We start from the raw sequence: 72,089 nt of genomic DNA on the forward strand, positions 1-72,089 counted from the left end.
TAGTAAAGTTATTGAAGGGACTCCAGTAGAAGCAAGCCATCCTGCAGATAAAGAGTTGCAAGGAAACCATGTTGGTTAAGTGAGTATATACTGTGACGTAGATTTAACTACAATACCCTCGACTCGTGAGGTGGATCATGAGAAAGAGTTCATTCTCGGAGCCCAACAATAGTGAATCTTGAGCTTATAAGAAGGCCATTCCGAAAGCAAACGAGCTCGGGGAATAATCGAGATAACTGTTTGAGGAGAGCTTTGTTTGGCCCATTTGTATCCCCTTGCTATGTGGTGCTCGTTCTCTTTCAGAAGAAGAATGATGGGACTATGAGATTGTATATTCAGGGTTAAATCGGCTTACTGTTAAGAATAAGCATCTTACTCCTGGAATGTGCTGTTAGATTGATCGCATAAAGGCCAGATATTTATAAAGATTGACTTAAACTTAGGATGTTATCGTATCATAATATTCCTAAGATAGATTTTAATACATGGTATGCACGTTACGAGTTCACGATAATGCTGTTGGGATTAAATAATTCCCCTTCTAGCTATAATTGTTGAATGCAAAAAGAAAAAGAAAAGAAACCTTCAGGATGATTTTATCTCGATCTTCATTGATGCAATTCTAGTTTGCTCGAAGAATGTAGCTGATCGCATGTGAAGTATGTGTCTCTTCAAAGTCCTCGAAAGCCTCCAGAAGCACAGACTTTTCTCTAAGAAGAGTGCATGTACCTTCTTTACCATCAAATTGAATATCCGGGATCATAATGTCAAGAGATAGTATATTAGCTGATCCCGCCAAGGTGCAAAAGCGGCTATCGATTTGCCAGAACCAAAGACGATAGAGGAAGTCAAATGGTTCTTGGGATTGATAAGATGGTATCCGATGTTCATATGCCAAGATTGTTTCTCCTTTGACGGCGCTTCTCAAGAAGGACATTCCATTCTAATGGTCTGCGCGATGTGCCAAAGTAACTTTGATAAGCTGAGGGGTTGCTTGACTAATCCGCTGGTGCTATAGCTAAGATCTCACGAGAGGAACAGTGATGACGTAGAGTTGCTTGTCTTCTCGGGTTATAGATCATAAAATTTTAAAGCAAATTTTCAACCAGAATGATGTTAACATCACGCAAAGAAGATAAATACAAACACTTCGAGAGTTTGGTTTTAAAATCAAGTATAGGTTAGACAAGGAGAATGCGGTCATAGATATATTAGGCAAGAAGGCCTCCTTACTTGCACGTTGAGATTAAGGAAGAGATTGGATTAGATAAGTTCTTTATCCCTATTATCATATTGCTTACCGCAAAAGTAAAGGCAACCCTAGAAGTAAAGAAAATTCATGGATTCACGTTAGAGGTGGATGCTTGTACTTCAATAATCGGTTGTATATTTTTCAAGATAGAGATCTTAATAAGAGGATTCTAAAGAAAGCTCGTGACACGCCCCAGCTAAGTGAAGACCGTCATGGTGGCTGCTACAAAGAAGCATTTCTTTTAGCCTTGCAAAGGTGAAATGACAAAAACGCCAAGACACGTGCATCCTATTTCACATATACAATTAGAATACATAAGCATGGATTCCATCATTAGATTTTTCTTCAGTCGATGCAGGACATGATTCCATCTTAGCCGTGTGGTAGATCGCTTGACGAAGGTTGCTCATTCGATTCTTTTGAAAAAGACTTATACTGCTCTTGGTGTTTGATAAAAGTCATTCCAAAGGATATATTTAGACTTTACTTTGGAAGGATAGTTAGGGATCGGGGTGCTGAATTCATGTGTCCTGCTCTTGGAATAAATGCTTTGAAGCTGTAGCTCTATAGATTTTGGTACTATCTAGAAATTGATGATTAGGCAGAGAGGGTAATCAAAGACATTCTTCGAGCATTCCATGGAAGGGAACCCAAAAAATGGATGAATTCTCCACATTCGGTATAATTTTATTGCGATGCATCTTATAGTAGATTGTGCAACACCATTGATTTAGTTCAACCCACTGGTCAGAGTGGAAGTCTTGAAGCAAATAGATAAAGTGGATTGTTCAATGCGGACTATAAAAAAGGATATCAAAGCTACTCACGATAGAAAAAAGTAGCGTGTTGATCTCAAGTAGACTACTAGAGAATTTGATGAAGGTGATATGGTCTTCCTTGTTGGTATACGACCCAACCACAAAAAATCCCTCTCCTTGGGGAAAAGTACAAGAAGTTTTTGCCCATATAACATAAACCCTACACAAATATGAGGAAAGTTGGAGATTAAGTTGTAGACTGTGCATGAATACGAGGAAAGTTGGAGATTGAGCTCGTGAACTTTTATTCCCTCCTCCATAATGTATTTTCATGCGAGCTCATTTGAAGAAAGAAGAAGTATGTTCTAGATCCAAGTCATGTATTGGATGATGAGAAGGTAGGCCTAGATATATGAACACTCATAATGCTCGATGCCATCATCCCTGCCCCCTCTCCAGATCATGCCCACATGATCTAGCTCACACACATCGCTATCACATACGTCAGCATCAGTGTCCATATCATCATGTGCAAATATATGTGTATGTATCATCATGTGCACATGTGTGTGTGATACATCAATATCATCGTATGTGTGTGTAATAGATCATCATGCGTATGGGTTTATATAAGATACATCATCATCATCATCATCAGATCCGTGCATCGATGTAGTCTACAGTATTAAGAACGTAATCATGGCGGCTTAAGAGTGTCAGACACTCGTACAAGTCACCAAAAGAAGACTCATCCCATGAATGCGAACAATGCCGAACCTTCTGTGTCGACGCATTCGAGCACAGAGTGGGTCAACAAAGTTGCCGTATGTGGCCCATATATCCTCCTCATCAAAACAACACCTCATATGACTAGGCAACAAACATGCAAGCTCCAACGTCCAACAATGGCATGAGTATGCCATCTCTTCATAGCGTGGAGTCTGTAAATGAGGGTATAGAGGTCCTAAGCCTTGAAGTACTACTAAACGTACGTGTGAAATTGACAAAAGATATGTGAACCATGACACAAAATGGCAACTCATAATATCAATCGTAGAGCGACGATAATAGTGCATGAGCGGCTCTCCCATGATCCGATCGTAAACGGAAAAACAATCAAAACGATGTCGTCTTGCTCGCGCGATGATGATGCAAAGTCGTACCATGGTGCCCAACTGAAGGGTAAAAGTAATAAGAATCATAACCCATGGTCGTGTGTGAACACTACCCAAAGTGCACAAGCGTGTGAAAAAACGCCACAACCAATGCTCAACACAAGCCCCACACGTGACTCATACAGGGTGCAATCACGTGTGAACAAGACCCACAATAGATCCCTGAAAACACGCTCTCCCCTCACCCCCATGTAACATGCCTAACAATCACTAAAAATATGTGTGATCAATCCTCTAGACCTCAAATCCTCTCCAAATGTGCGTATGCAAAATTTGCACGAAAGCAGCCTCTTTCAATACCAGTGTAGCGAAGGTGTGTACATGTGTGCAAGAAAATAGGATAAGGTTAATGGTGAAGATAACGGGCTAGGCAAATGACCATAGAGTGTGGAGTGAAAGAAGGCTTGAGTGCACAAAGCGTGGGAATCAAATCCTTGTCAAGAGCGCGAATGGATCCAAACCCTAGAATAGGTACCTCCTTTATTTTCCTCCCCTTTTTTCTTTTACTCAAAACTTTCTTCTCGTGCCACCAACCTCTAAGAGGCCCTAACGGTGCCTATTCTAGCCTAAAACCAAAACTTACAGTATCTTATCCAGTTTCGCTTTCAGATAAAGCAGCAAATCGGATGGTGAGACCCTATCTATCTGGAGTCCCTGAGCTGTCTCTAGAGGATGACACGATAGCCTTTGCCTTCAAGCACCTTCATTACGCAGATTAAGTCATCTCGGCTCGATAATTGGAGAGCCTCTACTTTCTGAGTACTACTGAATGATGGGCGGAGGTACACGTGTGCTTAGGATAGTCAGTAGATCATGGCACACCACCTATAGTCGGCATGAGCGGTTGGCAGAGAACATTGCCTTTGCCATGATCCTTAGTGAACTGCCTGTTACAAGAGGGATAGTTCTCTATAAGCACCACCTCGACGAGACCTTAGTGTTCATAGATTGATGTGTACGACTCTGGGGCATTATATTCCTTGATACAGGATCTCGATTGCTGGCCGAGCCTACGACGGTCTTTTGTTTTAGAATAATCATGAGGGATGGATGATGTCATATCTAGAATTAAGGCATTGGATAAGGATGTCAAGGAAGCACTTCGTTTATGGGTCACAACCACCATAGCCATTTCGAGGCAAGGGTAAAAACCTTGGAGAGAGGGAGTGTTGAATTGGACAGATTCTATGGACGAGTAGTGTAACATGTGCGGGGTACAGTAAGATGGATCTCGCCAAATTGAAAGTTAATGGTATAGTCTGAGATGGGAGGACATGAAAGCTTACCTCCATCTGTGAGGTCCCTGTTCCCACCGAGCAACGGATTCGGGGTACTAGCAGCGGAAGTAGCACTTCTCGCGCGGGACAGGGGTCCCACACTCGGGGCCTCGCCCACGGATATCCGGACAAGAGACTAATCCGTCGGTTTGTCCAAAACCGAAACCGGAAAAAAACTTCCTTTACCCGGAAAGCACGGGCGATTCCACCAGGATAACTCTTTACTCTAACGTAGTCAAGATCATTACTGATCAAATTGATCTGACTGCACCTTTAACGGTACTTGGTCAAATCAAGAAAGAACTTGCACTTGGATCATTGGGATCAACGCTTTTTTCCCCATCAAGAGGCACAGCCGTTGATTCCTATCCATAGAACAATTTCTATCCGGGATTTACTTCATCTATCGTAATAATAGAAATTAAATCTCGATTTACGGATCCATCAGTCTAGCCTAACCCCATCCGATCCCATGGGTTAGCCAACCGCCCAACCACTGTAGTGATGGGATCCAATTTGGAATTTGGTTAGGTTTTGTCCCGGGTACCAAGGAAAGGAGTTCCAAGGCCCCCTAGCCGGAAGTTCATGCAAACATAAAACTAGTCATACCACTTACACACCCAATATGAAATTGCCTTTTTCTTAGCATCAACTAGCTTTAAAACAATCCTTTAATAAAACCATTATGTCACTGATGACAATCCTCAAAGTCTCTGGTTGAATCCTTATTTCCAGTCATTCTTTCATCGGTATACTTATGGCATCATTGGCAACCAAAACGCTCACCACCTGTTCTCTCAGGGGCCTTTTCCATGGTTCCTAGCTCATAGTAACCGGCAATATATTCATATAATAGAATGGAGTCTCCGTGGAAGATCAGCAAGATCAACCCACAGATCCATATAAAAGAGCCATGGACTCATCTGTTGAGGACCAGCAAGGTCAATTAACCAGATCCATGCCCGGTTTCAGAAAACAACTCTTACTCCTTATTCCAATATCTTCCACGACGCACGTGTGGGTATCTTCGGCGACCCAGAGCCCGAGCACCGTATGGTCAGCACCCTCTAGGATCCTTCGCAGGTGACCTAGCGCTTCACTCATAGGCCGCTTCCTTGGTCCCTCATCCACCGTACCGGAAGCTCACCATTTAAATCGAGCCGAGGCTGGTCAAGACCTCGATCGACCTTGCTACGCGAGACGTCCTCCATTGACTCTCCGTCAGCAGTTGCAACTTTATCAGTTCAGTCTTCATGACCTTAATCCTCAAGACGGTCAAAATGCTTCTCCAGCATTCTTGACATAAAACAGTCATTTACAAACAGTCACAAATACAATTTCTATAACGAACTCTTGTCTTTCCATATTATCCACTCTCGGACCACATTACTTATTCCACATTCCATTCAGTGTGTACTCGTTCTCATCCATTCACTCATATAGACTACATTATCTCACATACATCTTCATATTCATTATTCTACATACATATCCATGTTCGTACGTCCACATCATACATCCAATTTCACATTCATACATACGCATCTACATGCATACATCCACATCTACATTCATACATCCATACCTCCATTTCCACATCCACACATCCACATTCATATTCATACATCCACATCTACATACATACATCCACATCTACATACATACATCCATTTTCACATCCTCATTCATACATACACATCCACATACATACATACACATCCGTATCTACATCCATACATCCACATCCACATCAACATTCACATTCATACATATACATCTACATGTATACATCCACATCACATTCATACAACCATATTACATCCATTCTCGTCCTAACACATCCCATATACATCTTAACACATCCTAACTCATCTTAACACATTCTATCACATCTCATACACATCTTATCACATCTTTTTACATCTCATACACCTCTTATCACATCCTATCACTCTCCATACGCATCTTATCAAATCTTATCACATCTCATACACATCTTATCACATCTTTTTACATCTCATACACCTCTTATCACCTCTTATCACTTTCCATACGCATCTTATCAAATCTTATCACATCTCATACACATCTTATCACATCTTTTTACATCTCATACACCTCTTATCACATCCTATCACTTTCCATACGCATCTTATCAATTCTTATCACATCTCATACACCTCTTATCACCTCTTATCACATTTCATATCTTTTTTTTAAAAAGAGAATTCTTATATTTGATATAAGATTTCTCTACACATTTATTTATACATAAATTCCATTTAAGGAGACTAACACTTTCGAATTTAAAATCAATCTTTTATGCATCTTCTTATGCATAAATTCAATTTGGTAGGAAATTACACTTTTAGAATAAAAGAATTTCTCTTATGCATCTAAGTTAAGCATAAAATCCATTTATGAGGAAAATCACACTTTTAGTATAAAAAGAATATCTTTTATGCATACCTATATGCATGAAATCCAATATGATAAAAGTAACACTCTTACAATAAAATAATCAACTTTTATGCATACCTCTATGCATGAAATTCAATTATGATAAAAGTCACACTTTTATAATAAAATAATCAACTTTTATGCATAGCTCTATGCATGAAATCCAATATGATAAAAGTAACACTTTTGATATAAAAAATTTTCCTTTATGCATACTTCTATGCATGAAAATTAAAAATGATAAAAGTAACACTTTTGATATAAAAATTTTCCTTTATGCATACTTCTATGCATGAAAATTAAAAATGATAAAAGTAACACTTTTGATATAAAAATTTTCCTTTATGCATACTTCTATGCATGAAAATTAAAAATGATAAAAGTAGCACTTTTGATATAAAAAATTTTCCTTTATGCATACTTCTATGCATGAAAATTAAAAATGATAAAAGTAACACTTTTGATATAAAAATTTTCCTTTATGCATACTTCTATGCATGAAAATTAAAAATGATAAAAGTAACACTTTTGATATAAAAATTTTCCTTTATGCATACTTCTATGCATGAAAATAAAAATGATAAAAATAACACTTTTGATATAAAAATTTATCCTTTATGCATACTTCTATGCATGAAAATAAAAATGATAAAAATAACACTTTTGATATAAAAATTTATCCATTATGCATACTTCTATGCATGAAATAAAACTGGTAAAAAAAACACTTTTGATATAAAAATTTATCCATTATGCATACTTCTATGCATGAAATAAAAATGGTAAAAATAACACTTTTGATATAAAAATTTATCCATTATGCATGAAAATAAAAATGGTAAAAATAACACTTTTGATATAAAAATTTATCCATCATGCATACTTCTATGCATGAAATAAAAATGGTAAAAATAACACTTTTGATATAAAAACTTATCCTTTATGCATGATATTAAAATTTAATTTCTCCATGATTGTAATGAAATTCTTTCAATTAATCTAGGATGATAATTCCTAGAATATGGTAGGAAGTCCTCTTTTTACGCTTTGAATGAGATTATTTTATGCATAATTTTTATAAAAATTTTGCCATAGCTTCGCTGCTATGACTGATAAATCTCAATTTTTCTAAGGGATAAAGCTTATCATTAAGGAATAAAAATGATCTCTAATTGGCTCATTAATCCATAATGGATTGAATCATCAATATACATAAACTAAAAGCATAGAAAAAAGCCATTAATTTGGCCTCAAGCATAGCTTAATCTTGGGTTAAGGAAAAGCTTTATGAAAAGCTTGATTTGGATTGAGAATGGGTCATGAGTATGACCATTTCTTGAGTGAGAGAGAGAAATTACATAAAAACTATTAGAATTTAAACATAAATGGAAATTAACTTCAATAGCATTTATTAAATCATGTAACTCTTCACTACTAATCACCAATTAACTTCAATAGCATTTAAAAAACCATACCAATTAAGCTTCTCAAGCTTGAGAGGGGTTGAGAAGAGAGAACCATTGAGAAATTATAGAAAGATCAATATTCACTAATTACCTTACAACTTGCTTGATTCTTTGTTCACGGTAGAGGCCCCCAACCAATCAATTGGTTAAGTATGTTGATGGAGCCACTAATGGGGATTGAAGAAAGAGGGAAGCTCCAAAAACTAGTGAATTATTAAATGAATTCACAGTTCTTGGCTTAGGTGGAGTAGAGTAACGATGCATAAACACTATCTATTTTTCAACAAGGGGGAGGCTTCTATTTATAGGAAAAATTGAGCTCCTAACCAAACAAACTGATTCTAGAATTTTCTAAATCAGTTTGGTCAATATTTGACCATTTTTAGGTCAGTTAAGCTAACTTTTTGGAACTAGACTTGAATGAGGAGAGAGGAGAGATGAAATATCTCAATTTTTATGAGTTTAAAACTCATTCAAGCATGTGAAATATGCACCTCCTTTAAAGAACTCCCCTTCCTTACATATGTGTCATAATGGAATCATTTTAATATTGCTCATAGTTTTTTTTTACTAATAAACCTTGTACATTTTCAACTCTTCATCTTATGTGAAATATGCACCTCCTTTAAAGAATTCCCCTTCCTTACATATGTGTCATAATGGAATCATTTTAATATTGCTCATAGTTTTTTACTAATAAACCTTGTACATTTTCAACTCTTCACCTTACGTGAAATATGCACCTCCTTTAAAGAATTCCCCTTCCTTACATATGTGTCATAATGGAATCATTTTAATATTGCTCATAGTTTTTTACTAATAAACCTTGTACATTTTCAACTCTTCACCTTATGTGAGCATTTACTCATTTTTGGGTATCTTCTTTTTACAAATTTGGATTTATCTCTTCCCTACACATGGATTGATGCTATTGGCCCATAGGAACCTTAATTGGACCATAGTCTAAAGATTTCTGAAAATCTAGACCCTTAGACTAAGGTTCTTTATACCTATTTCCAATTAATTCCAATTGCACATTGGAAATTTTTTTTTTGAATTTCTGTTTCAGGGGAACTCATCTGAATTATAAGAGATATTTTTCTATCCAAAAATATTCAAAATCTGAATATTCTCTCTCTAGAATAATTTTTCTCTCTCTAGGCTAAAATAGTTAGCAACAGGGTCTTTATATTTCTGAAGAGGGTTGATTACAAGGGAAGATACTAGACATCAAAAAGGGGTTGGGGGAGGAATCTTACACCATCAAAGGTTTTGTCCCCATGGAAGAGAAGATAAATGAGTTTATAGAGTTTTCTCAAGCAGGCAAACTTACGGAGGCGTATTATCAATTGATCTTACGTAAGCCTAGTCCGACATGCTCTTCCGATGGAAGACGAGCCCCTTCTCCATGGGTTTGTCAGAAGATTGAATCCTCCCTTGGATAAATTGGTTAAGAATGCGAAACTGTCTTTGTTAGCGGCGGGGAAGCAATTAAGATGGTGGTGGATGAGGATTTTGTGCATGTATTTCTTTCTAAGGAGACCGTGTAGTAAAAGGCCTTTTTGCCCCCTCCCAAAGAGAGCTCCATCTAATTCTAGTATGCCAAATTCAACGAGAAATAGGGGACAAGATTGGAGCCAAGTATGAAAAGCGAGTGGGCACAGTGGACATGATTCTTTCCCTAGAATGCCTTTGGATTTGCAGTTTTAGCTCAGGAAGGAGTATGAAGTGTTTTAGATGCGACGAGCAGCTACTGGGACATTTTATGAATGGTTGTGCCAATGCACCGATTGATGTTACCATTCTAACTCCACCATAGAACTTGCTTGACAAGTCAAAGGAGGCAAGTTCTAGCCCAGTCTCAGCAACTTCTAATGCCATTATAATAGTAGCTAACCCCAGAGAAAGAAGGAAGAGGTAGACTTCGTTCGATAGAGTGGAGCACCAGGATCGAAACCAACGATTCTCACTAAGTTACACCCCATCCGATTTTTGAGGTAAGAATTTTAAGCTTTTTGTTGATTCGAGAAACGCTCATTCATTCATTCATTTCACTTGGATGTTGCATAAATTAGTAATCGACCAGAAGCAAGGCAGACCAATGCGAGTGGAATTGGGTAGTGGAAGTTACTTGCCAAAAGACGGATGTAATTCAGTTTCTCTTGGATGGGAACCTAGCCAAATATTATCACAAAGGCACCATTTCCTTCATGGATCTTCATGTGAACAAGATGAAAGGAACTGGAGTAGTTTGTTGAACTCCCACCCCGCAACCTGTAAAAGTAGTAAAGTTATTGAAGGGACTCCAGCAGAAGCAAGCCATCCTGCAGATAAAGAGTTGCAAGGAAACCATGTTGGTTAAGTGAGTATATACTGTGACGTAGATTTAACTACAATACCCTCGACTCGTGAGGTGGATCATGAGAAAGAGTTCATTCTCGGAGCCCAACAATAGTGAATCTTGAGCTTATAAGAAGGCCATTCCGAAAGCAACCGAGCTCGGGGAATAATCGAGATAACTGTTTGAGGAGAGCTTTGTTTGGCCCATTTGTATCCCCTTGCTATGTGGTGCTCGTTCTCTTTCAGAAGAAGAATGATGGGACTATGAGATTGTATATTCAGGGTTAAATCGGCTTACTGTTAAGAATAAGCATCTTACTCCTGGAATGTGCTGTTAGATTGATCACATAAAGGCCAGATATTTATAAAGATTGACTTAAACTTAGGATGTTATCGTATCATAATATTCCTAAGATAGATTTTAATACATGGTATGCACATTACGAGTTCACGATAATGCTGTTGGGATTAAATAATTCCCCTTCTAGCTATAATTGTTGAATGCAAAAAGAAAAAGAAAAGAAACCTTCAGGATGATTTTATCTCGGTCTTCATTGATGCAATTCTAGTTTGCTCGAAGAATGTAGCTGATCGCATGTGAAGTATGTGTCTCTTCAAAGTCCTCGAAAGCCTCCAGAAGCACAGACTTTTCTCTAAGAAGAGTGCATGTACCTTCTTTACCATCAAATTGAATATCCGGGATCATAATGTCAAGAGATAGTATATTAGCTGATCCCGCCAAGGTGCAAAAGCGGCTATCGATTTGCCAGAACCAAAGACGATAGAGGAAGTCAAATGGTTCTTGGGATTGATAAGATGGTATCCGATGTTCATATGCCAAGATTGTTTCTCCTTTGACGGCGCTTCTCAAGAAGGACATTCCATTCTAATGGTCTGCGCGATGTGCCAAAGTAACTTTGATAAGCTGAGGGGTTGCTTGACTAATCCGCTGGTGCTATAGCTAAGATCTCACGAGAGGAACAGTGATGACGTAGAGTTGCTTGTCTTCTCGGGTTATAGATCATAAAATTTTAAAGCAAATTTTCAACCAGAATGATGTTAACATCACGCAAAGAAGATAAATACAAACACTTCGAGAGTTTGGTTTTAAAATCAAGTATAGGTTAGACAAGGAGAATGCGGTCATAGATATATTAGGCAGGAAGGCCTCCTTACTTGCACGTTGAGATTAAGGAAGAGATTGGATTAGATAAGTTCTTTATCCCTATTATCATATTGCTTACCGCAAAAGTAAAGGCAACCCTAGAAGTAAAGAAAATTCATGGATTCACGTTAAAGGTGGATGCTTGTGCTTCAATAATCGGTTGTATATGTTTCAAGATAGAGATCTTAATAAGAGGATTCTAAAGAAAGCTCGTGACACGCCCCAGCTAAGTGAAGACCGTCATGGTGGCTGCTACAAAGAAGCATTTCTTTTAGCCTTGCAAAGGTGAAATGACAAAAACGCCAAGACACGTGCATCCTATTTCACATATACAATTAGAATACATAAGCATGGATTCCATCATTAGATTTTTCTTCAGTCGATGCAGGACATGATTCCATCTTAGCCGTGTGGTAGATCGCTTGACGAAGGTTGCTCATTCGATTCTTTTGGAAAAGACTTATACTGCTCTTGGTGTTTGCTAAAAGTCATTCCAAAGGATATATTTAGACTTTACTTTGGAAGGATAGTTAGGGATCGGGGTGCTGAATTCATGTGTCCTGCTCTTGGAATAAATGCTTTGAAGCTGTAGCTCTATAGATTTTGGTACTATCTAGAAATTGATGATTAGGCAGAGAGGGTAATCAAAGACATTCTTCGAGCATTCCATGGAAGGGAACCCAAAAAATGGATGAATTCTCCACATTCGGTATAATTTTATTGCGATGCATCTTATAGTAGATTGTGCAACACCATTGATTTAGTTCAACCCACTGGTCAGAGTGGAAGTCTTGAAGCAAATAGATAAAGTGGATTGTTCAATGCGGACTATAAAAAAGGATATCAAAGCTACTCACGATAGAAAAAAGTAGCGTGTTGATCTCAAGTAGACTACTAGAGAATTTGATGAAGGTGATATGGTCTTCCTTGTTGGTATACGACCCAACCACAGAAAATCCCTCTCCTTGGGGAAAAGTACAAGAAGTTTTTGCCCATATAACATAAACCCTACACAAATATGAGGAAAGTTGGAGATTAAGTTGTAGACTGTGCATGAATACGAGGAAAGTTGGAGATTGAGCTCGTGAACTTTTATTCCTTCCTCCATACTTGAAGATCCAAAATGTATTTTCATGCGAGCTCATTTGAAGAAAGAAGAAGTATGTTCTAGATCCAAGTCATGTATTGGATGATGAGAAGGTAGGCCTAGATATATGAACACTCATAATGCTCGATGCCATCATCCCTGCCCCCTCTCCAGATCATGCCCACATGATCTAGCTCACACACATCGCTATCACATACGTCAGCATCAGTGTCCATATCATCATGTGCAAATATATGTGTATGTATCATCATGTGCACATGTGTGTGTGATACATCAATATCATCGTATGTGTGTGCAATAGATCATCATGCGTATGGGTTTATATAAGATACATCATCATCATCATCATCTGATCCGTGCATCGATGTAGTCTACAGTATTAAGAACGTAATCATGGCGGCTTAAGAGTGTCAGACACTCGTACAAGTCACCAAAAGAAGACTCATCCCATGAATGCGAACAATGCCGAACCTTCTGTGTCGACGCATTCGAGCACAGAGTGGGTCAACAAAGTTGCCGTATGTGGACCATATATCCTCCTCATCAAAACAACACCTCATATGACTAGGCAACAAACATGCAAGCTCCAACGTCCAACAATGGCATGAGTATGCCATCTCTTCATAGCGTGGAGTCTGTAAATGAGGGTATAGAGGTCCTAAGCCTTGAAGTACTACTAAACGTACGTGTGAAATTGACAAAAGATATGTGAACCATGACACAAAATGGCAACTCATAATATCGATCGTAGAGCGATGATAATAGTGCATGAGCAGCTCTCCCATGATCCGATCGTAAACGGAAAAACAATCAAAACGATGTCGTCTTGCTCGCGCGATGATGATGCAAAGTCGTACCATGGTGCCCAACTGAAGGGTAAAAGTAATAAGAATCATAACCCATGGTCGTGTGTGAACACTACCCAAAGTGCACAAGCGTGTGAAAAAACGCCACAACCAATGCTCAACACAAGCCCCACACGTGACTCATACAGGGTGCAATCACGTGTGAACAAGACCCACAATAGATCCCTGAGAACACGCTCTCCCCTCACCCCCATGTAACATGCCTAACAATCACTAAAAATATGTGTGATCAATCCTCTAGACCTCAAATCCTCTCCAAATGTGCGTATGCAAAATTTGCACGAAAGCAGCCTCTTTCAATACCAGTGTAGCGAAGGTGTGTACATGTGTGCAAGAAAATAGGATAAGGTTAATGGTGAAGATAACGGGCTAGGCAAATGACCATAGAGTGTGGAGTGAAAGAAGGCTTGAGTGCACAAAGCGTGGGAATCAAATCCTTGTCAAGAGCGCGAATGGATCCAAACCCTAGAATAGGTACCTCCTTTATTTTCCTCCCCTTTTTTCTTTTACTCAAAACTTTCTTCTCGTGCCACCAACCTCTAAGAGGCCCTAACGGTGCCTATTCTAGCCTAAAACCAAAACTTACAGTATCTTATCCAGTTTCGCTTTCAGATAAAGCAGCAAATCGGATGGTGAGACCCTATCTATCTGGAGTCCCTGAGCTGTCTCTAGAGGATGACACGATGGCCTTTGCCTTCAAGCACCTTCATTACGCAGATTAAGTCATCTCGGCTCGATAATTGGAGAGCCTCTACTTTCTGAGTACTACTGAATGATCGGCGGAGGTACACGTGTGCTTAGGATAGTCAGTAGATCATGGCACACCACCTATAGTCGGCATGAGCGGTTGGCAGAGAACATTGCCTTTGCCATGATCCTTAGTGAACTGCCTGTTACCTTACAAGAGGGATAGTTCTCTATAAGCACCACCTCGACGAGACCTTAGTGTTCATAGATTGATGTGTACGACTCTGGGGCATTATATTCCTTGATACAGGATCTCGATTGCTGGCCGAGCCTACGACGGTCTTTTGTTTTAGAATAATCATGAGGGATGGATGATGTCATATCTAGAATTAAGGCATTGGATAAGGATGTCAAGGAAGCACTTCGTATATGGGTCACAACCACCATAGCCATTTCGAGGCAAGGGTAAAAACCTTGGAGAGAGGGAGTGTTGAATTGGACAGATTCTATGGACGAGTAGTGTAACATGTGCGGGGTACAGTAAGATGGATCTCGCCAAATTGAAAGTTAATGGTATAGTCTGAGATGGGAGGACATGAAAGCTTACCTCCATCAAAGGTTTTGTCCCCATGGAAGAGAAGATAAATGAGTTTATAGAGTTTTCTCAAGCAGGCAAACTTACGGAGGCGTATTATCAATTGATCTTACGTAAGCCTAGTCCGACATGCTCTTCCGATGGAAGACGAGCCCCTTCTCCATGGGTTTGTCAGAAGATTGGATCCTCCCTTGGATAGATTGGTTAAGAATGCGAAACTGTCTTTGTTAGCGGCGGGGAAGCAATTAAGATGGTGGTGGCTGAGGATTTGGTGCATGTATTTCTTTCTAAGGAGACCGTGTAGTAAAAGGCCTTTTTGCCCCCTCCCAAAGAGAGCTCCATCTAATTCTAGTATGCCAAATTCAAAGAGAAATAGGGGACAAGATTGGAGCCAAGTATGAAAAGCGAGTGGGCACAGTGGACATGATTCTTTCCCTAGAATGCCTTTGGATTTGCAATTTTAGCTCAGGAAGGAGTATGAAGTGTTTTAGATGCGAGCAGCTACTGGGACATTTTATGAATGGTTGTGCCAACGCACCGATTGATGTTACCATTCTAACTCCACCATAGAACTTGCTTGACAAGTCAAAGGAGGCAAGTTCTAGCCCAGTCTCAGCAACTTCTAATGCCATTATAATAGTAGCTAACCCCAGAGAAAGAAGGAAGAGGTAGACTTCGTTCGATAGAGTGGAGCACCAGGATCGAAACCAACGATTCTCACTAAGTTACACCCCATCCGATTTTTGAGGTAAGAATTTTAAGCTTTTTGTTGATTCGAGAAACGCTCATTCATTCATTCATTTCACTTGGATGTTGCATAAATTAGTAATCGACCAGAAGCAAGGCAGACCAATGCGAGTGGAATTGGGTAGTGGAAGTTACTTGCCAAAAGACGGATGTAATTCAGTTTCTCTTGGATGGGAACCTAGCCAAATATTATCACAAAGGCACCATTTCCTTCATGGATCTTCATGTGAACAAGATGAAAGGAACTGGAGTAGTTTGTTGAACTCCCACCCCGTAACCTGTAAAAGTAGTAAAGTTATTGAAGGGACTCCAGTAGAAGCAAGCCATCCTGCAGATAAAGAGTTGCAAGGAAACCATGTTGGTTAAGTGAGTATATACTGTGACGTAGATTTAACTACAATACCCTCGACTCGTGAGGTGGATCATGAGAAAGAGTTCATTCTCGGAGCCCAACAATAGTGAATCTTGAGCTTATAAGAAGGCCATTCCGAAAGCAAACGAGCTCGGGGAATAATCGAGATAACTGTTTGAGGAGAGCTTTGTTTGGCCCATTTGTATCCCCTTGCTATGTGGTGCTCGTTCTCTTTCAGAAGAAGAATGATGGGACTATGAGATTGTATATTCAGGGTTAAATCGGCTTACTGTTAAGAATAAGCATCTTACTCCTGGAATGTGCTGTTAGATTGATCGCATAAAGGCCAGATATTTATAAAGATTGACTTAAACTTAGGATGTTATCGTATCATAATATTCCTAAGATAGATTTTAATACATGGTATGCACGTTACGAGTTCACGATAATGCTGTTGGGATTAAATAATTCCCCTTCTAGCTATAATTGTTGAATGCAAAAAGAAAAAGAAAAGAAACCTTCAGGATGATTTTATCTCGATCTTCATTGATGCAATTCTAGTTTGCTCGAAGAATGTAGCTGATCGCATGTGAAGTATGTGTCTCTTCAAAGTCCTCGAAAGCCTCCAGAAGCACAGACTTTTCTCTAAGAAGAGTGCATGTACCTTCTTTACCATCAAATTGAATATCCGGGATCATAATGTCAAGAGATAGTATATTAGCTGATCCCGCCAAGGTGCAAAAGCGGCTATCGACTTGCCAGAACCAAAGACGATAGAGGAAGTCAAATGGTTCTTGGGATTGATAAGATGGTATCCGATGTTCATATGCCAAGATTGTTTCTCCTTTGACGGCGCTTCTCAAGAAGGACATTCCATTCTAATGGTCTGCGCGATGTGCCAAAGTAACTTTGATAAGCTGAGGGGTTGCTTGACTAATCCGCTGGTGCTATAGCTAAGATCTCACGAGAGGAACAGTGATGACGTAGAGTTGCTTGTCTTCTCGGGTTATAGATCATAAAATTTTAAAGCAAATTTTCAACCAGAATGATGTTAACATCACGCAAAGAAGATAAATACAAACACTTCGAGAGTTTGGTTTTAAAATCAAGTATAGGTTAGACAAGGAGAATGCGGTCATAGATATATTAGGCAGGAAGGCCTCCTTACTTGCACGTTAAGATTAAGGAAGAGATTGGATTAGATAAGTTCTTTATCCCTATTATCATATTGCTTACCGCAAAAGTAAAGGCAACCCTAGAAGTAAAGAAAATTCATGGATTCACGTTAGAGGTGGATGCTTGTACTTCAATAATCGGTTGTATATTTTTCAAGATAGAGATCTTAATAAGAGGATTCTAAAGAAAGCTCGTGACACGCCCCAGCTAAGTGAAGACCGTCATGGTGGCTGCTACAAAGAAGCATTTCTTTTAGCCTTGCAAAGGTGAAATGACAAAAACGCCAAGACACGTGCATCCTATTTCACATATACAATTAGAATACATAAGCATGGATTCCATCATTAGATTTTTCTTCAGTCGATGCAGGACATGATTCCATCTTAGCCGTGTGGTAGATCGCTTGACGAAGGTTGCTCATTCGATTCTTTTGAAAAAGACTTATACTGCTCTTGGTGTTTGCTAAAAGTCATTCCAAAGGATATATTTAGACTTTACTTTGGAAGGATAGTTAGGGATCGGGGTGCTGAATTCATGTGTCCTGCTCTTGGAATAAATGCTTTGAAGCTGTAGCTCTATAGATTTTGGTACTATCTAGAAATTGATGATTAGGCAGAGAGGGTAATCAAAGACATTCTTCGAGCATTCCATGGAAGGGAACCCAAAAAATGGATGAATTCTCCACATTCGGTATAATTTTATTGCGATGCATCTTATAGTAGATTGTGCAACACCATTGATTTAGTTCAACCCACTGGTCAGAGTGGAAGTCTTGAAGCAAATAGATAAAGTGGATTGTTCAATGCGGACTATAAAAAAGGATATCAAAGCTACTCACGATAGAAAAAAGTAGCGTGTTGATCTCAAGTAGACTACTAGAGAATTTGATGAAGGTGATATGGTCTTCCTTGTTGGTATACGACCCAACCACAGAAAATCCCTCTCCTTGGGGAAAAGTACAAGAAGTTTTTGCCCATATAACATAAACCCTACACAAATATGAGGAAAGTTGGAGATTAAGTTGTAGACTGTGCATGAATACAAGGAAAGTTGGAGATTGAGCTCGTGAACTTTTATTCCCTCCTCCATACTTGAAGATCCAAAATGTATTTTCATGCGAGCTCATTTGAAGAAAGAAGAAGTATGTTCTAGATCCAAGTCATGTATTGGATGATGAGAAGGTAGGCCTAGATATATGAACACTCATAATGCTCGATGCCATCATCCCTGCCCCCTCTCCAGATCATGCCCACATGATCTAGCTCACACACATCGCTATCACATACGTCAGCATCAGTGTCCATATCATCATGTGCAAATATATATGTATGTATCATCATGTGCACATGTGTGTGTGATACATCAATATCATCGTATGTGTGTGTAATAGATCATCATGCGTATGGGTTTATATAAGATACATCATCATCATCATCATCAGATCCGTGCATCGATGTAGTCTACAGTATTAAGAACGTAATCATGGCGGCTTAAGAGTGTCAGACACTCGTACAAGTCACCAAAAGAAGACTCATCCCATGAATGCGAACAATGCCGAACCTTCTGTGTCGACGCATTCGAGCACAGAGTGGGTCAACAAAGTTGCCGTATGTGGACCATATATCCTCCTCATCAAAACAACACCTCATATGACTAGGCAACAAACATGCAAGCTCCAACGTCCAACAATGGCATGAGTATGCCATCTCTTCATAGCGGGAGTCTGTAAATGAGGGTATAGAGGTCCTAAGCCTTGAAGTACTACTAAACGTACGTGTGAAATTGACAAAAGATATGTGAACCATGACACAAAATGGCAACTCATAATATCGATCGTAGAGCGACGATAATAGTGCATGAGCGGCTCTCCCATGATCCGATCGTAAACGGAAAAACAATCAAAACGATGTCGTCTTGCTCGCGCGATGATGATGCAAAGTCGTACCATGGTGCCCAACTGAAGGGTAAAAGTAATAAGAATCATAACCCATGGTCGTGTGTGAACACTACCCAAAGTGCACAAGCGTGTGAAAAAACGCCACAACCAATGCTCAACACAAGCCCCACACGTGACTCATACAGGGTGCAATCACGTGTGAACAAGACCCACAATAGATCCCTGAAAACACGCTCTCCCCTCACCCCCATGTAACATGCCTAACAATCACTAAAAATATGTGTGATCAATCCTCTAGACCTCAAATCCTCTCCAAATGTGCGTATGCAAAATTTGCACGAAAGCAGCCTCTTTCAATACCAGTGTAGCGAAGGTGTGTACATGTGTGCAAGAAAATAGGATAAGGTTAATGGTGAAGATAACGGGCTAGGCAAATGACCATAGAGTGTGGAGTGAAAGAAGGCTTGAGTGCACAAAGCGTGGGAATCAAATCCTTGTCAAGAGCGCGAATGGATCCAAACCCTAGAATAGGTACCTCCTTTATTTTCCTCCCCTTTTTTCTTTTACTCAAAACTTTCTTCTCGTGCCACCAACCTCTAAGAGGCCCTAACGGTGCCTATTCTAGCCTAAAACCAAAACTTACAGTATCTTATCCAGTTTCGCTTTCAGATAAAGCAGCAAATCGGATGGTGAGACCCTATCTATCTGGAGTCCCTGAGCTGTCTCTAGAGGATGACACGATGGCCTTTGCCTTCAAGCACCTTCATTACGCAGATTAAGTCATCTCGGCTCGATAATTGGAGAGCCTCTACTTTCTGAGTACTACTGAATGATCGGCGGAGGTACACGTGTGCTTAGGATAGTCAGTAGATCATGGCACACCACCTATAGTCGGCATGAGCGGTTGGCAGAGAACATTGCCTTTGCCATGATCCTTAGTGAACTGCCTGTTACAAGAGGGATAGTTCTCTATAAGCACCACCTCGACGAGACCTTAGTGTTCATAGATTGATGTGTACGACTCTGGGGCATTATATTCCTTGATACAGGATCTCGATTGCTGGCCGAGCCTACGACGGTCTTTTGTTTTAGAATAATCATGAGGGATGGATGATGTCATATCTAGAATTAAGGCATTGGATAAGGATGTCAAGGAAGCACTTCGTATATGGGTCACAACCACCATAGCCATTTCGAGGCAAGGGTAAAAACCTTGGAGAGAGGGAGTGTTGAATTGGACAGATTCTATGGACGAGTAGTGTAACATGTGCGGGGTACAGTAAGATGGATCTCGCCAAATTGAAAGTTAATGGTATAGTCTGAGATGGGAGGACATGAAAGCTTACCTCCATCAAAGGTTTTGTCCCCATGGAAGAGAAGATAAATGAGTTTATAGAGTTTTCTCAAGCAGGCAAACTTACGGAGGCGTATTATCAATTGATCTTACGTAAGCCTAGTCCGACATGCTCTTCCGATGGAAGACGAGCCCCTTCTCCATGGGTTTGTCAGAAGATTGGATCCTCCCTTGGATAGATTGGTTAAGAATGCGAAACTGTCTTTGTTAGCGGCGGGGAAGCAATTAAGATGGTGGTGGCTGAGGATTTTGTGCATGTATTTCTTTCTAAGGAGACCGTGTAGTAAAAGGCCTTTTTGCCCCCTCCCAAAGAGAGCTCCATCTAATTCTAGTATGCCAAATTCAAAGAGAAATAGGGGACAAGATTGGAGCCAAGTATGAAAAGCGAGTGGGCACAGTGGACATGATTCTTTCCCTAGAATGCCTTTGGATTTGCAACTTTAGCTCAGGAAGGAGTATGAAGTGTTTTAGATGCGAGCAGCTACTGGGACATTTTATGAATGGTTGTGCCAACGCACCGATTGATGTTACCATTCTAACTCCACCATAGAACTTGCTTGACAAGTCAAAGGAGGCAAGTTCTAGCCCAGTCTCAGCAACTTCTAATGCCATTATAATAGTAGCTAACCCCAGAGAAAGAAGGAAGAGGTAGACTTCGTTCGATAGAGTGGAGCACCAGGATCGAAACCAACGATTCTCACTAAGTTACACCCCATCCGATTTTTGAGGTAAGAATTTTAAGCTTTTTGTTGATTCGAGAAACGCTCATTCATTCATTCATTTCACTTGGATGTTGCATAAATTAGTAATCGACCAGAAGCAAGGCAGACCAATGCGAGTGGAATTGGGTAGTGGAAGTTACTTGCCAAAAGACGGATGTAATTCAGTTTCTCTTGGATGGGAACCTAGCCAAATATTATCACAAAGGCACCATTTCCTTCATGGATCTTCATGTGAACAAGATGAAAGGAACTGGAGTAGTTTGTTGAACTCCCACCCCGTAACCTGTAAAAGTAGTAAAGTTATTGAAGGGACTCCAGTAGAAGCAAGCCATCCTGCAGATAAAGAGTTGCAAGGAAACCATGTTGGTTAAGTGAGTATATACTGTGACGTAGATTTAACTACAATACCCTCGACTCGTGAGGTGGATCATGAGAAAGAGTTCATTCTCGGAGCCCAACAATAGTGAATCTTGAGCTTATAAGAAGGCCATTCCGAAAGCAAACGAGCTCGGGGAATAATCGAGATAACTGCTTGAGGAGAGCTTTGTTTGGCCCATTTGTATCCCCTTGCTATGTGGTGCTCGTTCTCTTTCAGAAGAAGAATGATGGGACTATGAGATTGTATATTCAGGGTTAAATCGGCTTACTGTTAAGAATAAGCATCTTACTCTTGGAATGTGCTGTTAGATTGATCGCATAAAGGCCAGATATTTATAAAGATTGACTTAAACTTAGGATGTTATCGTATCATAATATTCCTAAGATAGATTTTAATACATGGTATGCACATTACGAGTTCACGATAATGCTGTTGGGATTAAATAATTCCCCTTCTAGCTATAATTGTTGAATGCAAAAAGAAAAAGAAAAGAAACCTTCAGGATGATTTTATCTCGGTCTTCATTGATGCAATTCTAGTTTGCTCGAAGAATGTAGCTGATCGCATGTGAAGTATGTGTCTCTTCAAAGTCCTCGAAAGCCTCCAGAAGCACAGACTTTTCTCTAAGAAGAGTGCATGTACCTTCTTTACCATCAAATTGAATATCCGGGATCATAATGTCAAGAGATAGTATATTAGCTGATCCCGCCAAGGTGCAAAAGCGGCTATCGATTTGCCAGAACCAAAGACGATAGAGGAAGTCAAATGGTTCTTGGGATTGATAAGATGGTATCCGATGTTCATATGCCAAGATTGTTTCTCCTTTGACGGCGCTTCTCAAGAAGGACATTCCATTCTAATGGTCTGCGCGATGTGCCAAAGTAACTTTGATAAGCTGAGGGGTTGCTTGACTAATCCGCTGGTGCTATAGCTAAGATCTCACGAGAGGAACAGTGATGACGTAGAGTTGCTTGTCTTCTCGGGTTATAGATCATAAAATTTTAAAGCAAATTTTCAACCAGAATGATGTTAACATCACGCAAAGAAGATAAATACAAACACTTCGAGAGTTTGGTTTTAAAATCAAGTATAGGTTAGACAAGGAGAATGCGGTCATAGATATATTAGGCAGGAAGGCCTCCTTACTTGCACGTTGAGATTAAGGAAGAGATTGGATTAGATAAGTTCTTTATCCCTATTATCATATTGCTTACCGCAAAAGTAAAGGCAACCCTAGAAGTAAAGAAAATTCATGGATTCACGTTAGAGGTGGATGCTTGTACTTCAATAATCGGTTGTATATTTTTCAAGATAGAGATCTTAATAAGAGGATTCTAAAGAAAGCTCGTGACACGCCCCAGCTAAGTGAAGACCGTCATGGTGGCTGCTACAAAGAAGCATTTCTTTTAGCCTTGCAAAGGTGAAATGACAAAAACGCCAAGACACGTGCATCCTATTTCACATATACAATTAGAATACATAAGCATGGATTCCATCATTAGATTTTTCTTCAGTCGATGCAGGACATGATTCCATCTTAGCCGTGTGGTAGATCGCTTGACGAAGGTTGCTCATTCGATTCTTTTGAAAAAGACTTATACTGCTCTTGGTGTTTGCTAAAAGTCATTCCAAAGGATATATTTAGACTTTACTTTGGAAGGATAGTTAGGGATCGGGGTGCTGAATTCATGTGTCCTGCTCTTGGAATAAATGCTTTGAAGCTGTAGCTCTATAGATTTTGGTACTATCTAGAAATTGATGATTAGGCAGAGAGGGTAATCAAAGACATTCTTCGAGCATTCCATGGAAGGGAACCCAAAAAATGGATGAATTCTCCACATTCGGTATAATTTTATTGCGATGCATCTTATAGTAGATTGTGCAACACCATTGATTTAGTTCAACCCACTGGTCAGAGTGGAAGTCTTGAAGCAAATAGATAAAGTGGATTGTTCAATGCGGACTATAAAAAAGGATATCAAAGCTACTCACGATAGAAAAAAGTAGCGTGTTGATCTCAAGTAGACTACTAGAGAATTTGATGAAGGTGATATGGTCTTCCTTGTTGGTATACGACCCAACCATAGAAAATCCCTCTCCTTGGGGAAAAGTACAAGAAGTTTTTGCCCATATAACATAAACCCTACACAAATATGAGGAAAGTTGGAGATTAAGTTATAGACTGTGCATGAATACGAGGAAAGTTGGAGATTGAGCTCGTGAACTTTTATTCCCTCCTCCATACTTGACGATCCAAAATGTATTTTCATGCGAGCTCATTTGAAGAAAGAAGAAGTATGTTCTAGATCCAAGTCATGTATTGGATGATGAGAAGGTAGGCCTAGATATATGAACACTCATAATGCTCGATGCCATCATCCCTGCCCCCTCTCCAGATCATGCCCACATGATCTAGCTCACACACATCGCTATCACATACGTCAGCATCAGTGTCCATATCATCATGTGCAAATATATGTGTATGTATCATCATGTGCACATGTGTGTGTGATACATCAATATCATCGTATGTGTGTGCAATAGATCATCATGCATATGGGTTTATATAAGATACATCATCATCATCATCATCAGATCCGTGCATCGATGTAGTCTACAGTATTAAGAACGTAATCATGGCGGCTTAAGAGTGTCAGACACTCGTACAAGTCACCAAAAGAAGACTCATCCCATGAATGCGAACAATGCCGAACCTTTTGTGTCGACGCATTCGAGCACAGAGTGGGTCAACAAAGTTGCCGTATGTGGACCATATATCCTCCTCATCAAAACAACACCTCATATGACTAGGCAACAAACATGCAAGCTCCAACGTCCAACAATGGCATGAGTATGCCATCTCTTCATAGCGTGGAGTCTGTAAATGAGGGTATAGAGGTCCTAAGCCTTGAAGTACTACTAAACGTACGTGTGAAATTGACAAAAGATATGTGAACCATGACACAAAATGGCAACTCATAATATCGATCGTAGAGCGACGATAATAGTGCATGAGCGGCTCTCCCATGATCCGATCGAAACGGAAAAACAATCAAAACGATGTCGTCTTGCTCGCGCGATGATGATGCAAAGTCGTACCATGGTGCCCAACTGAAGGGTAAAAGTAATAAGAATCATAACCCATGGTCGTGCTACCCAAAGTGCACAAGCGTGTGAAAAAACGCCACAACCAATGCTCAACACAAGCCCCACACGTGACTCATACAGGGTGCAATCACGTGTGAACAAGACCCACAATAGATCCCTGAAAACACGCTCTCCCCTCACCCCCATGTAACATGCCTAACAATCACTAAAAATATGTGTGATCAATCCTCTAGACCTCAAATCCTCTCCAAATGTGCGTATGCAAAATTTGCACGAAAGCAGCCTCTTTCAATACCAGTGTAGCGAAGGTGTGTACATGTGTGCAAGAAAATAGGATAAGGTTAATGGTGAAGATAACGGGCTAGGCAAATGACCATAGAGTGTGGAGTGAAAGAAGGCTTGAGTGCACAAAGCGTGGGAATCAAATCCTTGTCAAGAGCGCGAATGGATCCAAACCCTAGAATAGGTACCTCCTTTATTTTCCTCCCCTTTTTTCTTTTACTCAAAACTTTCTTCTCGTGCCACCAACCTCTAAGAGGCCCTAACGGTGCCTATTCTAGCCTAAAACCAAAACTTACAGTATCTTATCCAGTTTCGCTTTCAGATAAAGCAGCAAATCGGATGGTGAGACCCTATCTATCTGGAGTCCCTGAGCTGTCTCTAGAGGATGACACGATGGCCTTTGCCTTCAAGCACCTTCATTACGCAGATTAAGTCATCTCGGCTCGATAATTGGAGAGCCTCTACTTTCTGAGTACTACTGAATGATCGGCGGAGGTACACGTGTGCTTAGGATAGTCAGTAGATCATGGCACACCACCTATAGTCGGCATGAGCGGTTGGCAGAGAACATTGCCTTTGCCATGATCCTTAGTGAACTGCCTGTTACCTTACAAGAGGGATAGTTCTCTATAAGCACCACCTCGACGAGACCTTAGTGTTCATAGATTGATGTGTACGACTCTGGGGCATTATATTCCTTGATACAGGATCTCGATTGCTGGCCGAGCCTACGACGGTCTTTTGTTTTAGAATAATCATGAGGGATGGATGATGTCATATCTAGAATTAAGGCATTGGATAAGGATGTCAAGGAAGCACTTCGTATATGGGTCACAACCACCATAGCCATTTCGAGGCAAGGGTAAAAACCTTGGAGAGAGGGAGTGTTGAATTGGACAGATTCTATGGACGAGTAGTGTAACATGTGCGGGGTACAGTAAGATGGATCTCGCCAAATTGAAAGTTAATGGTATAGTCTGAGATGGGAGGACATGAAAGCTTACCTCCATCAAAGGTTTTGTCCCCATGGAAGAGAAGATAAATGAGTTTATAGAGTTTTCTCAAGCAGGCAAACTTACGGAGGCGTATTATCAATTGATCTTACGTAAGCCTAGTCCGACATGCTCTTCCGATGGAAGACGAGCCCCTTCTCCATGGGTTTGTCAGAAGATTGGATCCTCCCTTGGATAGATTGGTTAAGAATGCGAAACTGTCTTTGTTAGCGGCGGGGAAGCAATTAAGATGGTGGTGGCTGAGGATTTCGTGCATGTATTTCTTTCTAAGGAGACCGTGTAGTAAAAGGCCTTTTTGCCCCCTCCCAAAGAGAGCTCCATCTAATTCTAGTATGCCAAATTCAAAGAGAAATAGGGGACAAGATTGGAGCCAAGTATGAAAAGCGAGTGGGCACAGTGGACATGATTCTTTCCCTAGAATGCCTTTGGATTTGCAATTTTAGCTCAGGAAGGAGTATGAAGTGTTTTAGATGCGAGCAGCTACTGGGACATTTTATGAATGGTTATTGATGTTACCATTCTAACTCCACCATAGAACTTGCTTGACAAGTCAAAGGAGGCAAGTTCTAGCCCAGTCTCAGCAACTTCTAATGCCATTATAATAGTAGCTAACCCCAGAGAAAGAAGGAAGAGGTAGACTTCGTTCGATAGAGTGGAGCACCAGGATCGAAACCAACGATTCTCACTAAGTTACACCCCATCCGATTTTTGAGGTAAGAATTTTAAGCTTTTTGTTGATTTGAGAAACGCTCATTCATTCATTCATTTCACTTGGATGTTGCATAAATTAGTAATCGACCAGAAGCAAGGCAGACCAATGCGAGTGGAATTGGGTAGTGGAAGTTACTTGCCAAAAGACGGATGTAATTCAGTTTCTCTTGGATGGGAACCTAGCCAAATATTATCACAAAGGCACCATTTCCTTCATGGATCTTCATGTGAACAAGATGAAAGGAACTGGAGTAGTTTGTTGAACTCCCACCCCGTAACCTGTAAAAGTAGTAAAGTTATTGAAGGGACTCCAGTAGAAGCAAGCCATCCTGCAGATAAAGAGTTGCAAGGAAACCATGTTGGTTAAGTGAGTATATACTGTGACGTAGATTTAACTACAATACCCTCGACTCGTGAGGTGGATCATGAGAAAGAGTTCATTCTCGGAGCCCAACAATAGTGAATCTTGAGCTTATAAGAAGGCCATTCCGAAAGCAAACGAGCTCGGGGAATAATCGAGATAACTGTTTGAGGAGAGCTTTGTTTGGCCCATTTGTATCCCCTTGCTATGTGGTGCTCGTTCTCTTTCAGAAGAAGAATGATGGGACTATGAGATTGTATATTCAGGGTTAAATCGGCTTACTGTTAAGAATAAGCATCTTACTCCTGGAATGTGCTGTTAGATTGATCGCATAAAGGCCAGATATTTATAAAGATTGACTTAAACTTAGGATGTTATCGTATCATAATATTCCTAAGATAGATTTTAATACATGGTATGCACATTACGAGTTCACGATAATGCTGTTGGGATTAAATAATTCCCCTTCTAGCTATAATTGTTGAATGCAAAAAGAAAAAGAAAAGAAACCTTCAGGATGATTTTATCTCGGTCTTCATTGATGCAATTCTAGTTTGCTCGAAGAATGTAGCTGATCGCATGTGAAGTATGTGTCTCTTCAAAGTCCTCGAAAGCCTCCAGAAGCACAGACTTTTCTCTAAGAAGAGTGCATGTACCTTCTTTACCATCAAATTGAATATCCGGGATCATAATGTCAAGAGATAGTATATTAGCTGATCCCGCCAAGGTGCAAAAGCGGCTATCGATTTGCCAGAACCAAAGACGATAGAGGAAGTCAAATGGTTCTTGGGATTGATAAGATGGTATCCGATGTTCATATGCCAAGATTGTTTCTCCTTTGACGGCGCTTCTCAAGAAGGACATTCCATTCTAATGGTCTGCGCGATGTGCCAAAGTAACTTTGATAAGCTGAGGGGTTGCTTGACTAATCCGCTGGTGCTATAGCTAAGATCTCACGAGAGGAACAGTGATGACGTAGAGTTGCTTGTCTTCTCGGGTTATAGATCATAAAATTTTAAAGCAAATTTTCAACCAGAATGATGTTAACATCACGCAAAGAAGATAAATACAAACACTTCGAGAGTTTGGTTTTAAAATCAAGTATAGGTTAGACAAGGAGAATGCGGTCATAGATATATTAGGCAGGAAGGCCTCCTTACTTGCACGTTGAGATTAAGGAAGAGATTGGATTAGATAAGTTCTTTATCCCTATTATCATATTGCTTACCGCAAAAGTAAAGGCAACCCTAGAAGTAAAGAAAATTCATGGATTCACGTTAGAGGTGGATGCTTGTACTTCAATAATCGGTTGTATATTTTTCAAGATAGAGATCTTAATAAGAGGATTCTAAAGAAAGCTCGTGACACGCCCCAGCTAAGTGAAGACCGTCATGGTGGCTGCTACAAAGAAGCATTTCTTTTAGCCTTGCAAAGGTGAAATGACAAAAACGCCAAGACACGTGCATCCTATTTCACATATACAATTAGAATACATAAGCATGGATTCCATCATTAGATTTTTCTTCAGTCGATGCAGGACATGATTCCATCTTAGCCGTGTGGTAGATCGCTTGACGAAGGTTGCTCATTCGATTCTTTTGAAAAAGACTTATACTGCTCTTGGTGTTTGCTAAAAGTCATTCCAAAGGATATATTTAGACTTTACTTTGGAAGGATAGTTAGGGATCGGGGTGCTGAATTCATGTGTCCTGCTCTTGGAATAAATGCTTTGAAGCTGTAGCTCTATAGATTTTGGTACTATCTAGAAATTGATGATTAGGCAGAGAGGGTAATCAAAGACATTCTTCGAGCATTCCATGGAAGGGAACCCAAAAAATGGATGAATTCTCCACATTCGGTATAATTTTATTGCGATGCATCTTATAGTAGATTGTGCAACACCATTGATTTAGTTCAACCCACTGGTCAGAGTGGAAGTCTTGAAGCAAATAGATAAAGTGGATTGTTCAATGCGGACTATAAAAAAGGATATCAAAGCTACTCACGATAGAAAAAAGTAGCGTGTTGATCTCAAGTAGACTACTAGAGAATTTGATGAAGGTGATATGGTCTTCCTTGTTGGTATACGACCCAACCACAGAAAATCCCTCTCCTTGGGGAAAAGTACAAGAAGTTTTTGCCCATATAACATAAACCCTACACAAATATGAGGAAAGTTGGAGATTAAGTTATAGACTGTGCATGAATACGAGGAAAGTTGGAGATTGAGCTCGTGAACTTTTATTCCCTCCTCCATACTTGACGATCCAAAATGTATTTTCATGCGAGCTCATTTGAAGAAAGAAGAAGTATGTTCTAGATCCAAGTCATGTATTGGATGATGAGAAGGTAGGCCTAGATATATGAACACTCCATAATGCTCGATGCCATCATCCCTGCCCCCTCTCCAGATCATGCCCACATGATCTAGCTCACACACATCGCTATCACATACGTCAGCATCAGTGTCCATATCATCATGTGCAAATATATGTGTATGTATCATCATGTGCACATGTGTGTGTGATACATCAATATCATCGTATGTGTGTGTAATAGATCATCATGCGTATGGGTTTATATAAGATACATCATCATCATCATCATCAGATCCGTGCATCGATGTAGTCTACAGTATTAAGAACGTAATCATGGCGGCTTAAGAGTGTCAGACACTCGTACAAGTCACCAAAAGAAGACTCATCCCATGAATGCGAACAATGCCGAACCTTCTGTGTTGACGCATTCGAGCACAGAGTGGGTCAACAAAGTTGCCGTATGTGGACCATATATCCTCCTCATCAAAACAACACCTCATATGACTAGGCAACAAACATGCAAGCTCCAACGTCCAACAATGGCATGAGTATGCCATCTCTTCATAGCGTGGAGTCTGTAAATGAGGGTATAGAGGTCCTAAGCCTTGAAGTACTACTAAACGTACGTGTGAAATTGACAAAAGATATGTGAACCATGACACAAAATGGCAACTCATAATATCGATCGTAGAGCGACGATAATAGTGCATGAGCGGCTCTCCCATGATCCGATCGTAAACGGAAAAACAATCAAAACGATGTCGTCTTGCTCGCGCGATGATGATGCAAAGTCGTACCATGGTGCCCAACTGAAGGGTAAAAGTAATAAGAATCATAACCCATGGTCGTGCTACCCAAAGTGCACAAGCGTGTGAAAAAACGCCACAACCAATGCTCAACACAAGCCCCACACGTGACTCATACAGGGTGCAATCACGTGTGAACAAGACCCACAATAGATCCCTGAAAACACGCTCTCCCCTCACCCCCATGTAACATGCCTAACAATCACTAAAAATATGTGTGATCAATCCTCTAGACCTCAAATCCTCTCCAAATGTGCGTATGCAAAATTTGCACGAAAGCAGCCTCTTTCAATACCAGTGTAGCGAAGGTGTGTACATGTGTGCAAGAAAATAGGATAAGGTTAATGGTGAAGATAACGGGCTAGGCAAATGACCATAGAGTGTGGAGTGAAAGAAGGCTTGAGTGCACAAAGCGTGGGAATCAAATCCTTGTCAAGAGCGCGAATGGATCCAAACCCTAGAATAGGTACCTCCTTTATTTTCCTCCCCTTTTTTCTTTTACTCAAAACTTTCTTCTCGTGCCACCAACCTCTAAGAGGCCCTAACGGTGCCTATTCTAGCCTAAAACCAAAACTTACAGTATCTTATCCAGTTTCGCTTTCAGATAAAGCAGCAAATCGGATGGTGAGACCCTATCTATCTGGAGTCCCTGAGTTGTCTCTAGAGGATGACACGATGGCCTTTGCCTTCAAGCACCTTCATTACGCAGATTAAGTCATCTCGGCTCGATAATTGGAGAGCCTCTACTTTTTGAGTACTACTGAATGATCGGCGGAGGTACACGTGTGCTTAGGATAGTCAGTAGATCATGGCACACCACCTATAGTCGGCATGAGCGGTTGGCAGAGAACATTGCCTTTGCCATGATCCTTAGTGAACTGCCTGTTTACAAGAGGGATAGTTCTCTATAAGCACCACCTCGACGAGACCTTAGTGTTCATAGATTGATGTGTACGACTCTGGGGCATTATATTCCTTGATACAGGATCTCGATTGCTGGCCGAGCCTACGACGGTCTTTTGTTTTAGAATAATCATGAGGGATGGATGATGTCATATCTAGAATTAAGGCATTGGATAAGGATGTCAAGGAAGCACTTCGTATATGGGTCACAACCACCATAGCCATTTCGAGGCAAGGGTAAAAACCTTGGAGAGAGGGAGTGTTGAATTGGACAGATTCTATGGACGAGTAGTGTAACATGTGCGGGGTACAGTAAGATGGATCTCGCCAAATTGAAAGTTAATGGTATAGTCTGAGATGGGAGGACATGAAAGCTTACCTCCATCAAAGGTTTTGTCCCCATGGAAGAGAAGATAAATGAGTTTATAGAGTTTTCTCAAGCAGGCAAACTTACGGAGGCGTATTATCAATTGATCTTACGTAAGCCTAGTCCGACATGCTCTTCCGATGGAAGACGAGCCCCTTCTCCATGGGTTTGTCAGAAGATTGGATCCTCCCTTGGATAGATTGGTTAAGAATGCGAAACTGTCTTTGTTAGCGGCGGGGAAGCAATTAAGATGGTGGTGGCTGAGGATTTTGTGCATGTATTTCTTTCTAAGGAGACCGTGTAGTAAAAGGCCTTTTTGCCCCCTCCCAAAGAGAGCTCCATCTAATTCTAGTATGCCAAATTCAAAGAGAAATAGGGGACAAGATTGGAGCCAAGTATGAAAAGTGAGTGGGCACAGTGGACATGATTCTTTCCCTAGAATGCCTTTGGATTTGCAGTTTTAGCTCAGGAAGGAGTATGAAGTGTTTTAGATGCGAGCAGCTACTGGGACATTTTATGAATGGTTGTGCCAACGCACCGATTGATGTTACCATTCTAACTCCACCATAGAACTTGCTTGACAAGTCAAAGGAGGCAAGTTCTAGCCCAGTCTCAACAACTTCTAATGCCATTATAATAGTAGCTAACCCCAGAGAAAGAAGGAAGAGGTAGACTTCGTTCGATAGAGTGGAGCACCAGGATCGAAACCAACGATTCTCACTAAGTTACACCCCATCCGATTTTTGAGGTAAGAATTTTAAGCTTTTTGTTGATTCGAGAAACGCTCATTCATTCATTCATTTCACTTGGATGTTGCATAAATTAGTAATCGACCAGAAGCAAGGCAGACCAATGCGAGTGGAATTGGGTAGTGGAAGTTACTTGCCAAAAGACGGATGTAATTCAGTTTCTCTTGGATGGGAACCTAGCCAAATATTATCACAAAGGCACCATTTCCTTCATGGATCTTCATGTGAACAAGATGAAAGGAACTGGAGTAGTTTGTTGAACTCCCACCCCGTAACCTGTAAAAGTAGTAAAGTTATTGAAGGGACTCCAGTAGAAGCAAGCCATCCTGCAGATAAAGAGTTGCAAGGAAACCATGTTGGTTAAGTGAGTATATATTGTGACGTAGATTTAACTACAATACCCTCGACTCGTGAGGTGGATCATGAGAAAGAGTTCATTCTCGGAGCCCAACAATAGTGAATCTTGAGCTTATAAGAAGGCCATTCCGAAAGCAAACGAGCTCGGGGAATAATCGAGATAACTGTTTGAGGAGAGCTTTGTTTGGCCCATTTGTATCCCCTTGCTATGTGGTGCTCGTTCTCTTTCAGAAGAAGAATGATGGGACTATGAGATTGTATATTCAGGGTTAAATCGGCTTACTGTTAAGAATAAGCATCTTACTCCTGGAATGTGCTGTTAGATTGATCGCATAAAGGCCAGATATTTATAAAGATTGACTTAAACTTAGGATGTTATCGTATCATAATATTCCTAAGATAGATTTTAATACATGGTATGCACATTACGAGTTCACGATAATGCTGTTGGGATTAAATAATTCCCCTTCTAGCTATAATTGTTGAATGCAAAAAGAAAAAGAAAAGAAACCTTCAGGATGATTTTATCTCGGTCTTCATTGAGGAAGGATAGTTAGGGATCGGGGTGCTGAATTCATGTGTCCTGCTCTTGGAATAAATGCTTTGAAGCTGTAGCTCTATAGATTTTGGTACTATCTAGAAATTGATGATTAGGCAGAGAGGGTAATCAAAGACATTCTTCGAGCATTCCATGGAAGGGAACCCAAAAAATGGATGAATTCTCCACATTCGGTATAATTTTATTGCGATGCATCTTATAGTAGATTGTGCAACACCATTGATTTAGTTCAACCCACTGGTCAGAGTGGAAGTCTTGAAGCAAATAGATAAAGTGGATTGTTCAATGCGGACTATAAAAAAGGATATCAAAGCTACTCACGATAGAAAAAAGTAGCGTGTTGATCTCAAGTAGACTACTAGAGAATTTGATGAAGGTGATATGGTCTTCCTTGTTGGTATACGACCCAACCACAGAAAATCCCTCTCCTTGGGGAAAAGTACAAGAAGTTTTTGCCCATATAACATAAACCCTACACAAATATGAGGAAAGTTGGAGATTAAGTTATAGACTGTGCATGAATACGAGGAAAGTTGGAGATTGAGCTCGTGAACTTTTATTCCCTCCTCCATACTTGAAGATCCAAAATGTATTTTCATGCGAGCTCATTTGAAGAAAGAAGAAGTATGTTCTAGATCCAAGTCATGTATTGGATGATGAGAAGGTAGGCCTAGATATATGAACACTCATAATGCTCGATGCCATCATCCCTGCCCCCTCTCCAGATCATGCCCACATGATCTAGCTCACACACATCGCTATCACATACGTCAGCATCAGTGTCCATATCATCATGTGCAAATATATGTGTATGTATCATCATGTGCACATGTGTGTGTGATACATCAATATCATCGTATGTGTGTGTAATAGATCATCATGCGTATGGGTTTATATAAGATACATCATCATCATCATCATCAGATCCGTGCATCGATGTAGTCTACAGTATTAAGAATGTAATCATGGCGGCTTAAGAGTGTCAGACACTCGTACAAGTCACCAAAAGAAGACTCATCCCATGAATGCGAACAATGCCGAACCTTCTGTGTCAACGCATTCGAGCACACAGTGGGTCAACAAAGTTGCCGTATGTGGACCATATATCCTCCTCATCAAAACAACACCTCATATGACTAGGCAACAAACATGCAAACTCCAACGTCCAACAATGGCATGAGTATGCCATCTCTTCATAGCGTGGAGTCTGTAAATGAGGGTATAGAGGTCCTAAGCCTTGAAGTACTACTAAACGTACGTGTGAAATTGACAAAAGATATGTGAACCATGACACAAAATGGCAACTCATAATATCGATCGTAGAGCGACGATAATAGTGCATGAGCGGCTCTCCCATGATCCGATCGTAAACGGAAAAACAATCAAAACGATGTCGTCTTGCTCGCGCGATGATGATGCAAAGTCGTACCATGGTGCCCAACTGAAGGGTAAAAGTAATAAGAATCATAACCCATGGTCGTGTGTGAACACTACCCAAAGTGCACAAGTGTGTGAAAAAACGCCACAACCAATGCTCAACACAAGCCCCACACGTGACTCATATACAGGGTGCAATCACGTGTGAACAAGACCCACAATAGATCCCTGAAAACACGCTCTCCCCTCACCCCCATGTAACATGCCTAACAATCACTAAAAATATGTGTGATCAATCCTCTAGACCTCAAATCCTCTCCAAATGTGCGTATGCAAAATTTGCACGAAAGCAGCCTCTTTCAATACCAGTGTAGCGAAGGTGTGTACATGTGTGCAAGAAAATAGAATAAGGTTAATGGTGAAGATAACGGGCTAGGCAAATGACCATAGAGTGTGGAGTGAAAGAAGGCTTGAGTGCACAAAGCGTGGGAATCAAATCCTTGTCAAGAGCGCGAATGGATCCAAACCCTAGAATAGGTACCTCCTTTATTTTCCTCCCCTTTTTTCTTCTACTCAAAACTTTCTTCTCGTGCCACCAACCTCTAAGAGGCCCTAACGGTGCCTATTCTAGCCTAAAACCAAAACTTACAGTATCTTATCCAGTTTCGCTTTCAGATAAAGCAGCAAATCGGATGGTGAGACCCTATCTATCTGGAGTCCCTGAGCTGTCTCTAGAGGATGACACGATAGCCTTTGCCTTCAAGCACCTTCATTACGCAGATTACGTCATCTCGGCTCGATAATTGGATAGCCTCTACTTTCTGAGTACTACTGAATGATCGGCGGAGGTACACGTGTGCTTAGGATAGTCAGTAGATCATGGCACACCACCTATAGTCGGCATGAGCGGTTGGCAGAGAACATTGCCTTTGCCATGATCCTTAGTGAACTGCCTGTTACAAGAGGGATAGTTCTCTATAAGCACCACCTCGACGAGACCTTAGTTGTAAGATCCCTGTTCCCACCGAGCAACGGATTCGGGGTACTGGCAGCGGAAGTAGCGCTTCTCGCGTGGGACAGGGGTCCCACACTCGGGGCCTCGCCCACGGATATCCGGATAAGAGACTAATCCATCGGTTGTTCCAAAACCGAACCCGGAAAAACTTTCTTAACCGAAAGCACGGGCGATTCCACCAGGATAACTTTTTACTCTAACGTAGTCAAGATCATTTCTGATCGAGATGATCCAATTACATCTATAAGATACTTAGTCAGTTCAAGGAAGAAACTTGCACTTGGATCATTGGGATCAACGCTTTTTTCCCCATTCAAGAGGCACAGCCGTTGATTCCTATCCATAGAACAGTTACTGTCCGGGATTTATTTTATCTATCGTAAAAACAAAAGTTTGAGTCTCGATTTACGGATCCATCAGTCCAGCCTAACCCCATCCAGTCCCATGGGTTAGCCAACCGCCCAACCACTGTAGTGATGGGATCCAATTAAGAATTTGGTTAGGTTTTGTCCCGGGTACCAAGGAAAAGAGTTCCAAGGCCCCCTAGCCGGATGTTCATGCAAAATAAAACTAGTCACACCACTCACACACCCAATATGAAATTGCCTTTTCACAGATTCAACCAGTTTAAAACAATCCTTTAATAAAACCATAGTATCACTGATCACCATCTTCCAATATCCAGTTGATTCTTAATTTTCCCATCATTCCTTTATCAGAGTATCTATGGCATCATTGGCAACTAGGACGCTCACCACCTGTCCACACAGGGGCCGTTTCCTAATCCCTAGCCCATAATACTCGGCAATATAATCTCTTATCAAGATGGACTCTCGTTGAAGATCAGCAAGATCAACCAACAGATCCATATAAAGAGCCATGGACTCATCCATTGAAGACCAGCAAGGTCAATCAACCAGATCCATGCCCGATTTCAGAAAACAACTCCAACTCTTGTTCCAATATCTTCCTCGACGCACGCGTGGGTATCCTAGGCGACCCAGAGCCCGAGCACCGTATGGTCAGCACCCTCTAGGATCCTTCGCAGGTGACCTAGTGCTTCACTCATAGGCCGCTTCCTTGGCCCCTCATCCACCGTACCGGAAGCTCACCATTTTAATCGCACCGAGGCTGGTCAAGACCTCGGCCGACCTTGCTACGCGAGACGTCCTTCATTGACTCTCCGTCAGCAGTTGCAACATTATCAGTTAGGTCTCACGACCTTAATCACAAGATAGTCACAATGCTCCGCCAGCAATCTTGACATAAAACAGTCATTTACAAACAGCATTTACAAACAGTTTACAATACAGTTTCTATTTTTTCTTTCATTTTTTCACATTATTCCTCATCAATCCACATTACTTATTCCATATTCCATTTATATGTATACTCATCCCCTCACATCATTTTCCATCTCAACACTTCATATTCCTTCACATCACATATCGTATATTCACATTCATACATATATTCACATCTCCACATCCACATCCACATTCACATCCACACATCCACATCTACATCCATACATCTATTTTCACATCCACATCTACATGCACATTCATGCATCCACATCCATACATCCACATCTACATGCACATTCACATCCATACATCTACATCTATATGCGTACATTCTCATCTACATGCATACATCCACATCTCTATGCATACATCCACATCCACATCCACATTCACATTCTCCTCCTACATCTACATCTACATGCATACATCCACCTCCACATTCACATCCACATCTATACATCTACATCTACATGCATACATCCATCTCCACATCCACATCCACATCTACATCTACATGCATACATCCACCTCCACATCCACATCCATATCTATACATCTACATCTACATGCATACATCCACATCCACATCTATACATCTACATCTACATGCCTACATCTACATCTCCATTCACATCCACATCTATACATCTACATCTACATGCATCCATCCACATCTCTATTTACATCCTCATCTATACATCTACTTCTACATGCATACATCCACATCTCCATGCATACATCCACCTCCACATTCACACTCACATCCATACATCTACATCTACATGCAAACATCCACATCTCCATGCATAATAAAATTCTTTTAATTAACCTAGGATGATAGTTCCTAGAATATGGTAGGAAGTCCTCTTTTTATGCTTTGAATGAATTTATTTTATGCGTAATTTCTATAAAAAATTTGCCATAGCTCCGCTACTATGACTGATAAATCTCAATTTTTTTCTAAGGGATAAAGCTTATCATTAAGGAAATAATTAGAATGGTCTCTAATTGGGTCATCAATCCATAATGGATTGAATCATCAATGTGCATAAACTAAAAGTATAGAAAAAAAAGCCATTAATTTGGCCTCAAGCATAGCTTAATCTTGGATTAAGGAAAAGCTTTATGAAAAGCTTCATGAGTATGACCATTTCTTGAGTGAGAGAGAGAAATTACATAAAAACCATTAGAATTTAAACATAAATGGAAATTAACTTCAATAGCATTTATTAAATTATGTAACTCTTCACTACTATTCACCAATTAACTTCAATAGCATTTAAAAAACCATACCAATTAAGCTTCTCAAGCTTGAGAGGGGTTGAGAAGAGAGAATCATTGAGAAATTATAGAAAAGATCAAAATTCAATATACTTACCTTATGATTTGCTTGATTCTTTATTCACGGTAGAGGTCCCCAACCAATCAATTGGTTTAGTATGTTGATGGAGCCACCAATGGGGATTGAAGAAAGAGAGAAGTATCAAAAACTAGTGAATTATTAAAGAATTCACAGTTCTTAGCTTAGGTGGAGTAGAGTAACAATGCATAAGACACTATATATTTTGGCTTAGGTGGAGTAGAGTAACAAAGCATAAGACACTATATATTTTGGCTTAGGTGGAGTAGAGTAACAAAGCATAAGACACTATATATTTTGGCTTAGGTGGAGTAGAGTAACAAGGCATAAGACTCTATATCTTTTTCAACAAGGGAAGGCTTCTATTTATAGGAAAATTTGAGCTCCTAACCAAACAAACTGATTCTAGAATTTTCCAAGTCAGTTTGGTCACTTTTTGACCATTTTTAGGTCAGTTAAGCTAACTTTTTGGAACTAGACTTGAATGAGGAGAGAGGAGAGATGAAATATCTCAATTTTTTATGAGTTTAAAATTTATTCAAGCATGTGAAATATGCACCTCCTTTAAAGAATTCCCCTTCCTTACATATGTGTCATAATGGAATCATTTTAATATTGCTCATAGTTTTTTACTAATAAGCCTTGTACATTTTCAACTCTTCATCTTATGTGAGCATTTAAGGGACTCCCCTTCCTTACATATGTGTCATAATAAAATCATTATTCCTAAAATATCTCATATTTTTAATATTGCTCATAGTTTTTTATTAATAAACCTTGTACATTTTCAACTCTTCATCTTATGTGAAATATGCACCTCCTTTAAAGAACTCTCCTTCCTTACATATGTGTCATAATGGAATCATTTTAATATTGCTCATAGTTTTTTACTAATAAACCTTGTACATTTTCAACTCTTCATCTTATGTGAGCATTTAAGGGACTCCCCTTCCTTACATATGTGTCATAATAAAATCATTATTCCCAAAATATCTCATATTTTTAATATAGTTTTTTACTAATAAACCTTGTACATTTTCAACTCTTCACCTCATGTGAGCATTTACTCATTTTTGGGTATTTTCTTTTTACAATTTGGATTTATCTCCTCCCTACACATGGATTGATGCTATTGGCCCATAGGAACCTTAATTGGACCATAATCCAAAGATTTATGAAAATCTAGACCCTTAGACTAAGGTTCTTTATACCTATTTCTAATTAATTCCAATTGCACATTGAAAAATTCTTTTTGAATTTCTGTTTCAGGGGAATTGATCTTAATTATATGAGATATTTTTCTATCCAAAAATATTCAGAATCTGAATATTCTCTCTCTAGAATAATTTTCTCTCTCTAGGTTAAAACAGTTAGAAACAAGGTCTTTATATTTCTGAAGAGGGATTGATTACAGGGGAAGATACTAGACATCAAAAAGGGGGTTGGGGGAGGAATCTTACATTCTACCCCACTTAAAAAATGCGAGATGTCCTCATCTCGCAAACTAGAATAATTTCGCAAGATGCACGAATATGAGACTTAGAGAAAAATTTTAATCACGATTAACCACCAAGAAAAGTCTTAAAGAGAGCAAGATTCAAAATAAGAACAAGATTTAAACTTTATTCATTCACGGAACTTATACAGTAAAGATAGAAGAACTCTTTACACTTCCATAAGCCCGTCCATCATATGGTCACAAAAGTAGTCCTCACAAGCTGCACAAGTATAGGGTAACTCATCTATGGGAATGATTCTGCTGGTTATTGCCGCACCTATCTCAGTGGTATGAGGTGATCTAACAAAAGGACCTCTGAGAGGCAAGCCAAAAACGGGATAAAGGCATATCTTCTCATGAGGAAGAAAACACGCCAGTAAGAAGACCCGCTCAGAAAACCCAAGATGCCTTGATCTCATGACGCAGTAGTATCGGGGACCCAAACCCAAAGCTTCAATAACCATGGCCAAGCGGACATTGTTACGAAAGTGCTGCTGACCCCAGGGTGTTACCCTAGTTATGTTTTGATAGGTCCGCCATTTGGTCTGCGCTACAGAAGTTCCTAGGTGAGGAAAAAGTGAGCGCTCATACTGTTCTATAAAGTCTTTCTTCACAGACTCTCTTGCGTCTTGAAGGTGAGAAATCATCAGGGATAAAACTAATTCCTGTTGCCAGGCCGCCATGAAGGAGATGGGTGGTTGTAAGATGAGGTTATCTAGTTTCATGTCGTGGGCGCCCTTGGCTTTAGCTGAAAAACAGGCATTTTTTCAAGAAGAATAGCCAATCTCTCATAGTTAGCCAAGGAGTTTCACTTCAAGGTCTTCTAATGAAACATCATATGCAAAGTTGGGCACCTAAAACTATAATCTGATCGAATATCCAATAATTGCAAATCCCCTTTTCTTTGGGAACCAAGTTTGTATACAGGCCCTGTCCTAGGTTTAGATAGGTATAGTGAATGTGAGTAAATTGCCTATAACTTTTACATTATTACTCATACGATGTTCCCACTTTGCATATCACAAATACAAATAACATAGAGCTTAACTTGATTTATCGAGTAATTTTTGATGTGTTCTACTATTTTCTATATTATTTAAAAGATATTAGAATTGTTAAAAAACATACTATTTTATCCTCCCACCACATCTACCATTTAAAATGCTCAAATTGTATGGATCTAGTGATGATTAGATTGGGAAAGATTAGTATAATGTGGGTATAAGATAAAATTACAAATCTAACGGTTTGATTTTTGTAGATTTACTTTGGAAAATTTATTATGACTGTCAGAGGCCCATTAAATCAAGAGTAATTTAATTCTAGAAAATAAAATATTGAATCTTTCAATCTAAAAACTCAAGGGATCAATACTCTTGTTGCCATGAATTTATCAAAAAAAATTTGGCTTGATTTGAGTATGGGAAGGTCCATTTTCAATCCTCCCAAGTGAAAATTCCCATATTGTGTCCACTCTCCCCTTTTCAAGTCTAAAACCAATCCTAGTTAGGTTTGGAAATCTAGGCTTGGTAAACTTCACAGCTTAGGTTTCATTCCATGTGTGAGGCTTGGGTAGGCCCAAACCTTATATATGCATGCCACTTTATGTCCACGTGAGCATCGAGAGGATCCACATAAGCAGCTTGCCACCTCAGCTTGCCACCTCCACCCTCCATGTCAACATGGTCAACCTAGTTGACTCCCCACCTCATCATCCTAGTCATCATTAATGCCACATCATCTTGCCACCTTTGCATGCCACCTCGCACATGGTGACATGGCATGCCACATCAGGAATTGCCACATCAACCATAATAGTGCCACATGTCAAGAGAATGCCACGTGTCATGCACGCTTGTGACACGTGGCATCTCCTTCCCACCTCCCCTCTTTTTTCAAAAACATATTTTTGGAAAAGTTAATTTAGTAATTTAGAAAAATAGAATATAGAAATTTATATAATAAAATATATGTAACTTATTAAATAAAAGAATTTAAAATCACTAATTTAAAAGGATTATATTTTGGGATTAGATCAATAAAAATATTATTAAAGATCATATTATTAATTTTAAAAAAAATAAATTTTTTATTTTTATATTTCTTGAAAATTTTTTATGTAGAATAAACCTTTGAATAAAATATGAAAAAAATATATTATTTAAAAAAAGCAGTTATATAATTATAAAATAAAAGATTTCTTTAAAGATATATTTATATATCTGGTAATGATAAATATTTAGACTTGTTAATAAATATTATAAATAATATTAATTTTTAAGTGGATAATAGTTTATCTTTAAATATCTTTATGTTTATCTTAGTTATCCAATCAATCTTAGATAGGAAATCTAGTGAGATTTGAAGTGGATAACCTATTTTTCCTATATAATCACACATCTCTAGTACTATCCCACACTTATCTGTAGTACTATCCCATCATTGAGCCCTTATAATATTTTCTCTCTTAGCTTCCTTGAGAATGGGTTCTCAAAGTCGTAGGAGTCGGAAACGTGATAGGACTAGACTCCCCCCCATCCACCAAGTTCAAGAGGAGGAGAGGAGAAGGGTAGCTCGTGAGAGAAAGAGAGAGTGGAGAGCACGTCAACGAGCAACACCTTCCGTTGGCGATGATCCAAGCCTTGCTCCTCCTCTTCCACTTCCTCTCCCTTCGCCCTCTTCCCCCCCACTACCCCTTAGTTTAGATAATCCACATGAACCCGCCCTTCTTGAGTCCTCTCTTCTACAAGAACCCACCCCCCCTCCTTTGGGCGCCCTTCGTGTGGATAGGAAAGAACTATCAAAGTCAGGGGCACATCGTCGTGCCCATGCAATCTTCCAATCCTATTTCAAAGACCTCACGTCTTCATCACAGGCATGTGTGCTTGATGCTTTGATTGATCTGCCCAACATGGCCAACTGCAGGGCGCTTTCCGACATTGGAGGTCGAAGAGAGAGGAGAGCTGGCATGGCGGTGCTACAAAGTGTTCGTCATTCCTATATAGTTAACAAGAAGAGGAACTCTGCGGACGCTTTGGCTACTCGACGGGCTATTGTGGCAGCCATAAGTAGCTCCCAAATGAAGGGTAAGGTTAGTGCCACATCTCGCATCCTTTCCATAGCACCACACGCACTTAGAGTTGGGTCTATTAGGCGACAAAGTTTAGATGCCAATGAGGTTGGTGCTATGTGGGCGAGTAGTGGTCGTGTAGCTAGGCATGATCGCCTACTAGATGAAACCACTAGAACCTTGATAGAAAGTTTTTGGGAGGAGAATTGTCGTGCATCGCCAGTTTTCAAGAAAGCTTTGCGTAAGAGAGTGACAAGAGGAGTGTTCATTGAGCACGGTGCTTGCTTTCTTGAAATGTCCCAAACTGAGTTGTATTCTCAGTTTGTGGCTTCGTATCCAGAGCTTAAAATTGGGCAAAGGTCATTTGAGGGGTGTAAGCCTTGGTTTGTGAGGTACTCACGTCAGCGTGACACATGTTGTTGTCGCTACCATGTTGAGTTCAATCTTTTTTATGATGTGTTCCGTTCTCTTAGTGGGCATAGAGAGTTGCCTCGTAGTCCACGTGATTTCATCCACTCTCTTTTGTGTGCACGCACGGAGGATGCCCAGTTCCATAGGATGCCTTGTGTGGAGAGCAATTGCACATCATGTGGTTCACTTGCACATCTACAGATGGTAGATCTTGATGCAAGTGACCAAGAGATAGTGGCATGGCAACGTTATGAGTATGTGACACACCAGCTCCAGAGTGGTGGACAGTCCAGGAAGTTGCAGCTCGTGGACAAACATACACCACGTTGTCACTTCACAGCCACATTTAGGGAGCAGATCTACCCCTACATACGGCACAGTCATTGTGCCAAGTGGCAGGATCGTCAGTTCCGAGCATGCCTAGCAGAGTTTCCTATTGGTGTGGTTGTCTCTGTGATTGATTTTGCAGAGAACTACACTTTCACACCTTTTCAGGAGATACAATCTGAGTATTACTTCTCAGAGCAGGTAATGGTTATATTTTGTAATATTTGTTTTATGTTTGAGCTTCATTACTTAATTGATTTTTTGTGTCCTAAACGTATGTATTGCTTCCCTCACCAGGTTGCTATTTTGGTCCACATTAGCTATCGACATGCAGAGGCTCATGTAGATGGGATAGCGAGTACCCCCGAGACCCGTGTCATTATTCGAGAGTATCATTTCTATATCAGTGATGATCGTTCACATGATGCACATTTTGTGCAACACTGTTTTCGTCTCCATGACGATTTTTTAGGAGATTGTGGGATCAGACATGTCCAGCGATGGGTTTGGTCGGATGGTTGTGGCGCACAGTTCAAGTCATCACGTCAATTCTATTGGCTCTACAGGTTGTACTTATGGCTTTCTTACATTTACAAATTAAACTAAATTCACTAGAACATCTTAAAGAAAACAATAACTAAGACTATCTTTTATGGATTTATAGGTGGCATGTGCAGTCTAGTATCCCAGTGATTTGGTCATTCTTTGAGACTGGTCACGGGAAGGGTGAGCATGATGGTGCAGGCGCGTGTGTGAAACGTGCCTTGAGGCGTCATCAGCTGCGACAGGATGCTCAGCGGTTCAGAGATGCGGGCCACGTAGTCGAGTGGTGCTCCCAACATTTGTGTGGGAGTGCAGCATCATCGTACCCCAGACGTGATGCTCGGTGTGAGGTCCCCCTGTTCCCACCGAGCAATGGATTCGGGTACTAGCAGCGGAAGTAGCACTTCTCGCGCGGGACAGGAGTCCCACATTCGGGGCCTCGTCCACGGATATCCGGACAAGAGACTAATCCGTCGGTTTTTCCAAAACCGAATCCGGAAAAAACTTCCCTTACCGGAAAGCACGGGCGATTCCACCAGGATAATTTTTTTCTCTAACGAAGACAAGATCATTTCTGATCAAGCTGATCCAATTGTATCTTCAAGATACTAGATCAGATCAAGGAAGAAACTTGCACTTGGATCATTGGGATCAACGCTTTTTTCCCCATTCAAGAGGCACAGCCGTTGATTCCTATCCATAGAACAATTACTGTCCGGGATTTACTTTATCTATCGTATTAACAAAAGTTGAGTCTCGATTTACGGATCCATCAGTCCAGTCTAACCCCATCCGATCCCATGGGTTAGCCAACCGCCCAACCACTGTAGTGATGGGATCCAATTTGGAATTTGGTTAGGTTTTGTCCCGGGTACCAAGGAAAAGAGTTCCAAGGCCCCCTAGCCGGAAGTTCATGCAAACATAAAATTAGGCACACCACTTACACACCCAATATGAAATTGCCTTATTCTTAGCATCAGCTAACTTTAAAACAATCCTTTAATGAAACCATAGTATCACTGATCACAGTCTTCCAAATTATCCAGTTGATTCTCAAATTTCCCATCATTCCTTCATCATCAGAGTATCTATGGCATCATTGGCAACTAGAACGCTCACCACCTGTCCACTCAGAGGCCGTTTCCATAGTTCCTAGCCCATAATACTCGGCAATATAATCATTTATCAAGATGGACTCTCGTTGAAGATCAGCAAGATCAACCAACAGATCCATATAAAAGAGCCATGGACTCATCCGTTGAGGACCAGCAAGGTCAGTCAACCAGATCCATGCCCGGTTTCACAAAACAACTCTTACTCCTTGTTCCAATATCTTCCTCGACGCACGCGTGGGTATCCTGGGCGACCCAGAGCCCGAGCACCGTATGGTCAGCACCCTCTAGGATCCTTCGCAGGTGACCTAGCGCTTCACTCATAGGCCGCTTCCTTGGTCCCTCATCCACCGTACCGGAAGCTCACCATTTAAATCGAACCGAGGCTGGTCAAGACCTCGGTCGACCTTGCTACGCGAGACGTCCTCCATTGACTCTCCGTCAGCAGTTGCAACTTTAACAGTTAGGTCTTCATGACCTTAATCCACAAGATGGTCAAAATGCTTCCCCAGCATTCTTGACATAAAACAGTCATTTACAAACAGTCACAAAATACAGTTTCTAAATCAAACTCTTGTCTTTCCACATTATCCCTCCTTAGTCCACATTACTTATTCCACATTCCATTCAATGTGTACTCATTCTCATCCATTTCCTCATATCGACGACACATTAATTCACATTCACATTCATACATCCACATTTACATGGATACATCCATTTTCACATCCTCATTTATACATCCACATCCCATATCCACATTCATACATACACATCCATATCCACATCCATACATCCACATTCACATTCACATCCACATTCACATCCTCATTTATACATCCACATCCACATCCATATTCACATCCATACATCCACATCTACATGCATACCTCCATTTTCACATCCTCATTTATACATCCTCATCCCTTATCTACATTCATACATACACATCCATATCCACATCCATACATCCACATCCACATCCACATTCATATTCACATCCATATATCCACATCTACATGCATACATCCATTATCACGTCCTCATTCATACATCCACATCCACATACATACATACATCCACATCCACATACATACATACATCCACATCCACATTCCCATTCACATCTATACATCCACATCTACATCCACATACATACATACATCCACATCCACATTCCCATTCACATCTATACATCCACATCTACATCCACATTCATATACATCCACATCCACATTTCCATTCACATCTATACATTCACATCTACATCCACATACATACATACATCCACATCCACATTCCCATTCACATCTATACATCCACATCTACATCCACATTCACATCTATGCATATACATCTTCATGCATACATCCATTTTCACATTCATACATCCACTTTCACATTCATACATCCATACTCCCATCTCCACATCCACACATCCACATACATACATCCATTTCCACATTCCCATTCATGTAACCCCATATGTCTTCACATCTAATCTTTTACATCACATCCATTCTCGCCCTATCACAACCCATATACATCCTATTCTATCACATACACTTCTTACCTCATCCCATACACATCTTATCACATCTTAATTCATCTTATCACCTCTTATCACCTCTTATACACCTCTTATCACATCCTATCACATCTCATATCTTATTTATAGAATACAAGAGAATTCTTATATTTGATATAAGATTTCTTTACACATTTACTTATGCATAAATTCCATTTAAGGAGATTAATACTTCCGAAGAAAAATCAATCTTTTATGCATCTTCCTATGCATAAATTCATGAAAATGACACTTTTGAATTAAAATTCAATCTTTTATGCATCTTCCTATGCATAAATTCAATTTAGATGAGAATGACACTTTTGAATTAAAAATCAATTTTTTTTTAATGCATCTTCTTATGCATAAAGTCAATTTGGTAGGAATTACACTTTTAGAATAAAAGAATTTCTCTTATGCATCTAAGTTATGCATAAAATCCATTTATGATGAAAATCACACTTTTAGTATAAAAAGAATATCTTTTATGCATACCTCCATGCATGAAATCCAATTATGATAAAAGTAACACTTTTATAATAAAATAATCAACTTTTATGCATACCTCTATGCATGAAATTCAATTATGATAAAAGTCACACTTTTATATAAAAATTTTCCTTTATGCATACTTCTATGCATGAAAATTAAAAATGATAAAAGTAACACTTTTGATATAAAAATTTTCCTTTATGCTTACTTCTATGCATGAAAATTAAAAATGATAAAAGTAACACTTTTGATATAAAAATTTTTCTTTTATGCATACTTCTATGCATGAAAATTAAAAATGATAAAAGTAACACTTTTGATATAAAAATTTTTCTTTTATGCATACTTCTATGCATGAAATAAAAATGGTAAAAGTAACACTTTTGATATAAAAATTTTTCTTTTATGCATACTTCTATGCATGAAAATTAAAAATGATAAAAGTAACACTTTTGATATAAATTTTTTTCTTTTATGCATACTTCTATGCATGAAATAAAAATGGTAAAAATAACACTTTTAATATAAAAACTTATCCTTTATGCATGATATTAAATTTTAATTTCTCCATGATTATAATGAAATTCTTTCAATTAATCTAGGATGATAATTCCTAGAATATGGTAGGAAGTCCTCTTTTTATACTTTGAATGAAATTATTTTATGCATAATTTTTATAAAAATTTTGCCATAGCTCCGCTGCTATGACTGATAAATCTCAATTTTTCTAAGGGATAAAGCTTATCATTAAGGAAATAATTAAAATAATCTCTAATTGGATCCTTAATCCATAATGGATTGAATCATCAATATACATAAACTAAAAGCATAGAAAAAAGCCATTAATTTGGCCTCAAGCATAGCTTAATCTTGGGTTAAGGAAAAGCTTTATGAAAAGCTTGATTTGGATTGAGAATGGGTCATGAGTATGACCATTTCTTGAGTGAGAGAGAGAATTTACATAAAAATCATTAGAATTTAAACATAAATGAAAATTAATCTCAATAGCATTTATTAAATTATGTAACTCTTCACTACTATTCACCAATAAACTTCAATAGCATTTAAAAACAACATACCAATTAAGCTTCTCAAGCTTGAGAGGGGTTGAGAAGAGAGAAACATTAAGAAATTATAGAAAGATCAATATTCACTAATTACCTTACAACTTGCTTGATTCTTTGTTCACGGTAGAGGCCCCCAACCAATCAATTGGTTAAGTATGTTGATGGAGCCACTAATGGGGATTGAAGAAAGAGGGAAGCTCCAAAAACTAGTGAATTATTAAATGAATTCACAGTTCTTGGCTTAGGTGGAGTAGAGTAACGATACATAAACACTATCTATTTTTCAACAAGGGGGAGGCTTCTATTTATAGGAAAAATTGAGCTCCTAACCAAACAAACTGATTCTAGAATTTTCTAAATCAGTTTGGTCAATATTTGACCATTTTTAGGTCAGTTAAGCTAACTTTTTGGAACTAGACTTAAATGAGGAGAGAGGAGAGATGAAATATCTCAATTTTTATGAGTTTAAAACTCATTCAAGCATGTGAAATATGCACCTCCTTTAAAGAACTCCCCTTCCTTACATATGTGTCATAATGGAATCATTTTAATATTGCTCATAGTTTTTTTACTAATAAACCTTGTACATTTTCAACTCTTCATCTTATGTGAAATATGCACCTCCTTTAAAGAATTCCCCTTCCTTACATATGTGTCATAATGGAATCATTTTAATATTGCTCATAGTTTTTTTTTTTACTAATAAACCTTGTACATTTTCAACTCTTCATCTTATGTGAAATATGCACCTCCTTTAAAGAATTCCCCTTCCTTACATATGTGTCATAATGGAATCATTTTAATATTGCTCATAGTTTTTTACTAATAAACCTTGTACATTTTCAACTCTTCATCTTATGTGAGCATTTACTCATTTTTGGATACCCAAAATATCTCATATTTTTAATATTGCTCATAGTTTTTTACTAATAAACCTTGTACATTTTCAACTCTTCACCTTATGTGAGCATTTACTCATTTTTGGGTATCTTCTTTTTACAAATTTGGATTTATCTCTTCCCTACACATGGATTGATGCTATTGGCCCATAGGAACCTTAATTGGACCATAGTCTAAAGATTTCTGAAAATCTAGACCCTTAGACTAAGGTTCTTTATACCTATTTCCAATTAATTTCAATTGCACATTGGAAAATTCTTTTTGAATTTCTGTTTCAGGGGAACTCATCTGAATTATAAGAGATATTTTTCTATCCAAAAATATTCAAAATTTGAATATTCTCTCTCTAGAATAATTTTCCTCTCTCTAGGCTAAAATAGTTAGCAACAGGGTCTTTATATTTCTGAAGAGGGTTGATTACAGGGGAAGATACTAGACATCAAAAAAGGGGTTGGGGGAGGAATCTTACATTCTACCCCACTTAAAAAACGCGAGATGTCCTCATCTCGCAACTTGTGATAATTTCGCAAGATTCACGAATATGAGACTTAGAGAAAAATTTTAATCAAGATTAACCACCAAGATAAGTCTTAAAGAGAGCAAGATTCAAAATACGAACAAGATTTAAACTTTATTCATTCTCGGAACTTATACAGTAAAGATAGAGGAACTCTTTACACTTCCATAAGCCCGTCCATCATATGGTCACAAAAGCAATCCTCACAAGCTGCACAAGTATAAGGTAACTCATCTATGGGAATGATTCTGTGGGTTATTGCTGCGCCTATCTCAGTGGTATGAGGTGTTCTAACAAAAGGACCTCTGAGAGGCAAGCCAAAAACGGGGTAAAGGCATATCTTCTCATGAGGAAGAAAACACGCCAGTAAGAAGACCCGCTCAGAAAACCCAAGATGTCTTGATCTCATGACGCAGTAGTATCGAGGACCCAAACCCAAGGCTTCGATAACCATGGCCAAGCGGACATTGTTACGAAAGTGTTGCTGACCCCAGGGTGTTACCCTAGTTATGTCTTGATAGGTCCGCCATTTGGTCTGCGCTACAGAAGTTCCTAGGTGAGGAAAAAGTGAGCGCTCATACTGTTCTATAAAATCCTTCTTCACAGACTCACTTGCGTCTTGAAGGTGAGGAATCATTATGGATAAAACTAATTCTTGTTGCCAAGCCATGAAGGAGATTAAGAAAGAAAGGAGATCGATGGGAGTAAGATTACTATGAACGACAAGTAAAAGTTACGACTTATATAAAGGAAGGAGCTAGCGTAACTTAGAAGCCAACGGTAACTTGCCACTGAAGTTTTACCGTCTTTCCATGATTTGGGTTTGGCACATATTTCTATGAAATACATTAAGAACTTTGAGATGAGGAGGTAAAAGAAGCTTGTAGGCTAAGTCACCTACTTTCATTGAATTCAGATATAAGGCTCACAATATCTGGGGGATAAGTTCTTATACTCCCCAAGAGATAAAGAACTTCTTTTGGGCCGTACTCGAATGAAAACCAAAACCTTGGTATCCAAAACATCGATTTTCACTTCTGAACTCATTGTTCTGAATCCTTAAAACAACGTGACTCCTGAGAAGTATTCTAGGAAAAGGGTCTTCCTTTTTTTTAACAGAATCTTTCTTTTATTTTAGAGAGGAAATAATTATAAGATCAAAAAGGGAGATTCTTACTCCTGTATACCTCAAAGGCAGGGGAGGAATCTTACATTCTACCCCACTTAAAAAAGTGCGAGATGTCCTCATCTCGCCAAGTAGAGGACAACTCTTTTTCTTAAGATCCAATTTATTCTAGGGTTCCTTATATTCTGGTCAACCCAACAGAATACGGGGATAAATATCCCTTATATAGAACTCATCATTAAATAACAATTCATTTCAGATCATATCATTCATATCTTTAACACGATAATGGTCCATCAGATCGAAAATTTTTCTTTCTGAACATTCCTCCACGGGAATTTCAGTCAAGCAAGTTTTCAATTTGTCATCCCTTAACTTGATATACCAAGTCAAGTGTTAACAGTAGTACTTTGACAGCACAATCCACTAATCTCATAGTGATTTGCTGAAATCACTATCATCATTCCAGTTATGAATATCATCACAGGGACTCGTCCCATTCATCCTCATTGAGGTTTCGCTCAGCTTATTACACTTCAACCAATTTTGAGGGATCATCATTTTTCAATCAGAATCCAAATCAATTCATCAATTCTCAAACAGAATTAAAAATCATATCAACCACATTCGCATTCATCATCTGGATAGCATTAACGCTTATAATTTCAAGTCTTAGATTTACTCGTATATACTGTCAGTAAAGAGCTACAGTTATACTCTCGGTATATACGGATAGTCACGGCCCTTGGAATTATAAGGTAAATACCATCATGTCTAGGCCTCAAGCAAGTCAAGGATTCTATATAATTGCGGTACTTCCATCTAAAGACCCAATTACCAAATTATGAATTGCAGTTTGAATATCAAATTGTATGAATTATATCACACAATTACAACCTTTTTTTGTGCTTCTTGACATAATTGGTTTCTCAGTTGATCTTTATTAACCAAATGCTCTGATACCAACTGTGAGGTCCCCCTGTTCCCACCGAGCAATGGATTCGGGTACTAGCAGCGGAAGTAGCACTTCTCGCGCGGGACAGGAGTCCCACATTCGGGGCCTCGTCCACGGATATCCGGACAAGAGACTAATCCGTCGGTTTTTCCAAAACCGAATCCGGAAAAAACTTCCCTTACCGGAAAGCACGGGCGATTCCACCAGGATAATTTTTTTCTCTAACGAAGACAAGATCATTTCTGATCAAGCTGATCCAATTGTATCTTCAAGATACTAGATCAGATCAAGGAAGAAACTTGCACTTGGATCATTGGGATCAACGCTTTTTTCCCCATTCAAGAGGCACAGCCGTTGATTCCTATCCATAGAACAATTACTGTCCGGGATTTACTTTATCTATCGTATTAACAAAAGTTGAGTCTCGATTTACGGATCCATCAGTCCAGTCTAACCCCATCCGATCCCATGGGTTAGCCAACCGCCCAACCACTGTAGTGATGGGATCCAATTTGGAATTTGGTTAGGTTTTGTCCCGGGTACCAAGGAAAAGAGTTCCAAGGCCCCCTAGCCGGAAGTTCATGCAAACATAAAATTAGGCACACCACTTACACACCCAATATGAAATTGCCTTATTCTTAGCATCAGCTAACTTTAAAACAATCCTTTAATGAAACCATAGTATCACTGATCACAGTCTTCCAAATTATCCAGTTGATTCTCAAATTTCCCATCATTCCTTCATCATCAGAGTATCTATGGCATCATTGGCAACTAGAACGCTCACCACCTGTCCACTCAGAGGCCGTTTCCATAGTTCCTAGCCCATAATACTCGGCAATATAATCATTTATCAAGATGGACTCTCGTTGAAGATCAGCAAGATCAACCAACAGATCCATATAAAAGAGCCATGGACTCATCCGTTGAGGACCAGCAAGGTCAGTCAACCAGATCCATGCCCGGTTTCACAAAACAACTCTTACTCCTTGTTCCAATATCTTCCTCGACGCACGCGTGGGTATCCTGGGCGACCCAGAGCCCGAGCACCGTATGGTCAGCACCCTCTAGGATCCTTCGCAGGTGACCTAGCGCTTCACTCATAGGCCGCTTCCTTGGTCCCTCATCCACCGTACCGGAAGCTCACCATTTAAATCGAACCGAGGCTGGTCAAGACCTCGGTCGACCTTGCTACGCGAGACGTCCTCCATTGACTCTCCGTCAGCAGTTGCAACTTTAACAGTTAGGTCTTCATGACCTTAATCCACAAGATGGTCAAAATGCTTCCCCAGCATTCTTGACATAAAACAGTCATTTACAAACAGTCACAAAATACAGTTTCTAAATCAAACTCTTGTCTTTCCACATTATCCCTCCTTAGTCCACATTACTTATTCCACATTCCATTCAATGTGTACTCATTCTCATCCATTTCCTCATATCGACGACACATTAATTCACATTCACATTCATACATCCACATTTACATGGATACATCCATTTTCACATCCTCATTTATACATCCACATCCCATATCCACATTCATACATACACATCCATATCCACATCCATACATCCACATTCACATTCACATCCACATTCACATCCTCATTTATACATCCACATCCACATCCATATTCACATCCATACATCCACATCTACATGCATACCTCCATTTTCACATCCTCATTTATACATCCTCATCCCTTATCTACATTCATACATACACATCCATATCCACATCCATACATCCACATCCACATCCACATTCATATTCACATCCATATATCCACATCTACATGCATACATCCATTATCACGTCCTCATTCATACATCCACATCCACATACATACATACATCCACATCCACATACATACATACATCCACATCCACATTCCCATTCACATCTATACATCCACATCTACATCCACATACATACATACATCCACATCCACATTCCCATTCACATCTATACATCCACATCTACATCCACATTCATATACATCCACATCCACATTCCCATTCACATCTATACATTCACATCTACATCCACATACATACATACATCCACATCCACATTCCCATTCACATCTATACATCCACATCTACATCCACATTCACATCTATGCATATACATCTTCATGCATACATCCATTTTCACATTCATACATCCACTTTCACATTCATACATCCATACTCCCATCTCCACATCCACACATCCACATACATACATCCATTTCCACATTCCCATTCATGTAACCCCATATGTCTTCACATCTAATCTTTTACATCACATCCATTCTCGCCCTATCACAACCCATATACATCCTATTCTATCACATACACTTCTTACCTCATCCCATACACATCTTATCACATCTTAATTCATCTTATCACCTCTTATCACCTCTTATACACCTCTTATCACATCCTATCACATCTCATATCTTATTTATAGAATACAAGAGAATTCTTATATTTGATATAAGATTTCTTTACACATTTACTTATGCATAAATTCCATTTAAGGAGATTAATACTTCCGAAGAAAAATCAATCTTTTATGCATCTTCCTATGCATAAATTCATGAAAATGACACTTTTGAATTAAAATTCAATCTTTTATGCATCTTCCTATGCATAAATTCAATTTAGATGAGAATGACACTTTTGAATTAAAAATCAATTTTTTTTTAATGCATCTTCTTATGCATAAAGTCAATTTGGTAGGAATTACACTTTTAGAATAAAAGAATTTCTCTTATGCATCTAAGTTATGCATAAAATCCATTTATGATGAAAATCACACTTTTAGTATAAAAAGAATATCTTTTATGCATACCTCCATGCATGAAATCCAATTATGATAAAAGTAACACTTTTATAATAAAATAATCAACTTTTATGCATACCTCTATGCATGAAATTCAATTATGATAAAAGTCACACTTTTATATAAAAATTTTCCTTTATGCATACTTCTATGCATGAAAATTAAAAATGATAAAAGTAACACTTTTGATATAAAAATTTTCCTTTATGCTTACTTCTATGCATGAAAATTAAAAATGATAAAAGTAACACTTTTGATATAAAAATTTTTCTTTTATGCATACTTCTATGCATGAAAATTAAAAATGATAAAAGTAACACTTTTGATATAAAAATTTTTCTTTTATGCATACTTCTATGCATGAAATAAAAATGGTAAAAGTAACACTTTTGATATAAAAATTTTTCTTTTATGCATACTTCTATGCATGAAAATTAAAAATGATAAAAGTAACACTTTTGATATAAATTTTTTTCTTTTATGCATACTTCTATGCATGAAATAAAAATGGTAAAAATAACACTTTTAATATAAAAACTTATCCTTTATGCATGATATTAAATTTTAATTTCTCCATGATTATAATGAAATTCTTTCAATTAATCTAGGATGATAATTCCTAGAATATGGTAGGAAGTCCTCTTTTTATACTTTGAATGAAATTATTTTATGCATAATTTTTATAAAAATTTTGCCATAGCTCCGCTGCTATGACTGATAAATCTCAATTTTTCTAAGGGATAAAGCTTATCATTAAGGAAATAATTAAAATAATCTCTAATTGGATCCTTAATCCATAATGGATTGAATCATCAATATACATAAACTAAAAGCATAGAAAAAAGCCATTAATTTGGCCTCAAGCATAGCTTAATCTTGGGTTAAGGAAAAGCTTTATGAAAAGCTTGATTTGGATTGAGAATGGGTCATGAGTATGACCATTTCTTGAGTGAGAGAGAGAATTTACATAAAAATCATTAGAATTTAAACATAAATGAAAATTAATCTCAATAGCATTTATTAAATTATGTAACTCTTCACTACTATTCACCAATAAACTTCAATAGCATTTAAAAACAACATACCAATTAAGCTTCTCAAGCTTGAGAGGGGTTGAGAAGAGAGAAACATTAAGAAATTATAGAAAGATCAATATTCACTAATTACCTTACAACTTGCTTGATTCTTTGTTCACGGTAGAGGCCCCCAACCAATCAATTGGTTAAGTATGTTGATGGAGCCACTAATGGGGATTGAAGAAAGAGGGAAGCTCCAAAAACTAGTGAATTATTAAATGAATTCACAGTTCTTGGCTTAGGTGGAGTAGAGTAACGATGCATAAACACTATCTATTTTTCAACAAGGGGGAGGCTTCTATTTATAGGAAAAATTGAGCTCCTAACCAAACAAACTGATTCTAGAATTTTCTAAATCAGTTTGGTCAATATTTGACCATTTTTAGGTCAGTTAAGCTAACTTTTTAGAACTAGACTTAAATGAGGAGAGAGGAGAGATGAAATATCTCAATTTTTATGAGTTTAAAACTCATTCAAGCATGTGAAATATGCACCTCCTTTAAAGAACTCCCCTTCCTTACATATGTGTCATAATGGAATCATTTTAATATTGCTCATAGTTTTTTTACTAATAAACCTTGTACATTTTCAACTCTTCATCTTATGTGAAATATGCACCTCCTTTAAAGAATTCCCCTTCCTTACATATGTGTCATAATGGAATCATTTTAATATTGCTCATAGTTTTTTTTTTACTAATAAACCTTGTACATTTTCAACTCTTCATCTTATGTGAAATATGCACCTCCTTTAAAGAATTCCCCTTCCTTACATATGTGTCATAATGGAATCATTTTAATATTGCTCATAGTTTTTTACTAATAAACCTTGTACATTTTCAACTCTTCATCTTATGTGAGCATTTACTCATTTTTGGATACCCAAAATATCTCATATTTTTAATATTGCTCATAGTTTTTTACTAATAAACCTTGTACATTTTCAACTCTTCACCTTATGTGAGCATTTACTCATTTTTGGGTATCTTCTTTTTACAAATTTGGATTTATCTCTTCCCTACACATGGATTGATGCTATTGGCCCATAGGAACCTTAATTGGACCATAGTCTAAAGATTTCTGAAAATCTAGACCCTTAGACTAAGGTTCTTTATACCTATTTCCAATTAATTTCAATTGCACATTGGAAAATTCTTTTTGAATTTCTGTTTCAGGGGAACTCATCTGAATTATAAGAGATATTTTTCTATCCAAAAATATTCAAAATTTGAATATTCTCTCTCTAGAATAATTTTTCTCTCTCTAGGCTAAAATAGTTAGCAACAGGGTCTTTATATTTCTGAAGAGGGTTGATTACAGGGGAAGATACTAGACATCAAAAAAGGGGTTGGGGGAGGAATCTTACACTCGGATTGTCAGGAGATTTTTTTGGCATGTGGATGGTGGCACGATTGACCGTAGAGCCTCCCATGATTGTGACACAGTACCTGGCACCTTGGGCTTACATTCCATCAGGAGCACGTGCATGGCGGCCCCCACGATTTACACACGACGGTTTGCATGCTTCTGTGGAGCATGTATGGATGGCGATTGGTCACATTGTGCCTCGAGAGGATGGGCAGATGCATGGATACAGACATTCCTCTCCCCCGAGCATCCTTCACATCCAGTGGTGTCTGATGAGCACACAGGTCCTGCGTTCATGGTCAGTTATGATGACCTGACAGATTTGCTACAGGAGGGTGATGTATTTGCTGTTATTGCCAGTGAGGGAAATAGCGAGGGAGTAGACTACTATCTGATGAGTTGCACTAGGCCAAAGTGCATGCTTGACCAGGATACAGTGGATGATCATGGGTTTTCTTATGACGCCCATAGCATGATTGTGGCAGGCCGGTTCTACCAGCAGATTCGACTTCATCGGGGGAGTCTTGAGTTCCAGCAGTGGAAGTGGGAGTTAGAGGCATTTCAGTTCTCTCATCTAGTGGTTGCTACCAGACTCACTCTTGTTCGAGTACAGAGCCGAAAACACAGTTCTCACCCTCGTTTTCGGCTTCGAGTGGATGACCATGAGAGCATTCTAGAGCAGTTGAGAGCTAGAGAGGGTGCTGCTGACTAGATCTCTATCTTGATAGTGACTAAACTCAGACTAGCTGGGTTAGCTCACTTACATTGTACTTAGATTTTTGGGCAGTGACTAACCTCAGACTAGCTGGGGTAGCTCATTTTCATTCTGATGTACTTATTTGATGTTTATATCATTATGAGTTTTCTCATTATTGAGTATCATTACATTTTAGTTGATGTTCTTGATTTTATTATATTTTTTAACACTTTGGCTATCATATTGTTTGTTGAAAATCTCCATGCCATCGTACCCAAACATGCTCCGATGGGGACCAAACTTTGCAAGCATGGGGAGGGGACCCACCCCCACACGCTTGCAAAGTTTGGTCACAATCAGAGCATGTTTGGATTGGCAATTGGCGCCCAGTGCGGGTTTTTCAAGTCTCTTGGTGCTTAAGAGGCCATGGAAAATCCGGGCCTTCCCCATGCCATCGTACCCAAACATGCTCCGATGGGGACCAAACTTTGCAAGCATGTGGGGGTGGGTCCCCCCCACACGCTTGCAAAGTTTGGTCCCCATCAGAGCATGTTTGGATTGGCAATCGGCGCCCAGTGCGGGTTTTTCAAGTCTCTTGGTGCTTAAGAGGCCATGGAAAATCCGGGTCTTCCCTATACCATCGTACCCAAACATGCTCCGATGGGGACCAAACTTGGCAAGCATGTGGGGGTGACCCACATGCTTGCCAAGTTTAATCCCCATCGGAGCATGTTTGGGTACGATGGTATGGGGAAGGCCCAGATTTTCCATGGCCTCTTAAGCACCAAGAGACTTGAAAAACCCGCACTGGGCGCCGATTGCCAATCCAAACATGCTCCGATTGTGACCAAACTTTGCAAGCATGTGGGGGGGACCCACGCCCACATGCTTGCAAAGTTTGGTCCCCATCGGAGCATGTTTGGGTACGATGGCATGGGGAAGGCCCAGATTTTCCATGGCCTCTTAAGCACCAAGAGACTTGAAAAACCCGCACTGGGCGCCGATTGCCAATCCAAACATGCTCTGATGGGGACCAAACTTTGCAAGCGTGTGGGGGGGACCCACCCCCACATGCTTGCAAAGTTTGGTCCCCATCGGAGCATGTTTGGGTACGATGGCATGGGGAAGGCCCGGATTTTCCATGGCCTCTTAAGCACCAAGAGACTTGAAAAACCCGCACTGGGCGCCGATTGCCAATCCAAACATGCTCCGATGGGGACCAAACTTTGCAAGCGTGTGGGGGGGACCCACCCCCACATGCTTGCAAAGTTTGGTCCCCATCGGAGCATGTTTGGGTACGATGGTATGGGGAAGGCCCGGATTTTCCATGGCCTCTTAAGCACCAAGAGACTTGAAAAACCCGCACTAGGCGCCGATTGCCAATCCAAACATGCTCCGATTGTGACCAAACTTTGCAAGCATGTGGGGGGGACCCACGCCCACATGCTTGCAAAGTTTGGTCCCCATCGGAGCATGTTTGGGTACGATGGCATGGGGAAGGCCCGGATTTTCCATGGCCTCTTAAGCACCAAGAGACTTGAAAAACCCGCACTGGGCGCCGATTGCCAATCCAAACATGCTCCGATGGGGACCAAACTTTGCAAGCGTGTGGGGGGGACCCACCCCCACATGCTTGCAAAGTTTGGTCCCCATCGGAGCATGTTTGGGTACGATGGCATGGGGAAGGCCCGGATTTTCCATGGCCTCTTAAGCACCAAGAGACTTGAAAAACCCGCACTGGGCGCCGATTGCCAATCCAAACATGCTTTGATGGGGACCAAACTTTGCAAGCGTGTGGGGGGGACCCACGCCCACATTCTTGCAAAGTTTGGTCCCCATCGGAGCATGTTTGGGTACGATGGCATGGGGAAGGCCCGGATTTTCCATGGCCTCTTAAGCACCAAGAGACTTGAAAAACCCGCACTGGGCGCCAATTGCCAATCCAAACATGCTCTGATGGGGACCAAACTTTGCAAGCGTGTGGGGGGGACCCACCCCCACATGCTTGCAAAGTTTGGTCCCCATCGGAGCATGTTTGGGTACGATGGCATGGGGAAGGCCCGGATTTTCCATGGCCTCTTAAGCACCAAGAGACTTGAAAAACCCGCACTGGGCGCCGATTGCCAATCCAAACATGCTCTGATGGGGACCAAACTTTGCAAGCGTGTGGGGGGGACCCACGCCCACATGCTTGCAAAGTTTGGTCCCCATCGGAGCATGTTTGGGTACGATGGCATGGGGAAGGCCCGGATTTTCCATGGCCTCTTAAGCACCAAGAGACTTGAAAAACCCGCACTGGGCGCCAATTGCCAATCCAAACATGCTCCGATGGGGACCAAACTTTGCAAGCGTGTGGGGGGGACCCACCCCCACATGCTTGCAAAGTTTGGTCCCCATCGGAGCATGTTTGGGTACGATGGTATGGGGAAGGCCCGGATTTTCCATGGCCTCTTAAGCACCAAGAGACTTGAAAAACCCGCACTAGGCGCCGATTGCCAATCCAAACATGCTCTGATTGTGACCAAACTTTGCAAGCGTGTGGGGGGGACCCACCCCCACATGCTTGCAAAGTTTGGTCCCCATCGGAGCATGTTTGGGTACGATGGTATGGGGAAGGCCCGGATTTTCCATGGCCTCTTAAGCACCAAGAGACTTCAAAAACCCGCACTGGGCGCCAATTGCCAATCCAAACATGTTCTGATTGTGACCAAACTTTGCAAGCATGTGGGGGTGGGTCCCCTCCCCATGCTTGCAAAGTTTGGTCCCCATCAGAGCATGTTTGGGTATGATGGCATGGAGATTTTCAACAAACATGATAGCCAAGGTGTTAAGAAATATAATGAAATCAAGAACATCAACTAAAATGTAATGATACTCAATAATGGAGATTTTCAACAAACAATATGATAGCCAAAGTGTTAAGAAATATAATAAAATCAAGAACATCAACTAAAATGTAATGATACTCAATAATGAGAAAACTCATAATGATATAAACATCAAATAGGTACATCAGAATGAAAATGAGCTACCCCAGCTAGTCTGAGGTTAGTCACTGCCCAAAAATCTAAGTACAATGTAAGTGAGCTAACCCAGCTAGTCTGAGTTTAGTCACTATCAACAGCAACCTAATCAAAATCGTCATCTCTAACTGCCGGTCGACGTGCGCGTCGAGGCTGCTGTGCACGTCGAGGAGGCTGTGCCGGCTGCGGGGGTCGTCGAATGTCTGCGGGGAGGTCTGCCTCAAAGGAAGGATCGTGAGCTGGTGCCGGTGTACTCGGGAGCTCACGAGTCCCAAAAGCTGCTATGGCCCTCTCTCTCTCTCTACGTCGTGCTAATGCAAGACGCCTCTGTCTATAAACCCAAAATCGATAATCTGCAATGGTGCGTGTCTGCCACTCTGCTCGTGTAAGCTCCTCTGCTGTAAGGACACGCTGCTCATGAGAAGCAGCACTGCTGCTAGCACCATCACCCGCTGTGCCACTAGGGCCAGCACCACCCACGCGCTCAAATGCTGTCACCTGGCTCTCATGCAGGACTCTCTGGTAAGCGTCGAACTCATGTGAGCTCCACTCTATCTCAGGAGGCACCTCAGGCTCCTGGGCTCTATCGTCGAAGGCGTCGAGTCCCAAGTCCATAGCTGATGTAAAGTCGACTGGCCTGCCAGTCCTGGCATCTACTCGTACAAGGCCTGGGTGAAGATCATCGATGCCCAATACCCTGTACGTCGCTAAGTCGACGCGTGCACGGCAGGATGGGCATGCTGAGAACCGGACGAGCTCCTGGGTGATGCAAGACAAGTGGAAAATATGTCCACATCCTAGGGCATATCCTCCTGTACTATCAATGTCCTCGATACATAAACAGCAGCACGCATCACGCAGGAAGGGTGGTGCATCCTGCGGGAGAGGTCGTCGAAAAACCTCTGTGTGACAGGCCGTGGATATAACGGTAGATAAGGCACTGTCACGTCCGATGATCTACGATACTCTCGAACATGCAGCATCAGCTGCTCTGCCCTGTGCTGGGCAATCTGCTCCATAATCTGATGATGCTGTGCCTCAGCTCTGGAGCTCTCTACCTCGGTCCGAGCCTACGCAAAAAAGTAAAGCATTAAAATATTTGATTAGTCTCTCATTAGGTATTACTTAAAGAAATTTGTAACTTAAACGTGCAAGAGAAACCTACCTGCTGGATGTCGGACTCTCTCAGATGCTGTGCCTCTGCAGTAGCTGCCTCTGCCATCTGTAATGCAGCTCGGAGGCGGTCTATCTCCGCTCTCGCCTCTACCAACTCCTGAGTGAGCCTCTGAGTGGCAGGTGTGGGAACCTGCGTGACACAATCAACCATGCTGCTCATGTAAAAATATAGAAAAGTACATATAAACATGAAGATAAATGACCAAAAAAACTTAAGACGTAATATATATGTAAATACCTCCACATCTGTCGTCGGTATAGATCGTGAGAATAGGCGCACCACGTGCTGGATGCTCTCCGTGGTGCTCCGTACGTCAATGCCGACCTGCGTGCCAAGAGCCTCTACTGTCGACAATGGCACAAAGGAAGGATCGTGAGCTGGTGCCGCACGAAGGGCCGGTGGAGGCCGCCTACCCTGGTCCTGGAGACGGCCTCGGCCAGCACCACCACCCGGACGATGGCTGGTGTAATCGACCTCCTCCCCTAAGACAAACTCTGCATATAACTGCTTTGCGAAGTATATGGGAATCTGGCGGTTGTTCGGCATCCTCCCATATGCGGCAACATATCGACTATAGATATGTGCCGCCATACGAGGATGCGAACACCGCGAAATAGTGAGGGGCTTGCCCGCCCCGGGCCTCATCCCACGACTATCTAGGAAAAGATCTAGGAAAGCCCCATCCCTAATAGGAGCAAGATCACAGACCTGACGATATGTCAGGCCATGTGACACAGGAGCAGCGCGATGGTGGGCTATCCACTCATCTACATAAACAATATCGTGAAGGCTACGAAGGGACGCAAGCATCGCCTCCAAGTCTGCCACGATATGTAATGTAGACGGAGTGTCTCCAGCACTCCTACGGATAGCCGCTAACTCACGGTCTATCTCCGCGATGAGGTCCGCAATAGATGAGCGGCCCTCCTCGTGGCCCTCCATGCTAAAACCTAGGCCAAATGTGAAGGGTCCAATGTGAATGGTCTAATGTGAAAGGTCTAATGCTTAGTGCTAAGTAGCACTAATTAAGCTAAAAACAAAGCTAATGGGCTCACTAATACTAATCCAAATCAAGAGCGCAAGAGAGTGAAAACGACTTGTGAAAATGAGGCAAAAAAAAAAGTTTTCCGGTTTTATAACCTCGATCGAGGTTCGGAAACATCATGCAATTCAGGGTTTGGAGATTAACGCTCTGGATATTAGGGTTAGTGCAACATACGGCCAAGATACACACCTAATTCTAGGGTTGGGGAAGGATCGACGGCTGCGATTTGATATTACTATCTCGTTCGAGGTAAATGGACGGCCACGATTTAAAGGCATTACCACGACAAGGTATCTCGACGGTCAAGATTCATTATATACCTCGATCGAGATATTTAAACGGCCAAGATCGCATCTTCCAGCGTACGTGAATGGACGGTTTAGATTGCTTTTCCGTATCTCGATCGAGATAATTGGACGGTGGAGATTGCATCTACGTATCTCGATCGAGATATTCGGACGGTGCAGATTGAATCTCTGTATCTCGATCGAGATATTTGGACGGCTGAGATTTGAACTCAGTATCTCGATCGAGATATGGGGACGGTGGAGATTGTATCCGATTACCTCGAACAATGAATGGTCGCGATTGGATGTAAATTTCTCGTTCGAGATACGTGGACGATGGAGATGTGCTAGTCAAATATGCCTACGGGGATACAGCGTGGCCCTGATGTGGATCCGAGTGGCATAGGTATCTCGATCGAGATATTGTGGTGGCGGTGACATGTATTGGTGACATGGATGACGCCTGGAAACCCGGAGCTGCTAGCGTGGCATTAGTTGGCATCTCGATCGAGATATGACGGTTTAGGCTCGGGAGGCACGTGTCGTCTTTTGATTCGCAGCACTATCACGATCGAGGTACTCCGCCCGAGATGCATGGATGTCCCAATTTTAGAGAGAGTGAACGAAAGTGAGTACCCTCATCTTGCAACCCTCATCTTAAAGAAAATTCATGGATTCACGTTAGAGGTGGATGCTTGTACTTCAATAATCGGTTGTATATTTTTCAAGATAGAGATCTTAATAAGAGGATTCTAAAGAAAGCTCGTGACACGCCCCAGCTAAGTGAAGACCGTCATGGTGGCTGCTACAAAGAAGCATTTCTTTTAGCCTTGCAAAGGTGAAATGACAAAAACGCCAAGACACGTGCATCCTATTTCACATATACAATTAGAATACATAAGCATGGATTCCATCATTAGATTTTTCTTCAGTCGATGCAGGACATGATTCCATCTTAGCCGTGTGGTAGATCGCTTGACGAAGGTTGCTCATTCGATTCTTTTGAAAAAGACTTATACTGCTCTTGGTGTTTGCTAAAAGTCATTCCAAAGGATATATTTAGACTTTACTTTGGAAGGATAGTTAGGGATCGGGGTGCTGAATTCATGTGTCCTGCTCTTGGAATAAATGCTTTGAAGCTGTAGCTCTATAGATTTTGGTACTATCTAGAAATTGATGATTAGGCAGAGAGGGTAATCAAAGACATTCTTCGAGCATTCCATGGAAGGGAACCCAAAAAATGGATGAATTCTCCACATTCGGTATAATTTTATTGCGATGCATCTTATAGTAGATTGTGCAACACCATTGATTTAGTTCAACCCACTGGTCAGAGTGGAAGTCTTGAAGCAAATAGATAAAGTGGATTGTTCAATGCGGACTATAAAAAAGGATATCAAAGCTACTCACGATAGAAAAAAGTAGCGTGTTGATCTCAAGTAGACTACTAGAGAATTTGATGAAGGTGATATGGTCTTCCTTGTTGGTATACGACCCAACCACAGAAAATCCCTCTCCTTGGGGAAAAGTACAAGAAGTTTTTGCCCATATAACATAAACCCTACACAAATATGAGGAAAGTTGGAGATTAAGTTATAGACTGTGCATGAATACGAGGAAAGTTGGAGATTGAGCTCGTGAACTTTTATTCCCTCCTCCATACTTGACGATCCAAAATGTATTTTCATGCGAGCTCATTTGAAGAAAGAAGAAGTATGTTCTAGATCCAAGTCATGTATTGGATGATGAGAAGGTAGGCCTAGATATATGAACACTCATAATGCTCGATGCCATCATCCCTGCCCCCTCTCCAGATCATGCCCACATGATCTAGCTCACACACATCGCTATCACATACGTCAGCATCAGTGTCCATATCATCATGTGCAAATATATGTGTATGTATCATCATGTGCACATGTGTGTGTGATACATCAATATCATCGTATGTGTGTGCAATAGATCATCATGCATATGGGTTTATATAAGATACATCATCATCATCATCATCAGATCCGTGCATCGATGTAGTCTACAGTATTAAGAACGTAATCATGGCGGCTTAAGAGTGTCAGACACTCGTACAAGTCACCAAAAGAAGACTCATCCCATGAATGCAAACAATGCCGAACCTTTTGTGTCGACGCATTCGAGCACAGAGTGGGTCAACAAAGTTGCCGTATGTGGACCATATATCCTCCTCATCAAAACAACACCTCATATGACTAGGCAACAAACATGCAAGCTCCAACGTCCAACAATGGCATGAGTATGCCATCTCTTCATAGCGTGGAGTCTGTAAATGAGGGTATAGAGGTCCTAAGCCTTGAAGTACTACTAAACGTACGTGTGAAATTGACAAAAGATATGTGAACCATGACACAAAATGGCAACTCATAATATCGATCGTAGAGCGACGATAATAGTGCATGAGCGGCTCTCCCATGATCCGATCGAAACGGAAAAACAATCAAAACGATGTCGTCTTGCTCGCGCGATGATGATGCAAAGTCGTACCATGGTGCCCAACTGAAGGGTAAAAGTAATAAGAATCATAACCCATGGTCGTGCTACCCAAAGTGCACAAGCGTGTGAAAAAACGCCACAACCAATGCTCAACACAAGCCCCACACGTGACTCATACAGGGTGCAATCACGTGTGAACAAGACCCACAATAGATCCCTGAAAACACGCTCTCCCCTCACCCCCATGTAACATGCCTAACAATCACTAAAAATATGTGTGATCAATCCTCTAGACCTCAAATCCTCTCCAAATGTGCGTATGCAAAATTTGCACGAAAGCAGCCTCTTTCAATACCAGTGTAGCGAAGGTGTGTACATGTGTGCAAGAAAATAGGATAAGGTTAATGGTGAAGATAACGGGCTAGGCAAATGACCATAGAGTGTGGAGTGAAAGAAGGGTTGAGTGCACAAAGCGTGGGAATCAAATCCTTGTCAAGAGCGCGAATGGATCCAAACCCTAGAATAGGTACCTCCTTTATTTTCCTCCCCTTTTTTCTTTTACTCAAAACTTTCTTCTCGTGCCACCAACCTCTAAGAGGCCCTAACGGTGCCTATTCTAGCCTAAAACCAAAACTTACAGTATCTTATCCAGTTTCGCTTTCAGATAAAGCAGCAAATCGGATGGTGAGACCCTATCTATCTGGAGTCCCTGAGCTGTCTCTAGAGGATGACAAGATAGCCTTTGCCTTCAAGCACCTTCATTACGCAGATTAAGTCATCTCGGCTCGATAATTGGAGAGCCTCTACTTTCTGAGTACTACTGAATGATCGGCGGAGGTACACGTGTGCTTAGGATAGTCAGGAGATCATGGCACACCACCTATAGTCGGCATGAGCGGTTGGCAGAGAACATTGCCTTTGCCATGATCCTTAGTGAACTGCTTGTTACAAGAGGGATAGTTCTCTATAAGCACCACCTCGACGAGACCTTAGTGTTCATAGATTGATGTGTACGACTCTGGGGCATTATATTCCTTGATACAGGATCTCGATTGCTGGCCGAGCCTACGACGGTCTTTTGTTTTAGAATAATCATGAGGGATGGATGATGTCATATCTAGAATTAAGGCATTGGATAAGGATGTCAAGGAAGCACTTCGTATATGGGTCACAACCACCATAGCCATTTCGAGGCAAGGGTAAAAACCTTGGAGAGAGGGAGTGTTGAATTGGACAGATTCTATGGACGAGTAGTGTAACATGTGCGGGGTACAGTAAGATGGATCTCGCCAAATTGAAAGTTAATGGTATAGTCTGAGATGGGAGGACATGAAAGCTTACCTCCATCAAAGGTTTTGTCCCCATGGAAGAGAAGATAAATGAGTTTATAGAGTTTTCTCAAGCAGGCAAACTTACGGAGGCGTATTATCAATTGATCTTACGTAAGCCTAGTTCGACATGCTCTTCCGATGGAAGACGAGCCCCTTCTCCATGGGTTTGTCAGAAGATTGGATCCTCCCTTGGATAGATTGGTTAAGAATGCGAAACTGTCTTTGTTAGCGGCGGGGAAGCAATTAAGATGGTGGTGGCTGAGGATTTTGTGCATGTATTTCTTTCTAAGGAGACCGTGTAGTAAAAGGCCTTTTTGCCCCCTCCCAAAGAGAGCTCCATCTAATTCTAGTATGCCAAATTCAAAGAGAAATAGGGGACAAGATTGGAGCCAAGTATAAAAAGTGAGTGGGCACAGTGGACATGATTCTTTCCCTAGAATGCCTTTGGATTTGCAGTTTTAGCTCAGGAAGGAGTATGAAGTGTTTTAGATGGGACATTTTATGAATGGTTATTGATGTTACCATTCTAACTCCACCATAGAACTTGCTTGACAAGTCAAAGGAGGCAAGTTCTAGCCCAGTCTCAGCAACTTCTAATGCCATTATAATAGTAGCTAACCCCAGAGAAAGAAGGAAGAGGTAGACTTCGTTCGATAGAGTGGAGCACCAGGATCGAAACCAACGATTCTCACTAAGTTACACCCCATCCGATTTTTGAGGTAAGAATTTTAAGCTTTTTGTTGATTCGAGAAACGCTCATTCATTCATTCATTTCACTTGGATGTTGCATAAATTAGTAATCGACCAGAAGCAAGGCAGACCAATGCGAGTGGAATTGGGTAGTGGAAGTTACTTGCCAAAAGACGGATGTAATTCAGTTTCTCTTGGATGGGAACCTAGCCAAATATTATCACAAAGGCACCATTTCCTTCATGGATCTTCATGTGAACAAGATGAAAGGAACTAGAGTAGTTTGTTGAACTCCCACCCCGTAACCTGTAAAAGTAGTAAAGTTATTGAAGGGACTCCAGTAGAAGCAAGCCATCCTGCAGATAAAGAGTTGCAAGGAAACCATGTTGGTTAAGTGAGTATATACTGTGACGTAGATTTAACTACAATACCCTCGACTCGTGAGGTGGATCATGAGAAAGAGTTCATTCTCGGAGCCCAACAATAGTGAATCTTGAGCTTATAAGAAGGCCATTCCGTAAGCAAACGAGCTCGGGGAATAATCGAGATAACTGTTTGAGGAGAGCTTTGTTTGGCCCATTTGTATCCCCTTGCTATGTGGTGCTCGTTCTCTTTCAGAAGAAGAATGATGGGACTATGAGATTGTATATTCAGGGTTAAATCGGCTTACTGTTAAGAATAAGCATCTTACTCCTGGAATGTGCTGTTAGATTGATCGCATAAAGGCCAGATATTTATAAAGATTGACTTAAACTTAGGATGTTATCGTATCATAATATTCCTAAGATAGATTTTAATACATGGTATGCACATTACGAGTTCACGATAATGCTGTTGGGATTAAATAATTCCCCTTCTAGCTATAATTGTTGAATGCAAAAAGAAAAAGAAAAGAAACCTTCAGGATGATTTTATCTCGGTCTTCATTGATGCAATTCTAGTTTGCTCGAAGAATGTAGCTGATCGCATGTGAAGTATGTGTCTCTTCAAAGTCCTCGAAAGCCTCCAGAAGCACAGACTTTTCTCTAAGAAGAGTGCATGTACCTTCTTTACCATCAAATTGAATATCCGGGATCATAATGTCAAGAGATAGTATATTAGCTGATCCCGCCAAGGTGCAAAAGCGGCTATCGATTTGCCAGAACCAAAGACGATAGAGGAAGTCAAATGGTTCTTGGGATTGATAAGATGGTATCCGATGTTCATATGCCAAGATTGTTTCTCCTTTGACGGCGCTTCTCAAGAAGGACATTCCATTCTAATGGTCTGCGCGATGTGCCAAAGTAACTTTGATAAGCTGAGGGGTTGCTTGACTAATCCGCTGGTGCTATAGCTAAGATCTCACGAGAGGAACAGTGATGACGTAGAGTTGCTTGTCTTCTCGGGTTATAGATCATAAAATTTTAAAGCAAATTTTCAACCAGAATGATGTTAACATCACGCAAAGAAGATAAATACAAACACTTCGAGAGTTTGTTTTAAAATCAAGTATAGGTTAGACAAGGAGAATGCAGTCATAGATATATTAGGCAGGAAGGCCTCCTTACTTGCACGTTGAGATTAAGGAAGAGATTGGATTAGATAAGTTCTTTATCCCTATTATCATATTGCTTACCGCAAAAGTAAAGGCAACCCTAGAAGTAAAGAAAATTCATGGATTCACGTTAGAGGTGGATGCTTGTACTTCAATAATCGGTTGTATATTTTTCAAGATAGAGATCTTAATAAGAGGATTCTAAAGAAAGCTCGTGACACGCCCCAGCTAAGTGAAGACCGTCATGGTGGCTGCTACAAAGAAGCATTTCTTTTAGCCTTGCAAAGGTGAAATGACAAAAACGCCAAGACACGTGCATCCTATTTCACATATACAATTAGAATACATAAGCATGGATTCCATCATTAGATTTTTCTTCAGTCGATGCAGGACATGATTCCATCTTAGCCGTGTGGTAGATCGCTTGACGAAGGTTGCTCATTCGATTCTTTTGAAAAAGACTTATACTGCTCTTGGTGTTTGCTAAAAGTCATTCCAAAGGATATATTTAGACTTTACTTTGGAAGGATAGTTAGGGATCGGGGTGCTGAATTCATGTGTCCTGCTCTTGGAATAAATGCTTTGAAGCTGTAGCTCTATAGATTTTGGTACTATCTAGAAATTGATGATTAGGCAGAGAGGGTAATCAAAGACATTCTTCGAGCATTCCATGGAAGGGAACCCAAAAAATGGATGAATTCTCCACATTCGGTATAATTTTATTGCGATGCATCTTATAGTAGCTTGTGCAACACCATTGATTTAGTTCAACCCACTGGTCAGAGTGGAAGTCTTGAAGCAAATAGATAAAGTGGATTGTTCAATGCGGACTATAAAAAAGGATATCAAAGCTACTCACGATAGAAAAAAGTAGCGTGTTGATCTCAAGTAGACTACTAGAGAATTTGATGAAGGTGATATGGTCTTCCTTGTTGGTATACGACCCAACCACAGAAAATCCCTCTCCTTGGGGAAAAGTACAAGAAGTTTTTGCCCATATAACATAAACCCTACACAAATATGAGGAAAGTTGGAGATTAAGTTATAGACTGTGCATGAATACGAGGAAAGTTGGAGATTGAGCTCGTGAACTTTTATTCCCTCCTCCATACTTGACGATCCAAAATGTATTTTCATGCGAGCTCATTTGAAGAAAGAAGAAGTATGTTCTAGATCCAAGTCATGTATTGGATGATGAGAAGGTAGGCCTAGATATATGAACACTCCATAATGCTCGATGCCATCATCCCTGCCCCCTCTCCAGATCATGCCCACATGATCTAGCTCACACACATCGCTATCACATACGTCAGCATCAGTGTCCATATCATCATGTGCAAATATATGTGTATGTATCATCATGTGCACATGTGTGTGTGATACATCAATATCATCGTATGTGTGTGTAATAGATCATCATGCGTATGGGTTTATATAAGATACATCATCATCATCATCATCAGATCCGTGCATCGATGTAGTCTACAGTATTAAGAACGTAATCATGGCGGCTTAAGAGTGTCAGACACTCGTACAAGTCACCAAAAGAAGACTCATCCCATGAATGCGAACAATGCCGAACCTTCTGTGTTGACGCATTCGAGCACAGAGTGGGTCAACAAAGTTGCCGTATGTGGACCATATATCCTCCTCATCAAAACAACACCTCATATGACTAGGCAACAAACATGCAAGCTCCAACGTCCAACAATGGCATGAGTATGCCATCTCTTCATAGCGTGGAGTCTGTAAATGAGGGTATAGAGGTCCTAAGCCTTGAAGTACTACTAAACGTACGTGTGAAATTGACAAAAGATATGTGAACCATGACACAAAATGGCAACTCATAATATCGATCGTAGAGCGACGATAATAGTGCATGAGCGGCTCTCCCATGATCCGATCGTAAACGGAAAAACAATCAAAACGATGTCGTCTTGCTCGCACGATGATGATGCAAAGTCGTACCATGGTGCCCAACTGAAGGGTAAAAGTAATAAGAATCATAACCCATGGTCGTGTGTGAACACTACCCAAAGTGCACAAGCATGTGAAAAAACGCCACAACCAATGCTCAACACAAGCCCCACACGTGACTCATACAGGGTGCAATCACGTGTGAACAAGACCCACAATAGATCCCTGAAAACACGCTCTCCCCTCACCCCCATGTAACATGCCTAACAATCACTAAAAATATGTGTGATCAATCCTCTAGACCTCAAATCCTCTCCAAATGTGCGTATGCAAAATTTGCACGAAAGCAGCCTCTTTCAATACCAGTGTAGCGAAGGTGTGTACATGTGTGCAAGAAAATAGGATAAGGTTAATGGTGAAGATAACGGGCTAGGCAAATGACCATAGAGTGTGGAGTGAAAGAAGGCTTGAGTGCACAAAGCGTGGGAATCAAATCCTTGTCAAGAGCGCGAATGGATCCAAACCCTAGAATAGGTACCTCCTTTATTTTCCTCCCCTTTTTTCTTTTACTCAAAACTTTCTTCTCGTGCCACCAACCTCTAAGAGGCCCTAACGGTGCCTATTCTAGCCTAAAACCAAAACTTACAGTATCTTATCCAGTTTCGCTTTCAGATAAAGCAGCAAATCGGATG

Source organism: Cibotium barometz, chromosome 20 (assembly GCF_041138505.1).
Source record: "Cibotium barometz isolate CiBa-2024 chromosome 20, ASM4113850v1, whole genome shotgun sequence".
Classification (NCBI taxonomy): Eukaryota; Viridiplantae; Streptophyta; class Polypodiopsida; order Cyatheales; family Cibotiaceae; genus Cibotium; species Cibotium barometz.